Source organism: Phyllobates terribilis, unplaced genomic scaffold (assembly GCF_046119375.1).
Source record: "Phyllobates terribilis strain yellow unplaced genomic scaffold, ASM4611937v1 Scaffold_1__5_contigs__length_1240528914, whole genome shotgun sequence".
Taxonomy (NCBI): Eukaryota; Metazoa; Chordata; class Amphibia; order Anura; family Dendrobatidae; genus Phyllobates; species Phyllobates terribilis.
In genome coordinates, this window is record NW_027362761.1 from 294,182,955 (window position 1) to 294,255,043 (window position 72,089).

Genomic DNA, 72,089 nt, shown 5'->3' on the forward strand with positions numbered 1-72,089 from the left:
TCTTTATATATTAAATTAAATATTCATTTTACACGTAGAAGAGCCTCAGACTGGAAAGCATAAATAATGGAGAAATTAAACAGTTTGCATAGATCCCACACTGCGACATCTGAAATGAGCAACGTCTTTCAAGTGAGTGTGCAAGACTCATTCCAAAAAAAAGGGGGAAAACTACAGAGAAAGAAATGGAGAATGCAAGAACATAGCAGTGAATGTGGTTGATGTATTCCAGCCGCCATCCAGAAAACTACAGGGGAAACAATATAATGTAACCACCTAGCTACAAAGGGTGCACAGCATACTCATGATATTTCACCAGTAGTTTTCACGTATTAAAAAAAAAATATATATGAAAAATAAAGGAAAAGAAGGACAAGACCCTAGAAAGACAGACAACTCCGTATGAATAAGGACGAAAATCAGCAAACCCAATAAACAGCTAGAAAAGACCAATGAAACCAAAGCCGTTCACTGCGGTGGCAAATTCAATCTGTTTAATAAAAAAATAAGTATATATGACCAGCTGGGCATTTTAGAGCGAATTCATAATTTACCCTAAGAGAATGTAGGGTATATCAGTGCCTCGGACACTTTGTGAGGACATCCTCACATCCAAGAATTGTCAGATAAAGGTTTATTCGAAGCCCAGCATTACATGACACTACAATAATCCCGCAGTTATCAAAGCCACAGCTTATTACTATCTGGTAGATCTGTTACAGAACAAAAAAAACCTGCAGTTTATTTGCCTGGCATTAACCTAGAAGAAATAAAAGTGGAACAGGTTCTGCAGAATGATGAGATGGCCTGGCCGTCAGGAGTCCATGCCTTACAATGCTAGTGACATTCATCGGCTTGTAAACTAGTCATGTACAGTGCACCGACTTTACATTTTTTGCTCATGTCAGGTACAGTACACTTAAATAGTTTATGTTCAGAGTGTTTATATAGCTATATCCATACAGGTATATAAACACGGATGTAAATGACAATTCTGCATGCGGTTTGGTCAGGTCCGGCTTCATTCGTCATTGGCAGCACTTGTCCCTCTCACTTGACCTTGGTTGCGTAGCTGCATGGTAAAGAAAAGAAATAACACTATTAAACCACATGTTTCAGTGTGGTCATTAGGGAATAATCTTCATTACAAGTTATATATCCCCCTGAATAAGAAAAATGTATCAGCATTGCTATATAGAAAACATTGATAGGTGCTTAGAAAAGAAGCCTTTACACCCCAGAGCGAGCCACCGCTACCACCATATCATTCTTTAAAGGGAATCTGTCACCAAGATTTTGCCACCGAATCTGCAGCAAAATGTAGAGACAGAGACCCTGATTCCAGTGATGTGACACTTACTGAGCTGCTTGTTTTACTTCTGACAATCTCCTGCTGATAAAACGGTGATTTTACCACTAGAGCACTAATAAATCTGCTGCTAGGTAGTCCTCCATATTTATGAGCTCTGTATAACCACGCCCCACCAATGATTGGCAGCTTTCTTCCTATGCACAGAGTAACCAGAAAACAGCTGCCAATCAGTGGGGTGGGAGGGATTATACAGAGCTCAGCATTCAGAGAACTGCTAGATCTGCAGCATGGAGTTTTAATCAAAACTGCAGCATGGAGCCCAGTAAGTGGTCTTCGCTGAAATTAGGGTCTCTGCCCCAACATCATGCTGCTCTCAAATGGAATAGCAAAAACATCTGCTGATAGATTCTAATTAACTTCCATAAGGCAACAGATAAGTCAGCTGAAGACATAGAAGATACAGAAGAAAGTACATAGAAATGTGCAGCCAACAGAGGGAGCAAAAGACTGGAGCAAGCGTTTGAGCATATGACGTAGTATAGGACCATCACCTTATTATGTGCCTGCTACTTACACACCTCAATACTGCCCCTGTAACTAGACCTGGCTTGTTTAGGTGTCTGCCGCAGATGTACCTCGCACAGGACCCTTCTTACGTATCTAAAGTAAAATCATTGAAAAATAAAATGAACACAGATAGAAGGACAAAAGATAGTCCTCCATGAGGAGCCCACCCAGAAAACACTTGTATGGGCTAAACATAATGAACCCCTTAGTGATGCTGCCTGGGAGTCGGTATAAAGAAAAATCCTGCTGGTTAATAAAGGAGAAATCCACAGGAATAATGAACACGCTGCACATTAGAAACACTAAACACTGAGACTCTGATCTAAAACTACAAAGCTCCTTCTTCTATCCATTCAGTACTCATAGTGGACAGCACGCGTCACTTGTCTGCTGTTTTCATGGACCCATAAAACCTGTATGGGTGATTTTGTTCTGTGACTGATCCCAAATGGATGTGTCTCCATAATTTCTTGTGGGGAAAAATGACCATGGACATGTGAACAGCCCCATAGATAACATACCTATTATCTGAAAAACACTGAACACGTACACGAAAAACAGATGTCTGAATGAGGCCTAAGGCTACGTTCCCAAGACGAGTATTTGGTGCAGATTTGATGTTGCAGCATTTCTGCACCTATTCAATAAATTACAATACTTGTGTTTTTTCATCACATTTTTGAGTGCGTTTTTATTGGGCGTTTTCAGCTGCAGTATTTGTCTCTTTTGGTATGTCATATTTTAAATAAAGTTGCTTTGTTTTTGATACAACTTTATTGCTAAAGTCAATGGCAGATTACATGCATTTTTAGTACATTTCCGCATATGTGTTATCTACTGATTTTTTTCATCTGCTTTATGTCTATAGAGTAAATCCACAAATAAAATGCATATTTGCCCCAAGAAAAACTGACATGTTGCAGATTTCAAAAACTTACCGCAGGTCAGTTTACACTGAGCAAAAAATGTAAAAAACGCACAGTAAGCATGACATTTCTATAAATCCTATCCATTTTGCTGGAACTGTAAAAGGTTGTGGTTTTTTTTGCGTGGCAAAAATATGCAGCGTCAAAAATGCACCAAAAACTCATTGTGGGAACTTAAAGGGGTTGTCCACTGCTCGGACAATCCCTTCTGAATCCTATTTTCCCCTAGAAAAAATTATAACACTTATACTCACCTCCGCTGCTGATGTTGTTCCAGCTGTGCTGTTGCTGTTCCAGCTGTGCTGTTGCTGTTTCAGCTGTGTCGGCACTTGATTTCCTGCGGCTCGTGTGCACACGATCTCTGCGACCAATCAGCACAGGCTTCACTCTACCCTCCTTCGGACAAATCAAGACATCCGGAGGAAGCGAGCGCTACTGCTACTGCTGCTCTCCTTCCTCCAGATGTCAACTAGAAATGTCACTCAAGCCTCAGGAGAGCCAGTGCAGAAACCTCTGGAACGCCAGCACCGTAGGGGAGTATAGGTATTTTACTGGGGGGGGGGAAACTTAGGGACTCAGAAGGCATTGATGGAGTAGTGAAAAACTCCTTTAACCTAAATCTTAACAAGAATCCACCACAGGTATGTTATCCACACACATAAGCAGCAGTTACACAAATGTCAGGACAGAAGAGTTATTAATGCAAAATCATTCTGTCCCCATACAGCAGCATATTGTGGTCTTGAGGCCACACACCATCCCCCCGGTTTACACAGATGAGTGGCCGATAGCAATGATCATGTGATCACTCAAAGAACAAGAGTTTTGCTCATTCTTCAGGTGATCACCAGCATGTTCACATAGTTATCGACAGTCACCGCAGTGTGTAAACAGGAAATATGCTGCCAATATCAACCTATCTACATCATTGTATACAGTCACTTGTGATAGGGCCAAAATCAGCACATCTAAAAGGCACCATAACTTTTCACCAATTACTTGGTTTAGTTTGTGCCCAAAAACTCTGCCAAATTCCCTCTTCAAGCAATGTGAAGAATGGGTCTAAAAAAATGCAATAAATATTGTGCAACTGAAGAAAAGAAGGGTTTCTTTGGAACATTTAGACTTCGATACATTCTCCCAATGTGGATGTATCAATGTCTCAGCTGAGAACAGGACTTTAGTGACAAGTTTGCTGCCCCTGACCAGAAACCAGAGGGTTCTCATTCAACAGCAAACCATATACTGAAAATGTCAAAGGATTAGATTTTGACAAAAAAAAAAAAAATCTGTTCTTCAGTTTTTCAAACAAGAAAGTGTTAAGGTTTTGTCTACTTTTTATTACAAAGCACGGAACCATAGATGGAGGGCTGTGTTTAAGAACTTTTTCTTTACTTTTTGCTAAAAAGCATTTTTTTACAATACATTTTCAATAAAAATACTGGACCCTTTGGCTTCTACAGCCTCTATGTATCACCGCACACAGCAGACTGCAGAATGAGCTAAAAGTTAAATCTGTAAGCGAGCTGGTCTGACTAACACTCATGTCTCTTCTGAACGAATTTCTAAGCGGATTTATGACCAAATCACAAGTTTACTTTCAACTGGTCATAATCCAGTGTAAAATATTGTTTAGAAGAGAAAAAAATTGCAAACTCAGAACAAATTCACTGACAGATTTCACTGATAACGCTGGAGTACAGTGATATATAGAGGCTGGAGAAGCCAAAATGATACATTTTTAATTAAACTATAAAAAGTTAAGGGAGAATCCATATAAAAATATCTAGTAAGAAGTTACACTGAACAGAATGCTAATGCCAGGCCTTAAAGAGGTTGTCCAGTTAAAACAAGTTATTACCTATCCACAGTATAGGTGATAACTTGTGAATCAGTGGGTATAGCTCTGCTGGAACCTGCACTGATCGGCAGATTGGGAATTTTTCTATTTGCGACTGGGAACTTTTTTTTTTGTTACAAAACAGTAAGACGGGTCGGACGCCCGACCATCACTCAAGTCATGCTTTAGGGGGCTGCTGAAAAAAGCAGAGCTCAGTGCTCGGCAGCCCCATAAGGTATTGGTTAGGTCACACATGCACACTGCTGCACCATTTTAATGGGGAGGAAAGTCCTGCAGATCAGCAGTCGGACCCTCACTGATCAACAAGTTATCACCTATCCCCTTTACAAAATATTAATAAGACTATAAAATTAATTTTCTTTTAGGTTAAGCTTAAATACCAGATCAATAGAAATCCTCACCGCTTCTAACTCTTTCTGTGTTTCATCCTCCATTCGCCTGATGTCTTCCATCGTTAGGTCAATCCATTTGTCAATCCAGCAGAACAACTGACGATGAAAGTTTGTGAATATTCGCTTTTCTTGCTTAAAACAAAATAAGAAAAAACAACAAGTTTACTGAATGCGAAATTCACTAATTTTGTAATCTGTTTGTCAGCTCTGCCTTCCCTTGGTAGGCCTAAGGCCCTGTTTACACGCTCCTGCAGTGGGGTCATCTGAGTCCCCCTAAAAATGGGATTCAGACAAAATCTCGATGGGGCCATATATTAAATGAATAAAAGGGTCTGTCCAGATGGACACAGAACCCTAAAGTAATGCATCTGCCAAAGACACTTAAAAGGTCATTCCCAATACTAATAAAGTCTTCACCTATCCATGGGTTCCATGGTCAACCACCATTGATCCAAAAAAATAAAAAAAAATGGGACTCTAAAGTGCCCTATCGGAAAGAGCACTGAACATGCACAAAAGGAAACTATTGATTGTCTATAGGGCTGCCAGAGATGGTGATGCCCTGTGCTTGGCTATATCTGGCACTCCCATTGAGAATGAATGAATGAATGAAGTAGTGGCATGCATTTCATAGCCTCATTTCCAAGATTGGCAAGCGCCCCAATAGTTAGACCCCCACCAATCTGCAGGTTAATACCGATTCTTTTTTTAGGTGAAAACCTTACATTTTTTGGAAAACCCCAAAACCCATGAAAGGTCCCGTACGCATTACCCACTGATTATCTAATGTATATGGGGGCCTCCAGATTCCCCTTGTTAGAAGATATTACAGGGAAGGAGGGGGTCAGGCACATTGAATATCAAAACTCAATGCTTTTGCTCTCCCGATAGATAAGCGGCCACCTTTTCCTGTTGAAAGCACAGACAGACAGACAGACAAAGCATGCATATGTCCGAGGATGGTGGGAGGCCAACACAGTTTGCCCCAACAGCTATTGATGATGTATGGTCATCTATGGACAGATTGATAGACAAAACCGCCTGTGGCAGGGTCAACACCGGGTTACTGAATTTTTTAGTATTGTATTGCTCAATGGGGTTATACGATGTCCTCATACACAATTACACCAGGCATGGTGGTCTCCACTTCCACATCCCAAAAGTCGAAAAAAAAAATCATACATGTAATTTACTTTTGTAGGCATGACCATAAAAGTATATTACACAGGTTAAAGGTGTTCTCTGGTCATATGATATTGATGATGTATCCTCAGGATAGTTCATCAATATCAGATTGGTGGGGGTCCACCATCCAGCGCCCCAACCAGTCAGCTGTGGTTAGATCAGAATAAGAGTAGATATGCAGCTCCATTTACATCCGGCAGTCACCAGACCCAATAAAGGTTCTGGGTGTCGGACCCCCACAGAAGTGAATTCATTAACTTTTTTAAAAAATAAAAAAAACACATTTTTCTGGAGAGTCTTACCTTTTGAATAAAATGTTCTACTTTATTTTGAAGTCCCCACCATCTAAACTTAATTGTAACTAGTTTGTAAGCACACATTCGTGGACAGTCCTCTGCATTTGCCAGTTCTTTCTGAAAAAGTTGTGGATGAAAATATATTAGATTTTAACTTCATCCTTTCAGACTACTGCGCAAAAGCCCTTAGGATGAACGTCTCATCACCTGCCAGGCAGACATATTATGTGACTGAAGGGTTTGAACAGCAGTTATATGGAAACAATGGGAAACTTATACTAGATTATTGAAGTTAAGGAGATTAAAATCTAACGATAAAAGAGCAAATTATGGATAATTACCATATATGTAAGGCAAGTCTTGCGCTATGCCCTCTGGTGGCCGAAGAATGTAATGCAAAGTGCTAGTGTAATTCTCATGTATATAGCACACTTTTCATAGAAGATCTATATACATACAGATGGGCACACTCCCCCAATACCCTGGCCAAGCAGCCGTTTGACAACCAGGTACATGCGGCTGCCAGACGCCAATAGTAACATTCAGGAGGGCCAAGTTATCATGTGATTGCTGATGTTAGGGGCCGGTCAGGCCTCCACTGTACTCATTACTATCCAACAGTTACCGAGGCCAAGAGGAGACTTGGAGGATCTTACACGGATTTCAAAGGGGAGATGGCCACAGATGTTCATTCAACACTTCATAAAAGCCAGTGCCATGACCTGCTCATTGGTGGGCACCGCACGGCGAACCCCTACCAGTGTCATTCATCTGACCAGTTGGATTGAGATGTCAGAAGTTGCTACAATGAGAAATCCTTTTGTCACACAAAACCATTACAGGGGTACGGTGACCACTATTTTTGCATACAAGAGTGGAGAAACCCATTGTAATTTCCTAGTTTACCTTCCAATTCGGCCCCAGAGGTCCCCGATTTGTTTTACAAGACTGAAATATTGCTGGATCTTCATCGGCTTTGTAATCCTGCAAAACACAAAGGTATAATAATGTAATAAGCAATCTATATCCTTATCAGGGTCCAAAATACTGTATCCATCACTGTAAGCATGCTACAGGTGCCCAGCCTGCTCCGAGCTTTAAGCCCCCCGTACACATTAGATTATCATCAGTCACACACGTTGATATTGGACGGTTCGGCCAACGATAATCTGATGTGTATTGGAGCAGGCTGGGCATTTGTAGCAATGCTTACAATCATCCATGTAATGGGTATAGGGGCCCCGGCCAGATGATTGTTAGGGGAAATAAATTCTGGAATCAGACTGGATCCTTATGTTCTCCCATAGATAAGCAGCCACCAGACATGACTGATAACATCCCTCTCATAGAATACATAAGAGAATGCGACCGAATGAGCATTCCTCTTTATGGGAGAGACGTCCGAGGCAAACTTGACTGACAGCCATCTAAGGAGTATGGGGGGATTTAACCCAGATCTGCAGAGTGAAAAGAATCCTCTGGTTGAGGATTTGGAGTGACCACAAACATAAAAGGACACCAACACCACTCCATCCACTAATAACAAAAAAAAAAAAACATCATGTCAGATATATTGCAGATTCCACCCCTTTACAGTAGGTCGACATGTGACATCAGCTGGGGAACGTCTGCAGCGCAATTCCAGGTAAAGTTGCGCAGACTCATTCTGTAGATATCACTTACTGCATTGCCAAAGATAATATCTGCGATGAATATCCACAGCTTAAGGGCGCAGTTAGACAGCCGGTAACACGGACGATGGCACAGACTGGCCGGCAGCTCTCCTGGCCACAGAGTGACAGTATGTATTTCTATGCAGAAGTCACGCTCGGATCAGGAGAGTCGTCAGCCAGTCCATGCATTGTGATAGTCATCCGTGTTACACAGCCGTCTGACTGCGCCCTAAGAGTGATGTGCTGTGGATCTGACATCACCTGCACTGCTCAATCCCATCCACAGCGCTGGTCATTTTCCAACCTGTGTTGCATACTTAAATAGATTTTCTGCGCAGATTCCTGAGCTGAAAATCTAAGGCATAATACCAGAGGTACTTACAAATCTCATTCACACGTAGCCGAAAATTTCGCCGCAAAAATTGTTGCATGGTTTGGATTTTAAATTCTGAATCGTGTCAATTCTTCGCGAGGAATTCACATGAAGATTTTGATATGGAGCTGCCAGGGACTTGTGGCAAAACGGTGGGCACATTTCTTCCGTTCTACGTGCACCCAAGCCTTACATAAATAGCATTCCTCCAGCAGCTCCTCGGGGCAGACCAGTTACACCAGTCTCACAATACATTGTCACTGGGTGAGCCACCCATAGAGCAGTCACATATATAGGAACCGGCACCACTTAGTCCATGCACAGAAAAATCTACAGTTCATTTCTTTTTAACAGAGGATTCAGTTTGGAAAAGAACAGAAGAAAAACAAAAGCCGACTCTATGATACATGACAGAATTCTGCGTAGGAAACACAATGCGCAGCTCCCAATTACAGCTGCAAATGAGCAATAGTGTGGAAGGAGACAGCCTTCTGGCTTTGTTAGCATGCAATCTCCTTCAGGATCCCACAGGGAGAGCGGACCACTGCAGGCGAGCCTTTGGCTTGTGGTTTATTTTGTTTGCCACCAGCTGTACACTTCTCATCTCATTAGCTTTGTTAGAAGACTCTGGGGGATGACAGCTGGAACCCACTCGAATCTTCGGCTCTGAGGATTACTGGAGGCTAATTCCGCTGTGCAGTTTCTGCAACCCTTAAACTGGCTCGTCCGCCACATCTCTCTGTACGGCACAAACAGTTTGAGCTCCTCAAGTAGGTTAAAAACACAACAGGCTAAAATGTCAGGACGGATGAGAATGCCTCCTGTCCGTGGAGGAGAGCTGCAAACACGTCATATTGGCTGGCTGAGAGCGCACAGAGTTAATAAGGAACAGCAATATAAAATGCAAAGTAGAACCAGCAATTATTAATAACAGTCATATATTTTATCAGCTATGTAATAGGTCTGATGCCATGTACAAGGGAGCCCAGACCAGGTGGGCGATACCAGCTGGACTACCCCTATGTCTAATTGTCCAGTCAATGGCCGCTTCTCCTACCTTCATATTCTGGCTTCGTCATCCATGCTAGGAGGCTTATGGTCAACCAATCGGCCAGGGTCAGGGTCCGTCATCCATGCTAGGAGGCTTATGGTCAACCAATCGGCCAGGGTCAGGGTCCGTCATCCATGCTAGGAGGCTTATGGTCAACCAATCGGCCAGGGTCAGGGTCCGTCATCCATGCTAGGAGGCTTATGGTCAACCAATCGGCCAGGGTCAGGGTCCGTCATCCATGCTAGGAGGCTTATGGTCAACCAATCGGCCAGGGAGCCCTTCAGGAACCTCCCTCCTGGCAGTCATTCAGATTAAGACAACTCTACTCAATGGCCAGGAATATGTTGAAAGAGTTGTGTGTCTATCAGGAGGTGTCAGATCAAGCATTCACCTTAATTTATTAGTCTAAGAATGCTGTGTACCTCACTGATAGATAAGGTCACCTCAGTGATGGAGGTGGTGACCTCATGCTCTTGTTTCAATAGCACCTAATATAGCTGGTAGCCTGGGGCATAACTGCGTTCAAAAAGAAATGCATCTAAAAAATGGAGAGACAGCAGACGCCTGCACAGGAGAGAACTAGAAAGTTCAGTCCAGAGGACCCTGTAAAGAGGAGATCACAGTGAGCCAGGCCATCATGTGGTCTATGGGCTGATGTCTGACACCAATGGCAACCAGCAGATTGCTAAAGCAGTCCTGGGTATTCATGGAGAAGATGACAAGAGTAATGCACCCTGCTTCTTACTATAGTACATGCTGGAAACCTTGCTGCCAAAAACACCACCCGGTACAACTGTATGTAAAGCACTGCAGAATATGACTGCACTATATAAGTAAAGCATAATAAATAATTTAGTATAATACGGATATATGATGACTGCTCAAAGGAAAGTTTAGGAATACAAAAGCCAACAGTATAGACGTACTAGGGAAAGTAGGCGTTCTTAGCAGTAAATACAGTAAAGTATGGGATAACCGGCTGATCCCAGGCTTAAAGGGCTGTCCGGGTATAAGTATTGATTACCTCTACAGGATAGATCAAAAATAGCGTATCGGTGGGGATCTGACATCTGGAGTCCCCACCAGTCAGCTGATTTTTGCTCCGGATACTTCAAAATGGTTAAGGTTCTTTTAAATAAAAGCTGTTCTGTAGTTGCCTGCAGCGGCGCTTACTACACTTTGAACGTGGATAAGTGATCACTAGAAAAGCCCTTTCAGAGTGCAGGCCCCAAGGAAAACAAGCTACTCTGAAAAATGGCTGTCCTTGTAATAAAAGTAAGACTCCAGACTGCCAGGCCGGGCTTATAGGAGAGGAGGGTTCTATGATGTCTGTGAGGAGCTGGCCAAGGACTAAAGACTATTGGACCAATGGAGTCCACGGCTCTAGGGGCGGCAGACTTTTTCCAGTACGGAGCACAGGTTATGTCGATGTTGTTGGTTGTTGTGTTTTATTAGAGATTTGCTCGCTAGTCAGTTTAAGATGCACAAATCTCTCCTGGAAAGTGTTCAGCTTCAGGATTTGATGTTTCCATTCAGTGTCAGTAAGCAGAGGAAGATGTGCAGGCTGGATCTTATGCATACATAAGGCCAGACACGAGATTGCTTTACCTGATTACCAATCATTCCATTACTCTCGTTAGTGTCTCAGGGGCCTCAATTAAGCCATTGTTCTCCCAGTCACTAGTCACATTATGTGGAAGGGGATAGTAGACCCATTGAAGCAGTCACCACAGGGAATCTCAGATGTAGTCCTAGGTGACTCCGAAAAATACCTTCACCAATGTATAGTTAGCTTTTGGGGGAGGTGTTTTCTGAGAGCGGGGCTCAATTCTGGGGGGCGGCTTGGGGTATTTGGGACACTGATGAGGGAATGGAATGGAGGGGGGGGGGGGTGTTGCCGGCCAGAGCTGGATACACGGTTGTGGTATCAGTCGTCTGGAGGAGCAAAGGCTGTGACTGCAGACCTTGCCGGCGCAAGATACAAAAGTTGTGGGCCAACCAAAAGTTGGAAGACAGTGGGTATCGCCTGGTACGGGGGAAGTGGAACTACCGGTCCTGGGTTGGGATCTTGTGGACTGGGGGCATCAAATTGAGGTCATCTACCTGGAGTTGCAGTAATATCATGGACAGAAGACATAAAGCTAATTGCATCGTTAACCTGCCTAAGTTACTATTACAACCTACAACCTCAGATCTTCACAATGTCCATATGCCCTAAACATGGATAGAGGCGGTCTCCCTGAAACAATCCCTATAAATGGGACTCTAATATGAGATAGTGACTTTATTAAAAATTATTTCATTTAACACACACAATTAGGGGGAGAGTTTTTCCCTTTTGCATTATATGAGAAAACTGCAGTTCTCATCATTGCCACTAGAGAGCAGCACTGGTGTCTCTTCGGGCGTAGTGCAGAATGAGTGCTAGCAGCTCATTATCAGCTGGATCTATGCATCACAAGTGAGCTGAAATCTCAGACTATTGAGACTTCCTTCACCTCCTGTCCTCCACCCTGTAGTGCCGCAGATAGCACTCAGCTGCCAGTCTAATCACAAAGCACTCGACTATAAGAGGAGAGTCCCCACCGCCTACAGGCCCAGACTTCTCACTAGCCTGAAGCCACTAATCTGGATCTTCTACCTTGCTGTGCTACGCAGTACTCAAGTACAGACATGAAGGAGTGCCAGTAGCGAAGAAATGTAACGAAAAGCCAGAAATATACATGGAGCATATCCATAGGTGGCTGATGTGACTGACCGGCATTAACCCCTTTCAGGGAAAGGCAGATTTAAGCTTTAAGTGACAATCAGAATCATTTTGTTGTGGGCATATTTTGACGTTGCAATAGTTGTATGAGATTTGGGAAAGAAGTTTTATGGAAGGATTCATATTCATTTATAGTTTATACATAAAGCATTAAATAGCAATTTGCAATTATTATTTGCTCCATAAGAATGTGAAGTACAGACGTATGGGCACAGAGCAGTCACTAATACAAGACAACAGCAGAATAGGAAAGAGTCCTGCCCGTGATACAGTCATACATCCTGTGGAAGGAAGAGGATAGACTCTGTACAGAGGTGAGCGCAGTCTTGGACAATGGAGAGGAAGGGGGATCGACAGTACAAGGGGTAGCGCAGTAATGGAAGATGGAGAGGAAGGGGATAGAGCGTACTGAGGGGGGGCGCAGACATGGACGATGGAGAAGAAGGGGATAGACAGTACAGAGGGGGAGCGCAGTCATGGACGATGGAGAGGAAGGGGATAGACTCAGTACAGAGGTGAGAGCAGTCTTGGAAGATGGAGAGGAAGGGGATAGACAGTACAAGGGGTAGCGCAGTCATGGAAGATGGAGAGGAAAGGGATAGACCGAACAGAGGGGGGCGCAGTCATGGACGAAGGAGAAGGGGATAGATAGTACAGAGGGGGAGCGCAGTCATGGACGATGGAGAGGTAGAGGATAGACTCTGTAGAGGTGAGCGCAGTCTTGGACGATGGAGAGGAAGGGGATAGACAGTACAAGGGGTAGCGCAGTCATGGAAGATGGAGAGGAAAGGGATAGACCGAACAGAGGGGGGCGCAGTCATGGACGAAGGAGAAGGGGATAGATAGTACAGAGGGGGAGCGCAGTCATGGACGATGGAGAGGTAGAGGATAGACTCTGTAGAGGTGAGCGCAGTCTTGGACGATGGAGAGGAAGGGGATAGACAGTACAAGGGGTAGCGCCGTCATGGAAGATGGAGAGGAAGGGGATAGAGAGTACTGAGGGGGGGCACAGACATGGACGATGGAGAAGAAGGGGATAGACAGTACAGAGGGGGAGCGCAGTCATGGACGATGGAGAGGAAGGGGATAGACAGTACAGAGGGGGAGCGCAGTCATGAACGATGGAGAGGAAGGGGATAGACAGTACAAGGGGTAGCACAGTCATGGAAGATGGAGAGGAAGTGGATAGACCGTACTGAGGGGGGGGGGGGGCGCAGACATGGACGATGGAGAAGAAGGGGATAGACCGTACAGAGGGGGAGCGCAGTCATGGACGATGGAGAGGAAGGGGATAGACAGTACAGAGGGGGAGCGCAGTCATGGACGATTGCGAGGAAGGGGATAGACAGTACAGAGGGGGAGAGCAGTCATGGACGATGAAGAGTAAGGGGATAGACAGTACAAAGGGGAAGAGCAGTCATGGACGATGGAAAGGAAGGGGATAGAGACTACAGGGGGGAGGCGCAGTCATGGACGACGGAAAGGAAGGGGATACACAGTACAGAGTGGGAGCGCAGCCATGGACGATGGAGAAGAAGGGGATAGACAAACTGTACAGAGGGGGAGAGCAGTCATGGACGATGTAAAGGAAGGGGATAGACAGACTGTACAGGGGGGACCGCAGTCATGGACGATTGAGAGGAAGGGGATAGTCAGTACAGAGGGGGAGCGCAGTCATGGATGATGGAGAGGAAGGGGATAGTCCGTACAGAGGGGGAGTGCAGTCATCGACTATGGAGAGGAAGGGGATAGAGACTGTACAGAGGGGGAGCACAGTCATGGACGGTGGAGAGGAAGGGGATAGCCAGACTCTGTACAGAGGTGAGAACAGTCATGGACAATGCAGAATGTTATAAAGCGCACCCTCCCTATTCTGCCGCTCCTTGCAGTGCTTTGATCGAGTCAGGCTCTGTGTATGCCCTATTTTTAGCATGTATGTAGGAAAACTCCCAATATACAGTACTAGCTAAACACGTCCATAGTGATATTTTACTAGACAGAGGCCAAAAGATTGTCCTTTTGGCTTCCATCTTACTGGTAAGCCTCCGCAAAAAAAATAAAAATAAAAAAAAAAGAAGAAGAAGAGGTATCGCACTGCACCCAGGACAGATTAGAATGACACACACACACACACACACACCAGGGCTGTGGAGTCAGTAAGCCAAACCTCCGACTCCACACTACTGAGCATGTACGTAAAGTGCAGCACAGATTCATCTCCACTAAAAGCAGAGATCCTTAGATCAGGAATAGACCAGACATTTATAGGACATCTCATAACTTTCTCAAATTCTTATGAAAACATTTACAGCACATCCTGCACTGTACTACTGTACCCAATTTATTATATATTTTAGGAGTCGGTCCATTTTATACCGACTCCACAGCCCTGTTATATTTATTACACATACAGTTAGGTCCATAAATATTTGGACAGAGACAACATTTTTCTAATTTTGGTTCTAGACATTACCACAATGAATTTTAAACAAAACAATTCCGATGCAGTTGAAGTTCAGACTTTCAGCTTTCATTTGAGGGTATCCACATTAAAATTGGATGAAGGGTTTAGGAGTTTCAGCTCCTTAACATGTGCCACCCTGTTTTTAAAGGGACCAAAAGTAATAGGACAATTGACTCCAAGGCTATTTCATGGACAGGTGTGGGCAATCCCTTCGTTATGTCATTCTCAATTAAGCAGATAAAAGGCCTGGAGTTGATTTGAGGTGTGGTGCTTGCATTTGGAAGGTTTTGCTGTGAAGTAAATATGCGGTCAAAGGAGCTCTCCATGCAGGTGAAACAAGCCATCCTTAAGCTGCAAAAACAGAAAAAACCCATCCGAGAAATTGCTACAATATTAGGAGTGGCAAAATCTACAGTTTGGTACATCCTGAGAAAGAAAGAAAGCACTGGTGAACTCATCAATGCAAAAAGACCTGGGCGCCCACGGAAGACATCAGTGGTGGATGATCGCAGAATAATCTCCATGGTGAAGAGAAACCCCTTCACAGCAGCCAACCAAGTGAACAACACTCTCCAGGAGGTAGGCGTATCAATATCCAAATCTACCATAAAGAGAAGACTGCATGAAAGTAAATACAGAGAGTTTACTGCACAGTGCAAGCCACTTATAAGCATCAAGAATAAAAAGGCTAGACTGGACTTTGCTAAAAAAACATCTAAAAAAGCCAGCAGTTCTGGAAGAACATTCTTGGGACAGATGAAACCAAGATCAACCTCTACCAGAATGATGGAAAGAGAAAAGTATGGCGAAGGCGTGGTACAGCTCATGATCCAAAGCATACCACATCATCTGTAAAACATGGCGGAGGCAGTGTGATGGCTTGGGCATGCATGGCTGCCAGTGGCACTGGGTCATTGGTGTTTATTGATGATGTGACACAGGACAGAAGCAGCCGAATGAATTCTGATGTATTCAGAGCCATGCTGTGTGCTCAGATCCAGCCAAATGCAGCCAAACTGATTGGTCGTCGTTTCATACTACAGATGGACAATGACCCAAAACATAAAGCCAAAGCAACCCAGGAGTTTATTAAAGCAAAGAAATGGAATATTCTTGAATGGCCAAGTCAGTCACCTGATCTCAACCCAACTGAGCATGCATTAAACTTGTTAAAGACTAAACTTCAGACAGAAAGGCCCACAAACAACCAGCAACTGAAAACCACCGCAGTGAAGGCCTGGCAGAGCATCAAAAAGGAGGAAACACAGCGTCTGGTGATGTCCATGAGTTCAAGACTTCAGGCAGTCATTGCCAACAAAGGGTTTTCAACCAAGTACTAGAAATGAACATTTTATTTACAATTATTTAATCTGTCCAATTACTTTTGGTCCCTTTAAAAACAGGGTGGCACATGTTAAGGAGCTGAAACTCCTAAACCCTTCATCCAATTTTAATGTAGATACCCTCAAATGAAAGCTGAAAGTCTGAACTTCAACTGCATCTGAATTGTTTTGTTTAAAATTCTGTCCAAATATATATGGGCCTAACTGTATATACACACACACTTTTTTTTTTCCATTCGATATTGTAGTCTAAGGGTGTCAATATATGTCATCTGTTAGACCGTCTGTAAACAAAGGCCATGTGCGACCATATTATGGACTAGCAAATTTAGTTGCAGATCTGGATGCAATTCACTAAAAATGCACTTTAAAATAAAAAAATCCCAACTGAATGCAACGGGAAAGTTCCATATTAAGAGAAAAAAAAAAAAATACGAAAAAGGCTAGGTTCACACTTATACAGAGTTCTACGCCAAACACCACAACAAAGTTTCCATCAGAATCCCAGGACAACTGTATTCCAACGGGACCTCCAACTTATCCCTGATGAAGCCATTTCACCTGAATGAAGTTACTGTGAAAGCCGTGTGGACTCCGTTCTGTATTCACCTTTCACAAGTTAACCACATTTTTGAGCATGTCTTAAAAAGAAGAATACTGCCAGACAGCATCCACAGAAACCTCCAGAAATTCTTATACCATATACATATATATATCTGGACACCTGTAGATGTGGCATGGGTCTGGGTTATAAGAGCTAACTGAAGTCACACCTGATTTTATAGGTTTGGATTAGAGGAGAAATAAATGAAATAAGTCCGGACGTTTCGGTCGGATCCACATAAGGGGAATTTTACATGATATACTTACTGCTGGTTCTACTTGGCTTCTGTCTGCAATATCGATATGGACCACCTCAACAGTCTTCCACACATTAGGATCTAGACAATGTACCTGGAAGGAGAAGGGGGGAATAAATGAGTCCTTCAATATTTGCATTTTATTAAAACTAAATAATAAGAATCTTGTGACGATCACAGGACACAAAAAAGCAGAATACCAGCAGTGAGAAGAACCTACATACTGTCGTACGGTACTGAGGCATACAGCTTCTGACAATGTTCTTCATAGCTCTAAGGGCCCAATTACACCAGCGACCGGGGCCTGGGCTACATGCAAGCCAATCAGCAGTACACAGAACGATCATTAATACGATGACATGATGTTCTATGCGCACATAACTATAGGCAGCACATCTACTGTATACATAAGTCAATGTGCTGCCGAGAACAATGATTTTTAAGCTTTCTTTAAAAATTTGTTAAGACAGCTGATAATCGGCTAATAACTTACATTTTCTTGAGTTCCCACATCCGGTTTGTGCCAAGTCTCAATTTTAATGAAGAAATCTTCTTTCATATATTCATTCTGATAAAGTAAAATACACAAAACTGAAAGGGGTTGTACTATTTTGACTATTACTCCATAGCCTCAGAGACATAAAACAGACTGGGCTTTTACACCCTTTCCCTGGGACCAGTCCTGCATCTCCGCTGCTGATCCAGTCTTTGTTCATCAACTCCAGCAGTGACGCCACATCTACAGCAATGCAGTCAATCACTGGGCTCATACTAGTCTACATTGGTTAAGAGCACTGTAGATGTGATGTCACAGCTCACTTGTAATACATATATCCGAGAGGCAGCGCTTTACCGGGAAGGGCTAGTAAAAAGCTTGGTTTATTGTACAGATCTCAGAGTCTATGGAGAAATAGGAGTTAAAACACAATCATCACTGTAAAAAGGAAGTTAGTTGTGGTCGGTGCCATCCGCTAAATCAGATAACTGTGGTAAGAAAAGATTGCGAGAAGTCACTTATGTCACTTGATATTAGATTTGCAGTGTTGTACATATTTCTGGGTTTAGTGACAGGAGCATAAATGTGAAAAAGAACAAAGCTATAGAAATGTAAAAATCTAGTTCAGCAAAGGACTGCCAGATCTGAAAACACAAAGCATACTCTGATTGCTCACTACTGTGCTATGGATGCAAGTTTAAAGGGAAGCGAGTGATCAGTACATGCATTGACGCCAGTCACAGAAATAGTCATTAATGAGTATTTTCCATAGATAAATGAGGGAATGTTTATTGGAACCATTTAAGCTTTCCAGATAATGTACTGAAAAACTAAGAATTATATTTATTTTGTGGTGGAGAAAAAATATACAGTACAGACCAAAAGTTTGGACACACCTTCTCATTTAAAGATTTTCTGTATTTTCATGACTATGAAAATTGTACATTCACACTGAAGGCATCAAAACTATGAATTAACACATGTGGAATTATATACTTAAAAAAATGTGAAACAACTGAACATATGTCTTATATTCTAGGTTCTTCAAAGTAGCCACCTTTTGCTTTGATGACTGCTTTGCACACCCTTGGCATTCTCTTCATGAGCTTCAAGAGGTAGTCACCGGAAATGGTTTTCACTTCACAGGTGTGCCCTGTCAGGTTTAATAAGTGGGATTTCTTGCCTTATAAATGGGGTTGGGACCATCAGTTGTGTTGTGCAGAAGTCTGGTGGATACACAGCTGATAGTCCTACTGAATAGACTGTTAGAATTTGTATTATGGCAAGAAAAAAGCAGCTAAGTAAAGAAAAAAGAGTGACCATCATTACTTTAAGAAATGAAGGTCAGTCAGTGCGAAAAATTGGGCAAACTTTGAAAGTGTCCCCAAGTGCAGTTGCAAAAACCATCAACCGCTACAAAGAAACTGGCTCACATGAGGACCGCCCCAGGAAAGGAAGACCAAGAGTCACCTCTGCTTCTGAGGATAAGTTTATCAGAGTCACCAGCCTCAGAAATCGCAGGTTAACAGCAGCTCAGATTAGAGACCAGGTCAATGCCACACAGAGTTCTAGCAGCAGACACATCTCTTCAACAACTGTTAAAAGGAGACTTTGTGCAGCAGGCCTTCATGGTAAAATAGCTGCTAGGAAACCACGGATAAGGACAGGCAACAAGCAGAAGAGACTTGTTTGGGCTAAAGAACACAAGGAATGGACATTAGACCAGTGGAAATCTGTGCTTTGGTCTGATGAGTTCAAATTTGAGATCTCTGGTTCCAACCACCGTGTCTTTGTGCGACGCAGAAAAGGTGAACGGATGGACTCTACATGCCTGGTTCCCACCGTGAAGCATGGAGGAGGTGTGATGTTGTGGGGGTGCTTTGCTGGTGACACTGTTGGGGATTTATTCAAAATTTAAGGCATACTGAACCAGCATGGCTACCACAGCATCTTGAAGAGGCATGCTATTCCATCCGGTTTGCGTTTAGTTGGACCATCATTTATTTTTCAACAGGACAATGACTCCAAACACACCTCTAGGCTGTGTAAGGGCTATTTGACCAAGAAGGAGAGTGATGACTGTGGCGGCCAGGTCATTTGGCGTAGCACCCCACCAGACCTGAACCCAATCGAGATGGTTTGGGGTGAACTGGACCGCAGAGTGAAGGCAAAAGGGCCAACAAGTGCCAAGCATCTCTGGGAACTCCTTCAAGATTGTTGGAAGACCATTTCCGGTGACTACCTCTTGAAGCTCATCAAGAGAATGCCAAGAGTGTGCAAAGCACTCATCAAAGCAAAAGGTGGCTACTTTGAAGAACCTAGAATATAAGACATATTTTCAGTTGTTTCACACTTTTTTGTTAAGTATATAATTCCACATGTGTTAATTCATAGTTTTGATGCCTTCAGTGTGAATGTACAATTTTCATAGTTATGAAAATACAGAAAAATCTTTAAATGAGAAGGTGTGTCCAAACTTTTGGTCTGTAACGTGTGTGTATATATATATATATATAAACCTTCATTTAAATATGTGTTTTAATTTTTTCCCCTTTTTTAATTACCATGTTATGGTAAATGCTAGCTTTATTATGCGGGTCAGTACAATTACACCAATACCAAACGTCTATAGGTTTTTTTTTCCCCCCATGTTTGACCTCTTTTAAAGAATGAAAATCTTTAAAAAAAATAAATAAATAAATCTGGTTTGGGTCATCTTATTCAGAGACCCACCATAACAATATCATGTTTCCATCAATTAAGCCATATGACGACTTGTGTTTTGCAGTACTAAGTGTAGCTATTATCAATATCATTTTGAGATACATAGAAGTTTTTTATGGCTTTTTATCCAACCTTTTATTTTTTGGAGAGGGGGGGGCAAGTCAGGTTTTTGTTTTTCTCCCCTCTACTTTAACTTCTCCCTGAGGGTTAAGTGATTTAATATGTTATATATTTCAGCCTTTTTAGATGCAGTGATACAAAATGTATTTTTTTCATATTACTTTTAGGTAAATAGGAGTGGTTTGAAAGGTTTAAGTTTTTTTTAAATTGTTTATCTATTGAACATGCACATCACTTAGATTTTTCTCAAACACTACCATCTTCAACTACAGGAATTCTACAATGAAGGATGCAAATTGCCTCTTCAGATAAAAGAGGACTTGTACTCTACAGCGCCACCTAAGTCCTATTTTTTCTCTGAAGAGGCAATTTGCATATTAAATTTCCCAGAGGAGCATTGCATGGCGAATAAGCCTCCTCACCTTGACGTGCCAGAGCTGGTGTGTCACTCTCCATAAGGAGAAACGCGACCCCTTAGACTACAATGAAGGAAAAACTCACACCCATCTATGTATTATATCAAAGTCTACAGCCATAAAAAATCTGCACAAGAAGGGGACAAAGACTACATAAATGTAAACTCACCGTTACAACTGATCCATCAAAAATAGCAAAGCACATACAGGAACAAGGAGAGAAAAAATAAGATTAGAAATGCCAAATGACAGCAGATAAGTAACCGAACAAAAGTCACAAGTTTCAGTAGTCTCATCAATGTAATAAAGTAGTGTTTTGGTCAAGTACAATATTCTATAAGGTTTATCATAATTATTATATCGCCTGCAAGAAAAAAAAATATTGAGACTCATCATCACTAGATCATCCCATTCTAGGCATTTTCTTGCCATAGAGAATGGCGAAGTGGCTACACTATTCCATACAATGGTGACCAATGGGTGACTTATGCCTGTACGGTGGCATGTGTCGTAGATTTCAGCCAGAAGTATACATCAGGAAATCCCCCCTATGTATCCCTGGAAATGTGAACACAGACTGATCGGGACCCTGTAATAAGTGACAACTCCTGCTATACGACGCAGTTTGTATACACCATTACTGTTCTGGATATGTTAAAATGTGAGGATTAAGCAACTATTAGGTACAATTGTAAAAGTGAGCTCCGGCACACCACTGTGGGCATCATATACTGTAGACAACTGATTAAAATGGTCCCAATTTTAAAGCACCACTCCAGGGTTTTGTATTGCAACACAGGAGCGGTGCTACTAAAGCAAGATCCCTGCACCTAATATTATACTCGCCACCCACAGTCTTCAGAAAATCAAGGCGCCCTTCCGGTCCTGCACCACCATCTTGTAACCACAAACTTCTCAATGACCGGAAGTCAGAAGTAATGGTCACAGGCAGGGGCAGACTGGCCCACCGGAGGATCGGGAAAACCCCCGGTGGGCCCTGGGTCCCGTTGGCCACGCCCCCAAGCCCCGCCCCTCTACCCCCTGTACAGAGAAGAGAGGTTCCCCCCCGGTTCGCTAACCATATCGGCAGCACTGCAGGAAAAGGGGCCCTCTGCAGCGGCAAAGCAAGGAGAGAGCGATCTCCCTGCTCTGCCTGCTGCCGCAGTGCCCCTTTGCCTCCTCTGCGCAGCGCGACACTGCCGGCGCGTGCGCAGGAAGTCAGTCTCAGGGCGATTACGTCATCGCCCTGGGACTGCTTCCTGTGCGCGCTGTGGAGGACGGACCCGGCGTCGCCCCAGGCAGCGGCAGCAAAATCCATGGGCTCCTGTCAGGTATATATTATTGGAGGCAGCAGAATCTATGGGCTCCTACCAGGTATATATTATTGGAGGCAGCAGAATCCATGGGCTCCTACCAGGTATATATTATTGGAGGCAGCAGAATCCATGGGCTCCTGTCAGGTATATATTATTGGAGGCAGCAGAATCCATGGGCTCCTGTCAGGTATATATTATTGGAGGCAGCAGAATCCATGGGCTCCTGTCAGGTATATAGCATTGGAGGCAGCAGAATCCATGGGCTCCTGTCAGGTATATAGCATTGGAGGCAGGAGAATCTATGGGCTCCTGTCAGGTATATATTATTGGAGGCAGCAGAATGTATGGGCTCCTGTCAGGTATAAATTATTGGAGGTAGCAGAATGTATGGGCTCCTGTCAGGTATAAATTATTGGAGGTAGCAGAATCCATGGGCTCCTACCAGGTATATATTATTGGAGGCAGCAGAATCCATGGGCTCCTGTCAGGTATATAGCATTGGAGGCAGGAGAATCTATGGGCTCCTGTCAGGTATATATTATTGGAGGCAGCAGAATGTATGGGCTCCTGTCAGGTATATATTATTGGAGGCAGCAGAATGTATGGGCTCCTGTCAGGTATAAATTATTGGAGGTAGCAGAATCTATGGGCTCCTACCAGGTATATATTATTGGAGGCAGCAGAATCCATGGGCTCCTGTCAGGTATATATTATTGGAGGCAGCAGAATCCATGGGCTCCTGTCAGGTATATATTATTGGAGGCAGCAGAATCCATGGGCTCCTGTCAGGTATATATTATTGGAGGCAGCAGAATCCATGGGCTCCTGTCAGGTATATAGCATTGGAGGCAGCAGAATCTATGGGCTCCTGTCAGGTATATATTATTGGAGGCAGCAGAATCTATGGGCTCCTGTCAGGTATATATTATTGGAGGCAGCAGAATCTATGGGCTCCTGTCGGGTATATATTATTGGAGGCAGCAGAATCTATGGGCTCCTGTCAGGTATATATTATTGGAGGCAGCAAAATCTATGGGCTCCTGTCACGTATATATTATTGGAGGCAGCAGAATCTATGGGCTCCTGTCAGGTATACAGTACAGACCAAAAGTTTGGACACACCTTCTCATTTAAAGATTTTTCTGCATGTTCCTGACTATAAAAATTGTACATTCACACTGAAGGCATCAAAACTATGGATTAACACATGTGGAATTATATACTTAACAAAAAAGTGTGAAACAACTGAAAATATGTCTTATATTCAAGGTTCTTCAAAGTAGCCACCTTTTGCTTTGATGACTGCTTTGCACACTCTTGGCATTCTCTTGATGAGCTTCAAGAGGTAGTCACCGGAAATGGTTTTCACTTCACAGGTGTGCCCTGTCAGGTTTAATAAGTGGGATTTCTTGCCTTATAAATGGGGTTGGGGCCATCAGTTGTGTTGTGCAGAAGTCAGGTGGATACACAGCTGATAGTCCTACTGAATAGACTGTTAGAATTTGTATTATGGCAAGAAAAAAGCAGCTAAGTAAAGAAAAACGAGTGGCCATCATTACTTTAAGAAATGAAGGTCAGTAAGCGCGAAAAATTGGGAAAACTTTGAAAGTGTCCCCAAGTGCAGTTGCAGAAACCATCAAGCGCTACAAAGAAACTGGCTCACATGAGGACCGCCCCAGGAAAGGAAGACCAAGAGTCACCTCTGCTTCTGAGGATAAGTTTATCTGAGTCACCAGCCTCAGAAATTGCAGGTTAACAGCAGCTCAGATTAGAGACCAGGTCAATGCCACACAGAGTTCTAGCAGCAGACACATCTCTACAACAACTGTTAAGAGGAGACTTTATGCAGCAGGCCTTCATGGTAAAATAGCTGCTAGGAAACCACTGCTAAGGACAGGCAACAAGCAGAAGAGACTTGTTTGGGCTAAAGAACCCAAGGAATGAACATTAGACCAGTGGAAATCTGTGCTTTGGTCTGAGGAGTCCAAATTTGAGATCTTTGGTTCCAACCACCGTGTCTTTGTGCGACGCACAAAAGGTGAACGGATGGACTCTACATGCCTGGTTCCCACCTACATTCTGCTGCTTACACAAACATTTTTGCAGTTTACAAGACACTTCTTACACTTGCTTGCACCCAGGTTTCATGTGAAAGAGTGTTCTCAAAGCTGAAAATTGTAAAAAATCGTCTGAGGTCTTTGATTGGACAGGAACTTTTAGAGTCACTCCTTCTGTTGAACATTGAGTGTGACATTTCAAGGAACTTAGACTATGATGACATTATTAATAAGTATGCAATGTCATCTTCTGTTCTGAAAAAAAAACGTTTGTAATTTTGCTGCTGAATGACTGTTAGTGTGTGTTTATTTGTTGTTTTGGGCCTTTCACTAACAATTGAATGGTACTGTATTATAGAGGAGAGGAAAACGTCCAATACAAACTTCCAAAATGCTTACAGAATTCTTTAAGTTTTCCCATTGGGCCAAGTTTGGTGCTGCTACAATGATGCTAGATAGATGCAGGTTCAATTTGTGGCACTTCTACTTTAAGAGAATGTACCTTGAAAGTATTTATTGTTATTGTTCTGTTATGGCACTTTATCACACACTGATGTGAATAAGATAACAGCGTTCCTCTTTTGCCAGGAGTGTTTCTTTAGTTTGTTATTTAATCATTATATTGGTTATTTGTTAATAAAGTTGATTCATTTTGAAAGAGTTTGTGGACTTATGTTATTCCTATATACGGTAACTGCATGGTGCCGGTGGGCCCCAAGATTGATTTTTTCCTGGTGGGCCCCAGGCTCTCAATGCAAGTGTATGAAAGCCAGAATAAGGCTCTCATAGACTTGCAAAGAAAAGTGACTTCCGGCTCACCCAGCAAACACTGGAGCGATTCAGCAGGTCACAAAGTGCCGGAGACCAACGGGAGAAGCGCTGATAACAGATGAAGACGACGGCGGGTAAGTATGAGACTAGGACCAGGGATCTTACATTAGTGGCACCACTCCAGAGCTGCGATAAAAAAACAAAAACACTGGAGTGGTGGTTTAAAAGAGAAAAATCCCACATTGTGATTCTGTGCCACAGCTGATCCATTTAGCATAGATTTTGGGATTCTCACCACTCTTTATAAAGGTAGACTTTCTATAGTTTGCTGACACTAACCTTACCAGAATAGCAGGTGGCGTGAATTCCATAGCAATAATTACATTAAAATAATTAATTAGTTCTAGATAAGTACAAAGATAAACCAAATTACTGATGACATCCCCTAGTCTTCCAGCATCACAGGATTTAGAGATACACAGCTAGTATTCACCGTTACAGGAGCTCATTAAAGCGTTCCACAGTAACTGGAATTTTAATTTTTATTAAATAAATTAATCGTACACATGAAAATAAGCAACTATGGAATAAATCCTATCAGAGAAATCTGCTGCTTTCTCCTCCTGGACTGATCTTTCACTCTCAATTCAAGTGTAAAAACTGTCTTCAGTGAATGCAGATTTCCCCATTATTGAGATAGGAGATGACCGTTGGTATTTCTAACATTCTATGGAGGGGGAGGAGCCAGAGGCAGACCGATTCAGTTGCAAGTTCTCAAACAGTTACAATTCTCTTTAGAACTTTATGAGCATCAACCGTCATCTATGTCAATAATGGAGAATTTACTGCTTATAGAGTTCCATGGAGAATTGTAACTGTTGTTTCAGGAGAACTTGCAGCAGAATCTGTGTCTGCCTCTACTTTTGATTCTGGAAAAAAACCTTTAAAAGGGAATCTGTCAGCAGGTTTCTGCCATGTAATCTGAAGACAGCATGCTGCAGGGGTTAAAAAGCAGATTTCAGCAATGCCTCTGTTATCAAGCTCTGTTGTTTTGCTTGCTTACAATGATTGTTTTAGCACCAGGAGCTTATCATTTCTCAGACCAGCAGTGTGTACCTCTTGGTCCGACACACCCCCTCCTGTGATAAGTACCTCACTATCTATAGACATTGTATATACAGTCTGGTGGGGCGGGGTTAGCTTCCTCAGCTCTGCTGCATTGCTAAATTTAGGAACTTTGTGTCAGAACGGCTGCACCCAGTAATCTGAGTGATACATCGTTGGATTCAGCTTCTCTTTTCCTACATCATGCTGCTCTCAGATGAGGTAGCAAAAAACTGCTGACAGATTTCCTTTAATGTCTGTAGAAACACTGATTTATCTCATTGTATTTAGCTAGGGACTGAGTATAACATGTAACATACCTCCATTAATGAAAACCCAATGAGAATAATGACTCGGCACCAATACTGGATTATAACCCATTATACAATTTGTGTGGTTACAATCTTTAGGATTTTTTTCAATTGAAAGTAACATTGGAAGTAATGAATTCTGCAGGAAATGCAGAGAGAATAGCAGCAGCGTCCTGACCCCAAGGGACACATAATTCTGCAGGAAAGACTCTGATTAAATGTCTGTAAAACCGTTCATATGGAACTTGATGGCCAGGAATGACTAGGATGGCATCCCACCAGAACAGTCAATGTCGAATTAGCAAGCAGCCTCTTTCCATGGTGCTCAGAGTACAATACAGGTCTGATAAGTCCTGAATAAACTAAAATAAACATTTCTCCAAGGACATCCATAATGGTGCCAACCAGCAGTGGTGAGCCCGCTCTTTCATGGGGAAACTGGAAAGATCACCTGCAGCACTATGCACTTAATACTTAACCCCTTAAAAGACCAGGCTATTTTTTCATTTTTGAGCTGTCATTTTTTCCTCTCCTCTTCCAAGAGCCATACCTTTTTTTCCCACTTTTCTGTCTATATTGCCATATATATTAATTTGGACAATCACACAAGTCTTTTTGTTTTACATTTTTCTATTTACATTAAGGGAACAGGGTGTGTGTGTTTTGGGAGGTTTTTAAAAAAAATGACATTTTTTCTTACATTAGTAACTAGACCCCTTAGGATAGTATGCTGCGATACTATAGTAGTGTAGTTGTGAAATTTACAACATTCTATGAAGTCCAGCCTCCGGCTGTGCATCATCAGGGTTCTAACATGGGAGACATGGGGTCTTCTGCAGGGCAAGGCTGCCATGGCTACCTTTCAGCACTCCTCGATTGCTGATGGCCAGCAGATGGACGGCTGCCAATGAAAGCCTTCTAAGCTTGACAGCATCATTTAGCAAGTCAAGCTGGCTCCGATCACATCAGTTCCTCTCGAAAGCTGGCATTCACAGCCTGTGCCCAGCACCTGAGCCCACTCTCCATACAGCTATGGAGCATGGCCTGCACATCTGCAGCAGCGGCCGGCAAGGGGCTTTTAGCTTTTTTATTTATTTTTTTAAAATGTCCCCAGGCACAGCTTGCTTAAAAACACACACACAATAAACCCCTCTTCATAAGTCACCCTGCCCATGGCTGAGTCTTTGCGGCACATGCAGTCTACTCAGCCAGAGCCGCTGAGCTTATTTATTGGCTGCAGCACTTTCGACGTCATGTCAGCACTGCAGACCATAATGGACACTGGAAGCAGCGGCGGAGACTCAGCGCTGGACCTGTAGGGGGAGAGTAAAGAATGGCTTGGGGTGTTTGTTTTAATACACAGCCTGCGCTTAGTTGGTTTTCAGAAAGTGAAAAACTCATAATAATACTGCACTGAAACACTTAAAATAAGGTCATCCACAAATTCACCCAATCATACAGAGCACATGCCGCGTTTAACCTGTACATTAGGAGTCTTTTTGCTCTTCCATACATGATTTTTTTTTTTTTGCATCTTTCCTTTCTCCATACCTATTGGAGCCAATGCCCCACTGCAGATCTGCAGCTGCATCCCCCCTCTCTAGGTCTTTAACCCGCTTTACCATTTTTCACTATAATGGAGGCCTATGCCAGCATGAAGGTGCTTTACAAATATTCAAAGGAGGCTGGCTATATGCAGGTGAAAGATCAAAAAAGAAGTATTCACATCCACATCACCTATTCTGTGGACAGGTGTTAAGGTGCCCACCGCCAATACAGGTAAAAAGTACATTTGATGGAAACTCTGACTTCACGTTTAGTAGGTCTAATTTCTGCATACATTTGTGCAAAAAAAAAATATATATACATGTCCAATTCACAGACCAAAGTCATGTTAGTGAATGGGTCCATTATACAAGATTCCATCCATCCATGTGCGTCCTTTAGAAAGGCACAGACACGTGAATCCAGCCTAAGTGACAGAAAATAGGTATTCCCATAAGACGGAGCGCGGCTTACTTGTTCTACAGTAAGGGTAAGCGTTCCAGGCTTTTTCATGGAATACCAGGGATCCCTCTGGAGCAAACATCTTCACGAAGCCAGGGACCTTACTGGAAAGAGAAAGAAATCCGGTAATTACACAATAATCTCTTTTCAGCAGTGTTATTTCTCATCATGAATATTTCGCCATCTGCAAATATTAGACTTCCATAGACCTATATTGTCAATGTCATCAGTGAATTAGTAGAAACACATCGGGAATGTCAGGCGTTCGTTGACACAGACATTTGGATATAATTGGACTATTGGGAGAAGGCACCATGAGCAAAAATATAAAGCTGTATGCCCCAATATTAACCTTGTGATCATACATTACCAGGAGCCAATACAACCACAATTAATGTTATGCACAGGAGGAGATATACTCTGAATAGTCCTAATAATATTAATATTCATTTCTGATCAAATTAAATGTTATCAGGGTTATTTGCTTTTTCACTACAAAAGGACCATGGGACATTCATTACATGTGGAGCAAAGGCGATTCCAGGAGCTAAAGAGGAAAGGGTTCTTTACATTTAGAGCAGTCAGACTACTACAAGAGGTAGCAATGGAAGATTCTGAAATGGAATGAATTTATGACCGGTGGAGCAAGATTGAACTTGATGGACCTAAGGCTTTTTTTAACCTATGAAGTACATCTCAATAAGCAATCTAAGAAAAAACGCTCCTGTGCTGCAAATCATCATCATTCACTGTATGGGAAGGCAGGTGACCGATTGCAGGACGTTTCCATGCTAAAAACTTGGATAGATCAAATGACAAGTTCCACATCAGATCAATTGGCAGTGTCAAAACCTGTTAAGAGAGTCAGGAACATCACGTCATAGCAAAAATAAACCTGTGGAACTGAACCTACAGTCATTTTTGTCAAAACATACAAGACATCCTGGGCCATGGATCCAAATAATCATGTAAAAATGCTGGCTGTAAAACGTAAATGGATCAAAAAGGAGGCAAACACTAAGTGGAAGTCAGAAAAAGAAGAAGACCCCTGACGCGCGTTTTGCATTCAGCTTCTTCTGAGGGGTGACTTTAGGGCCAAGGCACAGACTTTCGTTGAACTCACCAATAGAAGAGGGTCTAAATGCGACCGTATCCCCGAAAGCCAACTTCTGACATCACCGCTGCCCGCATCAGATGCGTCAAGAGGTGGGCAGGGGGAAGAAAGGCCAAGAAGACGCATTGCCATGGAGACCGTGGGCGGGGCGGGCATTGCGAGCGCTTGCCGCTGGATATGTAAGGTAGGAATTACTTTGACACTTGTCCTTCATTTTTATGACATTGCTGTACTACTTTTCTATGGGATTTGCAAATAGAAAAACATAATTTGCCAACAGGCAAATTTACTCAAAGTAAGGCACCTATTGTGGTGTCAGCCTCTGTTTTGACACCTCCTTTTAACATTTATTTCTTTATCTTGTCATTAAGTGTTTTTAATACAGATTTATTTTACTTTATTTTGGCTGTTGGCTCTCCTGGTATTTCAATCTGATAGATAACCTATCCTAAGACCACGTTCACATCTTCAGTATTTGATCAGTATTTTACATCAGTATTTGTAAGAAAAAATTCAGAAGTGGAACAATCAGAGGAAAAGTATAATAGAAACACGTCACCACTTCTGTATTTATCACCCACTCCTGGTTTTAGCTTACAAATACTGATGTAAAATACTGACCAAATACTGATAATGTGAACATGGCCTAGTGACTCATCAACAATACAAGTCTGGACAACACCCCTATAGTGAGCAGGATCCTCTGGGGGGCTTACCTTTTCAGGTGGTAGATTTTGTGTGTGTATTGGCCCTTTTCACCATCCTTTTCATACGGTTCATTCTTTAAGACTTCGATTCCTTCCCCGCCACCCGTTTCATTTTTGCTAGCTTCTGCCACAGAATAAAGCTGACCAACTTGATACTGAAAAAGTGCAGCAAGAAAACAGGAAAGAAAAATGTGTTGTGTGCGGAAACAAAGAACTTGATAATAGCAGGTCTGCCAAGCTCGTATTTGTGAGCCTCAGTAATTATCAATTTGTCAGGATGAATAATAGCAGAAACTTTGAATGATAGATAAAAGTACAGAGCTTAATCTGTGCCAGTATCTGACAAGCTGGGCAGATCCTAAAGAGCCACATTAAGATAAACTACCCCATAGCCCAAGGCCGGCCGCTGAGAATCAGGGTCCATGCTTTTTATTAAACTAATACACTGCACCCGATATATAGTTCTTTTTTCATATTCCGAACATGGACAGATTTAAAAAGATGACAGCAGCCACCAGTAGGGGGAGCTAACTGCACACTGCTTATACACCGGCCAATGTATTGTGAAATGTAATGGCAGATCCACTTTGACCAGTTTAAAACTGAGCCATGAGTACTAGAAAATATTGGACCAAGTGTCAACATGTTAGAAGGCAGACACGCGCTTTACTCCTGCTTTTTAGGGAACTTTTTAAAGGGAATGAGTCAGCAGGTTCTTGCGACGTGATCTAAGATCACCATGGTGTAGTGGAACAGAGACCGATTACAGCAATGTGCCACTTACTGGGCTGTGTTTCATTGATTCATTACAATCATTGTAGTATCAGCAGGAGATCACCACTACAGGACAGGATGCCTGGTGCATATGCTAGTCCAACCACGTCCTCACCACTGATTAGCAGCTGACACCATACAGTGGTATGGGCGTGGGTAACGCACTGCTCAACAACGGAGGTCCGCTAGATTCGCAACAGAGAAAACGGATTGTATCACAACTGTTGCACCCAGTAAACTAAGAAATACATCACTGGAATCAGGGTCTCTGTCCCCACCTCTCAAGCTGCTGTCAGATTACATAAACACCTGTTGACAGATTCCTTTTAATAAACTAGAAACACAGCAATTCAATTTTATCCCAATAGAAAAATCTAAGGCACAAACTTTAATTTTATATGTAAAAAGAAAACAAGGAATAAACCAGAGGGAAACCGGGACAAATGAAGGGACAAATGCCCTTTTATCAGTTCCTCAATTGACAATTGCCACCCGTTTTCCCTTGTCAAAGGGGTTGTCCCTACACAGTTTAGCACTGATTGGACAAAGCCAATGTAGAGACACATCTCCAATAGGTAACACCCAGTTGTCAATGTATTTATACACTTCCAGTAGGAATAACAGGCACAGCACAAAGCAGAGTTTAAAAAAAAAAAAAAGATGCACCAGAATTATTTCAATTATTTAATGGGAAATACCAATGTTTATTAAAGCAGTCAAGTCTGAAGAACTGACAGGTCTGCTACAACAATGATTGTTCTTAATCTGGGTATTAAAAGCCTCCTTGAAAACAGAATAAAAGAGGATGGATGCAAATACGGAAACTTATCAAACAAGCTAAAAAGCACATGGAAGTAAACGGAAACATTGTTGGCCATATTAAGACTAAATCAGACGTACTGCTCATGTAACCAGACTACAGGCGGTGAACCGTGTGGGACACGGACAAGTCTCACTCTGCACCTCTATAATGCGTTGCACAGACACGTTCACAGTGGATTTCCATATCTTTGTGATGTGTCAGCAATGATCTGCAGCACACGGCAGGTACAGACCGGGAAATGACTGACGCTGGAGTAATTGGAGGCAGTTACACCGGCATCCAGAGAAGAGGATAATAGGTTGCCAAGGTGTTTGGAAAACTGTGGCAAAAAATGCACCGTGGCCGCAACATGTGAACCCACCATCAGTCATCAAGGTGCGAGCAGATCACAGTACATGATCTAAAGTAGAACTTCTCGAGATGTAAGGAAACTTTGTTCCAACTAGTGCTAGCTTAGCAGCCATCCCCACATTCTGCATTATTGTACTCCAATACATGATATTATTAATAATATTATCATTATATCAACTTTATCATCAAATACAGGATAGAGATTGACGTTAGTAAGTAAAGGCATACCTCTTCCACGGAGCACGGCAAAACTACTCGGCTAAAAAAGAAACAAAAAAAAACATTGCTTAGAAAGATAATAAACCTGTGCATATGAAAAGAAGCTGTGTGTATATATATATATATATATATATATATATTTTCATATTCAATGTGGAGGCCACAGAAGGGAGATTGGTCCATTTCATGCTCTAAAGATACATTATGTATACATTGATTACAGATTAAAGTGAAGTTCTTCTATCCATGATTGCGAGAGAAAAAAAAAAAAACTGATTGCAGGGGAGTCGGCAGGTGGTCTCCTCATGATCAGCTTTTATCGGGAGTTGAGCATGTGGAACAGCGATTGAGGCCGATAACTTTTACATAGAATCACCTGCTGCTCCATAGCAGCATAAGGATCTTGTAATAGGACTGAAGCAGGGACATCCCATATACAGCACATGAACCCTGCAGCCAATCACTGGCTTCTGTCTATTTCAGTATCCCTTTAGAGGCAGGTCATAGACTGGCTGCAGCGGTCTGTAGAGGACAACATCGCTGCCATGTAAACTGAATCGGTCACTGTTTTTGACACCTAATCTGAGAGCAGCATAGTGCAGAGACAGAGAACCTGACTCCAGCAATGTGTCACTCACTGGGCCGCTTTCTGCAGTTTTTATAACGTCACTGTTTTATCATCAGGAGATTCTCACTAAAGAACTAGTAAACCTGCTGTCCTCCATATTCATGAGCTTTGTATAAAACCCCACTCGCACCACCAACTGGCAGCTTTCTGCCTATGCAGTGTAGACAGAAATCTGTCAGTGAGTGATGTGGGCAGGGACATACAGTGCTCAGCATTCAGAGAACTGGTAGACCTGCAGCAAATAAAGTGAAATTTAGCTTTTTAGAGAGTATTCCCACAATCTACACTCCTCTCATATCCATCGTTTAGGGGGTAGGTTACTGATTGCAGGAGGTCTAACTGCGATCCTGAGAATAGAAATGCAGTGGAGATGCGCAATCTCAGCCTCCGCACCATTCATTGTCTATGGGATTGCTGGAAATAGCCAAGTGCTGTAGTTCCATAGAGAATGAATGGTGCGGAGACAGAGTGTACTTACAGTGCATGGAAGTCGGGGTCTGTAGAGCACTGTTATCAGCATTACTAGATCCCAATAATATGACCCTCAGCGATCAGTAAGCTATCCCCTACCTATGGATATGGGAGGAGTGTAGATTGTGGGAATACCTCCTAAAAAGCTAAACTTAGCTGAGGCAGTTTTATCCAAAGTCCTTTATCTATTTGGTTTTCCTAAAATGTCTACAGGTGCCAACAGCATATATGTAGCTGCATCGGCCACCTTACTCCTGCCCAGCATGTTACTAGCCGCACATGGCTAACACCATTAGTTACCAGCTTTTCATCTTGGCTCACCTATGTGACACTATAAATAGTCCAAAACAGACAAGCTGATAGCAAAATGGACCAAATTATTATTAGGGGGTTGTTCTGTACCACTGATGCCCATAGGAGAGACCCATATACCCAATGACAATACCACCGAGGAAATGCTGCCTATACATATATGTAAAGCGCTGTGGAATGAATGGCGCTATATAAGGGAGTAAAATAAAGAAATAAAATATACATCTTCCCCAATGACTGACGTAGGCAGCAGTGCGCCGAGATGTGTCACACAGAACAGGACACACTAGGAAAATGCATGGTTTGCTATAAATCTGACCGGAGTATGACAAGAATTTGAGCAGGACTTTCCACCTTTGAGCAGAATACAGTAAGTCATAGAACCATGTGCAACTAAGACCGTGTCCTAAAGGGCCATTCAGACAGGCTGATGTCGGCCCCTCATCGAGCGACGTGTATGTACAAGTAGATAGGGGCTCATTCACTGGCCTGATGGGAACAGAACGATCGGTAATAGACGTCCCCCCCCCCCATACTGTACATTAGGAGCACACCCCCTGCTTACATGAGGTCATGTGCTACTGATTAGGAGGATTTTATCCCAGAAAAAGTGATCGCTAACATGTCTACAAAGGCTGATAATCGGTAATAAGCGTCATTAAGAACACTTATGACAGTTGTGATATATATATGTATAAACAGTACACATGAAAATAATACTCTTTGTTATATATCTTATTGGAGAAATCAGCTTCCTTCTCCAAAACTGATATTTCATTCTCTAAATTCTCAATTCACAGGTAAAACCCGTCTTCAGTGATCACACATTTCCCATTCCTGAGATGACAGTAGATGCTCCTAAAGTTCTATAGAGAACTGAAACTTTCGGGCGAACTTGCAGAAGATTGTCTGTTTCCCCTAGCTCCCCCTCCCATCTTCATAGAATTTTAAAAGCACCAACTGTCCTCTCCCATCTCTTCACTGAATACAGATTTTACCCAGGATAGGATAACTACAATCCAGGAGGAGAAAGAAGCAGATTTCTCTGAGAAGATATATTACAAGTCACTTATTTTCAGGTGTCCTATGGATTTATGAAATAAAAATTAAAACATTGATTGCTCAAAATTATGTCCTGGTATTTTTTTACATCCTCTTAAAGGGGTTGTCCAGTCTTAATTGGTAAGTTTGCAGTCACTGTGTGAGTGCAGACACCATGCACTGCAAAGATTTGCCGGCTTCTGAGCCTGGACCTGAGGGTAAGTATGCGTTATACATACTCCCGGGCAGAAGCTGTCTAGTGGGCGCGACCTTGCCCCATACACTTGTATTGAGTGAGGCCATGCCCTGTTTAGTGACATGGCCATTCAGTGGGCACAGCTGGGCTCAACACAAGTGTATGGAGTGAGACCGTGCCCACCACACAGCTTCTGCCTGGGAGATTGTATATCGCATACATCACCACCGCGCCCGGCTCAGAAACCAGCGAATCCTCACAGCGCACAGGGAGTTCATTTAAGATTGTACAACCCCTTTAACATGTTATTGTGTCCATTACTGTATACTCTCTAGCCATATTGGAAGGCATAGTATAGTTTGGAGACAGGTTTTCATGGCAATTTTTAGAACCCCTTATGAAATAAACGGAGAGACTCTGCATGTGCGGCCGCCACTCGACAGACAGCGATGTCAGGGGTCTTCATTCTCAGGGAAAGGTGGGTTCCCCCGTGGCAAGACCCACATTTATCATGCATTCATAGCATATGGTCCAAATACATTGGCTATCCGTCTGTATACAGAGCACTCCAGATCTGTGAGCAGTGTGCACTCCACATGGCTGTTTATACAGCTACACAAGTACATTTAGTTTTATTCAAATCCATTTTCCCCATTTTCTTTGTGCAAAAAAAAAAATCAGAATAGAATACGAAAACGCCCCCAATGAATTAATCTGTACAAAATAGTGCTGATCGCTGCTCATACATGGAACCTTGTTCTTCCTTCCGATTGGAAGTCTTTGTTCTTGGACTGCTGCAGACACAGATGCCATATTTAATACCGCAATCTGTTTATATGTGGTTGTCCCAAAAAGCTAACACTATGGACGCCATAGAGAAGAGTCCCAGCTTCGGACCGCCCTTTATGAACCATTCTGGCTTGTGCTTTGGCAGATCCCGGGCTATACGCTATTACACGGGCAGCCATGTGCGGTGACATTTTCTGTACAGGACTAGTGAATATAATTGCAGTGTCAACTTTGTTGTCATCCACTCCCGCACTATAAAAGTGTACATGGCTCTGGTGTAGGCATCATGCACACAATTCATGACACCTAAGGCACGTATAGCATATCCACATCTACCTTAAGGACCCCCAGTTATTGGAAGAACAGGGGTCTGGATGAGGGTCACTTGTTTTTCTGTAACTTTTTCAAAAGACCCCAATGGAAGAAGCTGCACCCAGACACAGACACCTCAATAATAGACTTCATGAAGACTGTGGGCAACCACAATTAGCCTACCATTGTCCTCCACCTCCATTCTCTTGTTAGTGGAGGGTCCCACTGGTAAGATGGACATCAGACATGTATATGGACAAATATGCTTAAACGGGTTGTCCCCTAGTTAGATATTGATGACCTGTACTTATTTAGTGCCCGTTCTTGATCACGGTATCACAGCTCCTATTTGATTGAGTAGGAGCTGATCCGCAGGACCTGGCAGCAGCCACCACCCACAGCTGTGCGGTTCTGTGCAGAGGGTGGTCCAAAGCTGGGACTCTTCCTATGGCATCCATAGTATTATCTTTATGGGCAACCACATTTAAACAGAATGTAGTGTCAAAGCTGACAACAGCAGATCTGTAGGTGAGTAGGGTGTCAGGCCCCCACCAATCTGATATTTATGACCAATTATAAGGGTAGGGCATCAATAGCAGAAGAATAGTGGATAACCCTTTATGATGGGAACCCCCCCCCCCCTCTTATGTTTCTACGTATTCTGTTTCAAGAATAAATGTGTCACTTAAGGAAAAGCAAATAATAAAAACCAACACTTACGGGAAAACGTGCCAAAACTTCAAGCATGAAGTCAATCAATAATTCAGCATGCACTCTTTTGCCATGAAGTAAATTAACAGTCATAAAAAGTAATTAAATAAGAATTTACACACCCGGGTCTTGCAGCTTAGTAAGTAAACCTTCACATGGAGCAATAAAATGCATTATCCATAACAAAAATACAACACAACCGACCATAACCAGCCACGCCTAATAAATCGGTCACCAGATTGTTGCCACTTAATGTGAGAGCAGCCTAATGTACAGAAAGAGACCTTGATTCCAGCGACGCATCACTTACAGGGCAGCTTGCTTATAGCAGATCATCAACAGAATACTAATCAATCAGCTGCCATGTAGTCCTCGATATTCATGAGCTCTGTATAACCCACCATCACCACTGGTTGGCAGCGTTGTGTACACTGTGCATAGGCAGAAAGCAATCAGTGGTGTGGGTGGGGTGATGGAGAGCTTAGGATTCCAAAAACTGGCAGATCTGCAGAAGATAAAAACAGTGATTTTATCAAACAGCAAGCAGCTTAGTAAGTGGCACATCACTGGAATCAGGGTCTCTGCCTACATCAGGCTGCTAGATTGGGTAGCAAAAACCTGGTTACAGATTCCCTTTAAAATGTACCTGTCCTTTCAGAAAAAAACTACAACTTTTCATGAGTTAGATAGGTTGGCATTGCGGAGTAGCGCAAATATTTTGCTACTTTTTAACGTGGGTTACGTGAGAATTTGGAATAAACACCTTTATGAATGGAGACCATGGTCTTTTTTGCCCTTATCCCCAACTGTTTTTGGTGAAAATGTCAGTCTCATATGTTCAAGAAATTTCCCAATTTCTCATGGTCTGTAACTTGACTCCTTACGAGCTTTCTGCCAGAACTACAGGTATTGGAACTTTCTTACCCTCACTGAAAGCCCTCTTCTCAATCATAACTATATTCAGTTTGGCAGACAGGTGAGCAGGAGGAGGAAGATAAAGGCCACTATTCCCTGGTGGAAAAAGGCTTACTAAACTTGAGAACAGACGGTGATCAACAATTAAACAGAAGGGAGACACATAGGCCCACCGTAGTAATGGCTTGTGATGAAGAGCAGCTGAGGGTTGCTAAGGTTAGCCATTATATACTGCTGGGCCTCAATGAAGGGGGATTTACATAATGAAGAGTTCTCATTTAAGTGGAAACCGAATTCTAAAGACCAGAAGTATGTGCACTTTTGCAACTATTTAAATAAAGAAAAAATTTAGAAACATTGCAAATAGTCTTGATTAAAAATACCCTACGATTTAGCATGTACAGCTCCTTTACCTACATGCACCACCAGCCGAGGGAACAGGATCGATCACAGAGCAGACCTTGTTACTCATGTTCTTAAATGGGTAAAATTGCAAAAAAAAAAAAAAAAAAAAAATTGTATAAAAAAAACCAAGCAATTTACCTCATTAAAAATACGCTCCGTTCTCGTTAGTGGATGATTTTTAATCCTATTGTCTACTGCTGATAGCAGAGGTGTCAGGTAACCTAGGCAGACTATTAGTGATGACCAGTCTTCTAGGCCAAGAGCACTTTTGCTATAGAGCTTGTAAGTACTGCGCTCAAGCTTGCTGGATTCGGCCAGCTCCTGTGATAATGAGGCAGCAAAGTTCAGGCCACTGGTGCAACGTTACCGCTGCTAACAGCAGTCAATCAACCAGAAGTTCAGTGCTCCACAGCAAGCAGGAAGCTGGGAGGCAAAATGAGACCACCTCCCATAAGAGCTCCATGCCAAAAGAAGCAATCGCCAAACGTCCTTGGACAACTCTGGACTGAAAAAGTATACCTTGGTTTAAAGTAATGTAAGGGCGAGGAGTTTGTCAATGGCCGCAGTGTGAATGTGCACCTACACATTGCACTTATACTAACATGTGTGCTAGTTCAGTTATTCATTTTTGCCTAAGTGCACACTGACTGGACACAACCTGCAGTATACCAGAAGAGAATATCTTGCCGTGTACCATAACGTTTCCAGAGGCGAATATTCACCAGACGGAGGCCAAAAGTGAGTTCTCAGCCTCCGTCTGACGGGTAGGAGGCTGCAGAGTATCTGTGCAGCAAAGCGGAGCAGACTGTGCTTTCCGATACGGAGGGCCTCAGCGTCCATCTGTCAGTGGGCACAAACGCTGAGTGGACCGAGCCTTACAGAGCTTGTCACTATGGTTCCCATGTTCTACAGTCTTTATGTTTATATATCTCATGGTGCACACAAAAAGGTGGCAAAATATGTGTGCACAGAACAATAATGTTACCAGAACACGTACTTCCTAAAACCACAGATTTACTATCCAAAATCTACAGGGCAATATCCACAAGTAACTAATTATCTGGGCACTGGAGAGCTTTCCATATGGGATAAGACACATTAGAGTATATTCACATTGTGTCTTTTTCCGGTGGTGAAGAACAACAGTTTTTAAAGCAGACGATGCTTCAAGGAGACTTCTTCTTTGACAGCTTTTTTTTTAAGTTGTTTCCTGAGCCTTTTTCCTGAAAGCGTTTCCTGGAGGTTTTTTTTTATATCAATAAAAGATAAAAACCACCAACGTCTTATGGCGGAAAAGCTGGAAAAAAAAGAGCAAGACTAGAGGTAAGAATAGAAAACCTTCCGAGAAATGTTACACCTCACCCAACATTTGCTTTACATAATGTCTTGTATGTGAAGGATGTATTCTAGCAGGACTGCTAACCTTTAAGGAACACCCCGCCCTATACGGACCCTATATTCTGTAACTAACATACATACACTGCTCAAAAAAATAAAGGGAACACTCAAATAACACATCCTAGATCTGAATGAATGAAATATTCTCATTGAATACTTTGTTCTGTACAAAGTTGAATGTGCTGACAACAAAATCACACAAAAATCATCAATGGAAATCAAATTTATTAACCAATGCAGGCCTGGATTTGGAGTCACCCCCAAAATTAAAGTGGAAAAACACACTACAGGCTGATCCAACTTTGATGTAATGTCCTTAAAACAAGTCAAAATGAGGCTCAGTATTGTGTGTGGCCTCCACGTGCCTGTATGACCCCCCTACAACGCCTTGGCATGCTCCTGATGAGGTTGCGGATGGTCTCCTGTGGGATCTCCTCCAAGACCTGGACTAAAGCATCCGCCAACTCCTGGACAGTCTGTGGTGCAACGTGACGCTGGTGGATGGAGCGAGACATGATGTCCCAGATGTGCTCACTCGGATTCAGGTCTGGGGAACGGGCGGGCCAGTCCATAGCTTCAATGCCTTCATCTTGCAGGAACTGCTGACACTAGGAGGAACCCAGGGCCAACCGCACCAGCATATGGTCTCACAAGGGGTCTGAGGGTCTTATCTCGGTACCTAATAGCAGTCAGGCTACCTCTGGCGAGCACATGGAGGGCTGTGCGGCCCTCCAAAGAAATGCCACCCCACACCATTACTGACCCACTGCCAAACCGGTCATGCTGAAGGATGTTGCAGGCAGCAGATCGCTCTCCACGGCGTCACCAGACTCTGTCACATGTGCTCAGTGTGAACCTGCTTTCATCTGTGAAGAGCACAGGGTGCCAGTGGCGACTTTGCCAATCGCCAAGCGTCCTGCACGGTGTTGGGCTGTGAGCACAACCACCCATCTATGGACGTCAAGCCCTCATACTACCCTCATGGAGTCGGTTTCTAACAGTTTGTGCAGACACATGCACATTTGTGGCCTGCTGGAGGTCATTTTGCAGGGCTCTGGCATTGCTCCTCCTGTTCCTCCTCACACAAAGGCGGAGGTAGCGGTCCTGCTGCTGGATTGTTGCCCTCCTACGGCCCCCTCCACGTCTCCTGGTAGCGCCTCCAGCCTCTGGACACTACGCTGAGGGACACAGCAAACCTTCTTGCAACAGCTCGCATTGATGTGCCATCCTGGATGAGCTGCATTACCTGAGCAACTTCTGTGGGTTGCAGAGTCGGTCTCAAGCTATCACGAGTGTGAAAGCACAACCAACATTCAAAAGTGACCAAAACATCAGCTAGAAAGCATTGGTACTGAGATGTGGTCTGTGGTCCCCACCTGCAGAACCACTCCTATATTGAGGGTGTCTTGATAATTGGCAATAATTTCCATCTATTGTCTATTCCATTTGCACAACAGCATGTGAAATTGATTGTCAATCAGTGTTGCTTCCTAAGTGGACAGTTTGATTTCACAGAAGTTTGATTTACTTGGAGTTATATTCTGTTTAAGTGTTCCATTTATTTTTTTGAGTAGTGTATATACTGTAGAATACACAGGACTCCGCTGTTAGGACGATGGCTAGCACAGCTGTCATCATTTACAATGTGTCTTCCTTTTGTGAAAATTCGCTCCATTATATACCTTGAAGAGTCAGGCTCCAGAACTAGGACAGTAGCCACGACCTCCTGAAGGGGGCAGAAGTGAGTCATAGCTCCAGGTCATCTCATGGATATACAGATCGGGGACTATTACCCGCTGACGGCTGCTCCCTGGTATCTAGCAGCCAAAGCCATTGTAACTCATCACAATGTCTGTAGGATCTCTAACTACAATCCATTTGTTTTAACCATTTAAAAGGACATACTTCGAGCTTAGAAGAGAGAAAAGAAGAAAACAGCATGGTAACAATGGCAGCCATCATAGACTGGTACCCACCATCAATGGGCTCTATATTTGGCAAATGTCTGAAAAATTCACCCGATTTACACATCTTTTGTGCCTTCTGATCACCATTAACCAAGATAAATCAGCCATAGTTTGGATAAATAGTTATGAAAAGTGCTGCCAACTACTCTTTACAATATATCAATGTGTAAAAATAAAGTTTAATGGCAGACGAAGGCAGAAATAAGCCACTTTATTAATTACAGGGGATTCCAAAGCTATGATTTTGGCTTAGGGTTACACTGAAATCACATCTAATGATCACCTCCTGGGTGACAAATGTTTCCAAATGAGTTGGATGTTCTGTCGTTGGTCACACGCGAGACAATTGCCATAGACTTCAATGCAAGTCACGTGCGATTGCGACTTGGCCATTTTCTTACAGGCAAATAACAGCTCTAACGGTCACACGACAGCGAGTCACAGATTTATGGGATCGTGCGACCTGTGTGAAGATTGCCATCACTGTAACCCCAGGCTCATTTCTCCAAACTGCTTCTAATCGTGTAACAAACCCCTACTGCTCCTGTGCTGACACCTCCCTGCCCCCAGCCAGTCTCTGCTCACCCATTCACCACTGCAGTCAATCACTGGCCCCAGCAGTGACCTCCATAGTGTCAACACATCACCCACCCAGACAGTGGCCACCTGATGACAAGTGACAACATCTCTGGCACACTGTCAGGATTCAGCTGTCACGTGACCGCTCATATGTAATTTACGATCACGTACCGCTAACTTCTATTCCTACATTGTGAGAAGCCAGAAGACAAGCTAGTCAGCGGCATGGTCGCCTGATCCCAGACAATTTACTAGAATTTCTGCAAAAACTGGTGTAAATTATACTGCAAGTCTATGGAAACTGCCAGCTGTCATTTACACTGGCTTCTGTTTTAAGTGTACGGACCCTTTGGAGATGCTCGAAATTAAGCATAACTGAAGAAAAACCCTATAAACCTGGTGAGAGTGGCATTGTGGTGCCCACCCTCCACCCACTTACACTATGAGGGCATGCCAGCACCATAGAGATTGGTTAAAGACAATTTTTGCATATCTTTAAAATTTACCTTTAAACAAAAACTAATAATCGTCATGATTAGAAAACTTCACCTGAATATCTCCATATCCTTGCCATGTAGAAAACCAGCCTACAGTGTGAAGTGAGAGGCGTCAATAGGAAGTGCCCACTCTCTACAGATAGTCAGCATGGAGAACACCCCTAGGGTAAAAGCACAAAACTGAAGTCTCCCATCCCCAAGCACAAATACTATAAAGCAAGACTTCAGGAGAAGGACCCCGATGATACTGCGAGGACAGAGGATGGGTCAGATCCTGCTGGCGGGAGTGGAGGAGACTGCGAGATCGACAGACCTACGCAATAAGGGGCAAATAAAACTTTTTAGAACTTCATCTGGGGCTTCCATCTAAGTCTCTCCCCAACAAAAAGCATTGCCTTTAATGAGGCTAATGGAGTCCATAATATGAGGCATGGGTCTGGCTAAAAAGACGGCTGCCACAGGAAAGGGGACAACATTATATGCAATGGACTCCATTCCCCCCATGAAGTGAATGGCTCCATCAGGGGACATCTCAAGCCTGTTTGTCGAGGATTTAGACAGAAGCCCAGATGTGATGAGAGGATATAACAGGCCCATTTAGAGGTTTTGGCTCTGTGCAGGAGCCGTAGATTTAGAGACTGACTCATCACGGTCTCTCAACTTTTCTGTTTGGTATTATAGATGCAGTTTTCGTCATTCATGCCCAGCCTCACCCGCGGCCCGCGTCATTCAGGTCCAGCCTCGCCCACGGCCCGCGTCATTCAGGCCCAGACTCGCCCGCGGCCCGCGTCATTCAGGCCCAGACTCGCCCGCGGCCCGCGTCATTCAGGCCCAGGCTCGCCCGCGGCCCGCGTCATTCAGGCCCAGACTCGCCCGCGGCCCGCGTCATTCAGGCCCAGGCTCGCCCGCGGCCCGCGTCATTCAGGCCCAGGCTCGCCCGCGGCCCGCGTCATTCAGGCCCAGGCTCGCCCGCGGCCCGCGTCATTCAGGCCCAGACTCGCCCGCGGCCTGCGTCATTCAAGCCCAGACTCGCCCGCGGCCCGCGTCATTCAGGCCCAGACTAACTCACAAGGATTGTGCCACTTCTAACTCTAAACTAACAAGAGCCAAAAAAACAAGCATCCTTCAATCTAGGCCTCTTCAATCATTGAGTGCCTTAGTGAGGTGGTCGGCACAAAAGATGCCAGCACAAAAAGAAAGGCAAGACGAAAAAATGACCTTAAGGCATGTGCACACAGCCCTTAGCGCTGTCTCTGGAAACAACTGACCTGACAGACGGGGCAGGGAGCAATGTTATTTAATAGGGCTGTTCAGGTGACAGCGCCGCGGTCTCTTCAGTGTGTTGGATGAGAATCGTCAATTCTTATCAGTCTGGAAAAATATTGACTCCCACAAGGGTCATCTATATAAACCCCCGATGTTTGTGGCTACATGATCATTATTAACCACTGGTGGACACAGACAGAAGAGGCCCCTGTGCGAGGAGAATACATGGGCCCTTTACTGTCCAACAGACCATCATACTGCACAATCCCACCTGGAGCTAGTAGTGGCCCCATTATCTCTTGGGCCCCCAGGTGGCTGCACCAATGACATGCCACCCCTGTTTTGTGGGTATAAGGCAGAGGCCGCGGTTTGTTACCGGTAATGCCACGTTGTTATAAGGCAGAGGTCACGGTCTGTTACCGGTAACGCCACGTTGTTATAAGGCAGAGGTCGCGGTCTGTTACCGGTAACGTTACGTTGTTATAAGGCAGAGGCCGCGGTCTGTTACCGGTAACGTTACGTTGTTATAAGGCAGAGGTCGCGGTCTGTTACCGGTAACGCCACGTTGTTATAAGGCAGAGGCCGCGGTCTGTTACCGGTAACGTTACGTTGCTATAGGGCAGAGGCCGCGGTCTGTTACCGGTAACGCTACGTAGTTATAAGGCAGAGGCCGCGGTCTGTTACCGGTAACGTTACGTTGCTATAGGGCAGAGGCCGCGGTCTGTTACCGGTAACGTTACGTTGCTATAGGGCAGAGGCCGCGGTCTGTTACCGGTAACGTTACGTTGCTATAGGGCAGAGGCCGCGGTCTGTTACCGGTAACGTTACGTTGTTATAAGGCAGAGGTCGCGGTCTGTTACCGGTAACGCCACGTTGTTATAAGGCAGAGGCCGCGGTCTGTTACCGGTAACGCCACGTTGCTATAGGGCAGAGGCCGCGGTCTGTTACCGGTAACGTTACGTTGCTATAGGGCAGAGGCCGCGGTCTGTTACCGGTAACGTTACGTAGTTATAAGGCAGAGGTCGCGGTCTGTTACCGGTAACGCCACGTTGTTATAAGGCAGAGACCGCGGTCTGTTACCGGTAACGTTACGTTGCTATAGGGCAGAGGCCGCGGTCTGTTACCGGTAACGTTACGTTGCTATAGGGCAGAGGCCGCGGTCTGTTACCGGTAACGTTACGTTGCTATAGGGCAGAGGCCGCGGTCTGTTACCGGTAACGTTACGTTGTTATAAGGCAGAGACCGCGGTCTGTTACCGGTAACGTTACGTTGCTATAGGGCAGAGACCGCGGTCTGTTACCGGTAACGTTACGTTGCTATAGGGCAGAGGCCGCGGTCTGTTACCGGTAACGTTACGTTGCTATAGGGCAGAGGCCGCGGTCTGTTACCGGTAACGTTACGTTGCTATAGGGCAGAGGCCGCGGTCTGTTACCGGTAACGTTACGTTGTTATAAGGCAGAGGTCGCGGTCTGTTACCGGTAACGCCACGTTGTTATAAGGCAGAGGCCGCGGTCTGTTACCGGTAACGTTACGTTGCTATAGGGCAGAGGCCGCGGTCTGTTACCGGTAACGTTACGTTGCTATAGGGCAGAGGCCGCGGTCTGTTACCGGTAACGTTACGTTGCTATAGGGCAGAGGCCGCGGTCTGTTACCGGTAACGTTACGTAGTTATAAGGCAGAGGCCGCGGTCTGTTACCGGTAACGTTACGTAGTTATAAGGCAGAGGCCGCGGTCTGTTACCGGTAACGCGATGTAGTCGTCGGTCAGCACTTGGGGGCACAATGTGACTAATGTCCCACAAGTGGCCACTAAGGGGAGCACTGTCCTGACCACTGCTGCTCTAGGCTGACGTCACTCGGCAGGCACAAGTTATGACATCACGCCTGGCTGTCACTACCCACAGTGCACCGGGGCAGGGGCTGCAGCACACAGTGGCCGGGGCCCGGTAAGTACAAGGTAAGTCACTGGCGGCCATGTCTCCATGATGCAACCTGCACAGCACCAGATAACACAGGCAGAAGCACCGGCCCCCACACCGGCCGAGAGCAGAGGCCGGAGCGCAGGAGGCTGCAGCGCTTATCCTCCCTGCTAGCGGGGCAGCCAGCTGGTGATAATCCGGGCCCTCAGCGCACGGGCCTCACACACCGCTCCCCGCAGCTCCCGCCGCCCGCACTCACAATTCCTTGATTAGCACCATTCTCCGCAGCGACTGCCGCAGCTCCTGTGCGGCACCGACGTCACACGACGCTTTCCTGGAGAGGGGCCGCCGTCTTCAACCACGCCCACAGAATGTACAAAGATACGCCTACAGAATGTACAAAGCCACGCCTACGGGCTCGCCCATTGGATGCCCAGAACTGTCTAGGGTTTGGAAACCCCGCCTACAAAGCGCTGATTGGCCGGGACCCTGACATATGTCAGAGCGCTGATGTGTGCCTGGTCTTGCTGGTAGCTTACTTTCCCAGGGATCCCGCAGTCCTCCTAGCCTGTGCCTGATCGGAGTCTCCTCTAGCGATTATGCTGCCTGGAGTTAAAGGCACAGTACAAGTCTTTGTCTTAGTGTAAACATGGAGATAATGCTAAATACTTGTGAATGTGATGAAGGTGTGACACTGACCAGCTGCACTTATAGATGTGACTGACCAGAAAACCGTGCAAGCTCTCAGAGCTCGCAAAAAAACAACTTTAGTAACTTATCAGACAAAGAGCTTGTAAGTAGCAATAGATTTATTAGGTATATGTTTCCAAAAAATCCACCTAAGCCATGGGATGACCCAGAAATGGGGGTGGATATTAATGCAAAAATGAAGAGACCACTGGAAAATTTTCATTTTCTCGGATTTTTCTCTTTATAGGTATATTTTTGAGTAAAATGTACATTGTTGTTTTATTCTATAAACTACTGACAGTGTGTCTCCGAAATTCAAAGCTAAAAATTTTGTATTTATTTGCAGCAAATGAGAAATCGTCAAAATAATAAAAAAGAAGCAATGCTTTCAGACCTCAAATAATGCAAAGAAAACAAGTTCTTATTCATTTAGAATTGACAATACTCAGGAAGAGTTCAGAAATCAATATTTGGTGGAATAACCATGATTATTAATCAGAGCTTTCATGCGTCTTGGCATGCTTTCCACAAGTCTTTCTCACTTCTTTTGGGTGACCTTATACCACTCCTGGCACAAAAGTTTAAGCAGTTCTTCTTTGTTTGATGGCTTGTGACTATCCATCTTCCTCTTGATTACATTCCAGAGGTTTTCAATGGGGTTCAGGTCTGGAGATTGGGCTGGCCATGACAGGGTCTTGATGTGGTGCTCCTTCATCCACACATTGATTGACCTAGCTGTGTGGCATGGGGCATTGTCCTGCTGGAAAAAACAGTCCTCAAGGATAACCTTATATGAGGTTTGATTCATACGTCCTTCACAGAGATTAACCTGCCCAATTCCAGCCTTGCTGAAGCATCCCCAGATCATCACCGATCCTCCACCAAATTTCACAGTGGGTGCAAGACACTGTGACTTGTATGCCTCTCCAGGTTTCCGTCTAACCATTAGACAACCAGGTGTTGGGCAAAGCTGAAAATTAGACTCATCAGAGAAGATTACCTTACTCCAGTCCTCTATGGTCCAATCCTTATGGTCTTTGGCAAGCTTCAGCCTGGCTCTCCTTTGCTTCTCATTGATGAAAGGCTTTTTTCTAGCTTTACATGACTTGGGCCTGCCTCTAGGAGCCTGTTACAAACTGTTCTTGCCGTGCACTTCACCCCAGCTGCCATTTGCCAGTCCTCTTGTAGGTCACTTGATGTCATCCTGTGGTTGCTGAGTGACATTCGAATAAGATGACGGTCATCCCGGTCAGTGGAGAGTCGCTTTCGCCCTCTGCCAGTCTGTAGCTTTGTTTTCCCCAATGTCTGCTGCTTGACCTTGTTGTAATGGACTGCCATCTTCGAAATTTTAAGGATGGAGGTGTAATGCAGGTGCCGGAATGCAACGCACAGAGACACAAGGCGAGAACAGTCAGAGATGTTTGTAAACAGTTTTATACAACAGGTATACTGAAACAAGGGATTAGCAACAAGGGTAATGAACAGTGGTTTGAAATATCAGAAAAATACGAAATTTCTCAAAATAAGGCGCAGTCTCTTAAAATAAGGCGCAGTCTCTTAAAGTAAGGCGCAGTCTCTTAAAATAAGGTGATGCCCTCAAGCATGAGAAGCACCACACAAGTTCTTTAACCGTGAATTTGGCCCTAGCGGGGGTCACCGGTTATTCCCGCTAGGCCGTGAGTCTCTTTCCGGATGAATTCAATTAAATCACGTTGTGCTACTTTAGCCCCAACCGTCCCCCTCCCAACCTGAGTACTTAAACCCAATTGTCCCCGGTACCGTGGGTGAGCAGTGGAAGTGATGGCCCTGCTCACGTATGCAGCTCCTCTCTGCTTGGCTGTTGGGGGCAGTCTCTCGAGCCTTGGATAGGGGGGTCCAGGCCTCGTCTGTCGGCGGCCGACGTCGGGTTCCGCGAACTCACTCAGCACAGCGATCAGGTTCCTAGTATCCTCAGCAGGCACAGCACTCGAGTCTCAACTGTGAGGGATCTGGAGCTCTTTTACCGGTGCCCAGCTGGAGCACCTCTCAGGCCTCTGGATTTGGCCTGTCACGCGGGGTTTCTCAGGACGCAGGGAGCACGTCTGCACCTCTCTGCTGCTTGGCGCCAAAGACCCCTCAGGTTTGGCGCGCTGGCCTCTTATCTCTCTGAACTCCTTCCTGGAAGTCACCTGATCGGGTCCAGCCTCTGAATCTGCCCTGCCTGCAACTTCCTTTGTATATTTTGGTTCCGCTTGACTGTCTCTGGCCAGTAGATGGCAGTCTCGCTCCATCCTTGAAACGTCATGTTGAAGTTCTGTTACAAGCTTTTTAGCTCGTTCTACATTCCTCCCTCCTTTTTGCTCGCCAGTCCTCGGGCGAGTGGACTCCTCGCAGAATTGATGTCTCCTTCCAGGCAGTGCAAGCTCAGACAGGAGTTGGGCACACTCCTGCGTTTTCTGTTGGATTCGAGACCAGATAAACTCTTCCTGAGCATACCGGTTAGGAGGAATTCCGGCATTAGCCCGCTCAGTTCTGCGGGGCTCTTCTTGTGGAGGAGACTCCGGGAGATCCGACGAATCAACTACTGGGGATTGCAAATCATTTCCTGACTCATTCTGACTTCCACTCGGGAGTGGCACCAACGGTTCTGACGGGCCCAACTGCATTGTGGCCCACCCTTCTTCATCCCCCAAGGTTCCTGTATGTGGCACTTCAGCCAACACGTCTAAGGGCCCAGCCCTGTTACAGACTTCTGCTTCAGAGGAGCAAGGTCGCAACATATTACGGTGCAACACCCTGGATGTCGCGGTGTCATCCCCTTCGGGCCTAACCTCGTAGACGGGGTTGTCTGGGTGAACCTTCTTCACCACCCGATATGGTATTGCCTCCCAACGATGGTCCAGCTTACTCCCAAATCGTTTAGCCCTCACCAGCACTCGGTCTCCTGGCTGAAGCGATCCACCTGTGGTCGGGGGCCGAACTGCATGCTCTACTTCCTGAAACTTCTGAGCAACCAGTCTTCTCACGGTATGGAGTCGACGCTGGTGTTCTCGAATCCAGGTACTTGGGCTACTGCCCGGACCGGGGTCTTCTTCTGAGTCTAGCTCCAATTCGGTGATTTCTCGGCCACTTCTTCCAAACAGCAACATGTAGGGGGTCTAGCCGGTGGTTGCATGAACTCGATTATTATACACCCACACCAGCTCGGACACGAATTCGGGCCACTTCATCTTTTTGTCCGCTTCCAGTGTTCGCAACATTTGCAACAGGGTTCGGTTAAAGCGCTCGCAAGCCCCGTTCCCTTGCGGGTGGTAGGGCGTTGTCCGGGAACGGTCGATCCCATAGATGCGGTATAGCTCATCCATCACTCGTCCTTGGAAGCAGGCCCCCTGGTCAGAATGTATTCGCTTCGGGCACCCATAAATCCGGATGAAATCTTGACAGATGGCCTTGGCTGCGGCTTCTGCCGTCTGATCTTTAGTGGGCGTCACTACTGCAAACTTGGTGAAGTGATCAGTCATGACTAAACAGTGTCCATAACCGTTGTATGAAGTTCCTACCATCAAGTAGTCAATCATCAAGCCTTCCAAGGGGGCAGAAGTTCGGATGGTCTGAATGGGAGCTCTTTGCTCCGGGGGCTTGTTCAACTCACACTGGCGACATGTTCGGCAGACCCCCTCGACTTCTTGTCGCAGTTGAGGCCAATACACCAGCCGTTGCAACCACCGGAAGGTCTTTTCTACTCCGAAGTGAGCACCTCTTCTATGAGCTTCTTGGGCTAGCTGTGTTACTAGCGCTCCTGGAACTACCACTTGCCAGGTAACATCAAACTCTCGAGGCAGCTGGATTCTTCGGCATAGCAAGCCATCCTTCAGGAGGAGCCTCTCCCACTGGCCTAGGATTTGTAGGGTAGTTGGAAGTGAAGCGGCTCTGGTTTCCTGGTCGGGTCTCTGATTAAGGGCGACCCATTCTCTCAACTTTACTAGCTCCGGGTCGGATTGCTGCAGATGTATCCATTCGTCTCTTGAACGTCCCAGAATCTGAGTGGGCCTCGGCTCCCCTCTGGTCTCTTGGGCGTCGACCACAGCAGCGGCGAACTGGCTGAAATCCGGGATCTCGTCGCCTTCGAGCTCCTCATCTCTGTCCTTCTTCGGCCCCGCCTGAGTGACCCGGGACAGGGCATCTGCATGTGTGTTCAGGGCCTTGGACCGATAGGCGATTTTATACTGGAATTTGGACATCCTTGCGACCCACCGCTGTTCTAACGCGCCCAGTTTGGCGTTCTCCAAGTGGGCCAAAGGGTTGTTATCTGTCCGCACTTGCACTTCTGACCCTGACAGGTACTCAGCAAACTTCTCGGTCATGGCCCACACCAGTGCCAGTAGCTCCAGCTTAAACGAACTGTAGTTGTCCGGATTCTTCTCCGTATCTCGGAGTGACCTGCTGGCATACGCGATCACTCGCTCTTTCCCTCCTTGTACTTGAGCCAGCACTGCTCCCAGCCCATGCAAGCTTCCATCAGTGTACAACATGAACGGCTGCGAAAAGTCAGTGTAGGCCAGAATCGGGGCATCTGTTAGCGCCATTTTCAATGCTCGGAATGCCTCTTCTTGTCATGGGCCCCACTGAATGGGCTGCCGCTTGGCTCCCCCGGCTGTTCCTCTCAGCAATTCATTGAGCGGGTTCGCAATCTTAGCGAAGTCTTTAATGAATCTGCGGTAGTATCCAGCGAGCCCCAGGAATGCCCTTAGTTCCCTTAGATTGGCGGGCGTGGGCCACTTCTGCACGGCAGCTACTTTCTCCGCAGTGGGGTGCACCCCTGCACTGGACACAGTGTGCCCCAGATATTCAATTTCTCGTTTGAAGAGACGACACTTACGAGGCTTAATTTTCAGGCCGTGCCTTTGTAGCCGTTCTAACACTTGTTCCAATCGGCGGAGATGATCCTCAAACGTTGCGGAATAGATAATTATATCGTCCAGATATATTAAAGTGGCTTCAAAGTTGAGGTCCCCCAAGCATCTCTCCATCAGCCGTTGGAAGGTTCCTGGCGCATTTGTTAGTCCGAACGGCATTCGATTGAACTCAAACAGGCCCATAGGGAGAACAAAAGCTGTCTTCGGACGATCCTTCTCAGCTACTGGGACCTGCCAATAGCCACTGGCCAGGTCGAGGGAGGAGAAGAATTTGGCGCTCCCTAGTGCAGATAGAGACTCTTCGATTCGGGGGAGTGGATAGGAGTCCCGTACTGTACAGGCATTCAGCTTCCGATAGTCTACGCAGAATCTCAGGGTACCGTCCTTCTTTCGGACCAGCACGATCGGAGCCGCCCAGGGGCTCTGGCTTTCACGGATCACACTGTTCCGCAACATGTGGGCCAATAGCTCTTTCACCTCCTGGTACATTTGAGGTGGGATCTGCCGATATCTCTCTCGGATGGGAGCAGTATTTCCGGTGGGTATTTCGTGCTGAATGTCCCGAGTGCACCCGAAATCATCTTCATGCTGTGCAAACACTCCCTGATATCGCTGTAGAAGTTGTTCGATCTGCCTCACTTGTCCAGCAGAAAACTCAGTCAGGTTAGCTTCCATTTCTTCCAGGAGGTGGCGTCCAGCCAACGGTTCTCTTCCATGTTCCTGGCTATTGAGGGACACCTCTAGGGTCCATGGTTTTCCTTCCACAGGTGCCAGCCCTATAGCGTCAGCTCTAGTAAGGGCCTCCGGCATTACGCACACTCGCGCCACCTCTTGTCGGGGCAACAACTGTAAACTGGTGCCACTTAAATTGATGCAGCGCACGGGTACTCGACCGTGCCGCACGGTGGCCAGAATTCGAGCAATCAGGAGTCCAGAGGGCGCTTCTTCTCCCTCCATTGGTTCAACTTGAATGTCCACGCCCTCTAAGGACACATGTGCCAGCACCGGCAAAGTGAGTACAGTCTGTCCCACCGGCAGTGTTATTGTGGCTTCGGGCGGTATCGATACCTTACCAATGTACTGGGAGGTAGTGGGCAACTTTTGAATCTGACTGACCCGCACGAGGTGCTGGAACACTCTCTTGTTAGCTGGGTCTCGAGTGGCGCGGGTCCAGTTGTTTTTGCTACAGCCCTCAGCCAGGAACTGTCCGACTTCTTTCAGCACATTCATGCCCAGGGTTACAATGGGCCCATCGCCTCCGGGCCCGGTGGTCAGTACAATCCCTTTTCGACCGAGGTCCTTTCCACATGCCCGCACAGACATCCATACTACTCCCGCTACTGGGATAGGTAGTTGATTAGCCGCCACCAGTTTGACAGTGGGTTCCGGGCAGGAACGAGCGACTTCAGTAAAGTGACTTTGGAAGTACGTCTCAGGCATAGTGGTCACTTGAGACCCGGTGTCCATCAAACAACGGATTCGCTGCCCATTGAATTCAGCCCAGATAATGGGCCTCTCGGAGACAATGTCTTCAGAGCTCCCTCTTCTACTCTCTGAAGCTCGAAACCCCACGGTATGCTCCACAACCGTGGGGCATTTTAGTTTAACGGCTGTCCCCTCCTCCTCCTTTCTCGGTTGGGACAGTCTTTGGAGATATGCCCCCTACCTCCACAGGTCCAGCACTCCGGTCCTCGTTCTGCCGATAGGTCGGGTACATGTCGTGCTGGGGCCGGATAGGAACGTCTTTCTCGTTCTGGTCTCCGTCCGCGTTGAGCAGTACGGTCCGTCGCCAAGGGGGCAGTAGGAGTCTTCCTAATAGAATTCAGCTCACCCCGAATGTCTCGAATTTCCTGACGTATTTCCCGTACCCAATCAGGCTCTTGGTTGGTGAATCCAGGAGCAATTGCCTCATGACTTCTAACTGTGGCTTTGAGAACAGGAACTTCTCTCTCCAGGACTCTAGCTTCAGCCCCTACCTCCAGGAAGCCCATATCAGTTCTCAATCGCAGCCGCTCCTTCAGGATCTGCCTCAGGGAAGGGTCTTTCAAGCCAGCAATCAGTTGGTCACGCAACACCTCATCCAATGGTCCCAGTCCTCGGTTCCCATCTCGAGTTTTCTTAGTGATATGGGCCGTCACTTCCTGTAATGCATTAACATACTGATTTACTGTCTCATTTTCCCCTTGGACCCGCTGAAACAACCGTAAGCGCAAGTGTCCCAAATCTGTAGTGTCACCGTGCATGTCCTCTAGAATTTTTATCACTTTATCCACGGTGTCACGGTCCCCAGGTGGGCGGTACATCACAGTCTGTCGGGCCTCTCCATCAAGGGTTAGGAGGGCCAGCTCCGCCTGGGCTAGAGGGTCAAGGGGATACATACGTAGCATACTTCTCAGTCTTTCTGCCCAGTCCCAAAGTGACATGCCATCCCCTGTAAACTTGGGAAGATGGCTGAGCATAGCCCCCAGGGGTATATGGCTCCGGCCGGACCCAGCCATAGACTGATCCGCCATCTCTGCGTCTGAATGTTGCATCCTGCCGACTACGCCAAATGTAATGCAGGTGCCGGAATGCAACGCACAGAGACACAAGGCGAGAACAGTCAGAGATGTTTGTAAACAGTTTTATACAACAGGTATACTGAAACAAGGGATTAGCAACAAGGGTAATGAACAGTGGTTTGAAATATCAGAAAAATACGAAATTTCTCAAAATAAGGCGCAGTCTCTTAAAATAAGGCGCAGTCTCTTAAAGTAAGGCGCAGTCTCTTAAAATAAGGTGATGCCCTCAAGCATGAGAAGCACCACACAAGTTCTTTAACCGTGAATTTGGCCCTAGCGGGGGTCACCGGTTATTCCCGCTAGGCCGTGAGTCTCTTTCCGGATGAATTCAATTAAATCACGTTGTGCTACTTTAGCCCCAACTGTCCCCCTCCCAACCTGAGTACTTAAACCCAATTGTCCCCGGTACCGTGGGTGAGCAGTGGAAGTGACGGCCCTGCTCACGTATGCAGCTCCTCTCTGCTTGGCTGTTGGGGGCAGTCTCTCGAGCCTTGGATAGGGGGGTCCAGGCCTCGTCTGTCGGCGGCCGACGTCGGGTTCCGCGAACACACTCAGCACAGCGATCAGGTTCCTAGTATCCTCAGCAGGCACAGCACTCGAGTCACAACTGTGAGGGATCTGGAGCTCTTTTACCGATGCCCGGCTGGAGCACCTCTCAGGCCTCTGGATTTGGCCTGTCACGCGGGGTTTCTCAGGACGCAGGGAGCACGTCTGCTCCTCTCTGCTGCTTGGCGCCAAAGACCCCTCAGGTTTGGCGCGCTGGCCTCTTATCTCTCTGAACTCCTTCCTGGAAGTCACCTGATCGGGTCCAGCCTCTGAATCTGCCCTGCCTGCAACTTCCTTTGTATATTTTGGTTCCGCTTGACTGTCTCTGGCCAGTAGATGGCAGTCTCGCTCCATCCTTGAAACGTCATGTTGAAGTTCTGTTACAAGCTTTTTAGCTCGTTCTACAGATGCAACATGACGCTCACTGTATCCCTCTGCTAGTAAAGCCAGAATTGAGCCCTTCTTTTTCTCACTCAACACTTTTCTTTCCAACTCCTTTGGCATGGTTAAAAGTTATTTTTCCTTCAATCTACTTTTGGGCTATTCCTAGCACTTGTTTTGCCATCCAGCTCGTCCTATTGCAAGAGGATTGTGAAGACCGCAGCAGTGTTTTTTATACTTTCCCTCATTACATAAGATTTGGTTCAGGTGATCACCTAATCAAAAGCACATTAAGTAGAATGAGGTGGACTTTGGTTGGAATTCAACTGACACTGGAATGGAATGGCTGTTAGACATGTAGAGATGGTGATTTTTAGAAAACTGTGTAGTGGTCTCTTAATTTTTGCCAGAGCTGTATATATAAAGCAATTCAACAAAAGGGAGTTTTGGCAAAGAATAGTGAACACTTACTATGAGTATAAAACACATGGGATGAAAAAGGATGACAGCAGATTCCGATTTCTAGGTGACAAATTCATGGAATATTGTATAGTACAAAAAGTATCAGTCCCAATGGGAAAAGGCACAAATAGAAGTTACAAGGGGATGACAATACATAATGGGCACGTCATATTATATACTATAGATATCAGTTTTGTCATATGAGCAACACACCCAAACTGCACATTGTATAGTCAATTGGTCATACCCCTAAAATTGCACCCTTACCTATATGGAGCCAGATAGCAGTCACCAGGACAGAAGAACAGAGCCCCGATGCACGTTTCGCATGGTGTTTACAGCTTCCTCAGGGGATATTAAAGAAAGGGCTTTTCACACTCATTTTATCTTCCAGGACCTGCGGTCACGTGATGGGGATTAACTAATGCACCAACCGCACCGCCCACGGCCATCAAGGTGGACTGCGCATGGCGGGGAAACTAGGACGCATTTCCAAGGTTCCCGGGCATGTGCAGACCCCATGTAGATGCCGAGAGCAATGAGGGGTCACGGCACACACACCAGGAACTGTCACATGGGTGAGTATATGTAAAGTGCACATGCAAAGAGAGTTGATCACCAAACCCATTCTTAGACAGTTTGTACTGTGTATAAAGCCACATAATAATCACATAGAGAGCAAAAAAGCATGAGAATTACTGATATATATTAATGCACAACAATTGACTAATAGGTCAAATTCATTAACGACCATGCATTCCTGTCTTGGTTAGCATCAATGATTGCACCAAAACCATTCATTGCATAGACAGGATTACTTGAGCAAACTGTGAAAGGAAAGAACCAAATGACAAGAGAAAAAAATAATTAAAAATAGACAAAAACAATAATTAAAAACATACCGCAAAAGATATATATTAAAGAAAAGAGGTGAAGCTCAAAGTTTCATTAAGACCATTTAGGGCCATGGTTCCAAATTTCACGATCCACTTTGTCTCCTTCTGAGCAAGAAGCTTTTTGATATTCCTGCCACGTCTACCATAGTGGATAATATCAATGCCACGTACCATGAAAGTTTTGGGATTGGTTTCATGGTACGTTTTAAAATGATGCAGCACCGTCTTTAATAATGTCGTGTCAGCCACCGTCCTCTCTGCACCAATGTCTCTCACGTGCTCCCTAATCCTCCCTCTTAGTTCCATGGATGTAAGTCCCACGTATATCTTTCCACAACCACAAGATTCGTAATATATCACGTTGGAACTACCACAGAAATATATTGATTAATTTTATACTGGCGATTGCCATAAGCATTTGTAAACATGGTGCTGAGAGACATTGGCGCAGGTCAGACAGTGGCCACACGGAATACATCAACTAACAGGTCCCTTAAATCCAAACAGATTGAATTTTGGTGGAATGTAGTGGATTTTAACCAAAAGGTCTTTGAGAGTTTTACAGCGTTTTGGCGTCATGAGGAGCAATTGGTACAGTACAGACCAAAAGTTTGGACACACCTTCTCATTTAAAGATTTTTATGTATTTTCATGACTATGAAAATTGTACATTCACACTAAAGGCATCAAAACTATGAATTAACACATGTGGAATTATATACTTAACAAAAAAAGTGTGAAACAACTGAAAATATGTCTTATATTCTAGGTTCTTCAAAGTAGCCACCTTTTGCTTTGATGACTGCTTTGCACACTCTTGGCATTCTCTTGATGAGCTTCAAGAGGTAGTCACCGGAAATGGTTTTCACTTCACAGGTGTGCCCTGTCAGGTTTAATAAGTGGGATTTCTTGCCTTATAAATGGGGTTGGGACCATCAGTTGTGTTGTGCAGAAGTCAGGTGGATACACAGCTAATAGTCCTACTGAATAGACTGTTTGAATTTGTATTATGGCAAGAAAAAAGCAGCTAAGTAAAGAAAAACGAGTGCCCATCATTACTTTAGGAAATGAAGGTCAGTCAGTGCGAAAAATTGGGCAAACTTTGAAAGTGTCCCCAAGTGCAGTTGCAAAAACCATCAAGCGCTACAAAGAAACTGGCTCACATGAGTACCGCCCCAGGAAAGGAAGACCAAGAGTCACCTCTGCTTCTGAGGATAAGTTTATCCGAGTCACCAGCCTCAGAAATCGCAGGTTAACAGCAGCTCAGATTAGAGACCAGGTCAATGCCACACAGAGTTGTAGCAGCAGACACATCTCTACAACAACTGTTAAGAGGAGACTTTGGGCAGCAGGCCTTCATGGTAAAATAGCTGCTAGGAGATCACTGCTAAGGACAGGCAACAAGCAGAAGAGACTTGTTTGGGCCAAAGAACACAAGGAATGGACATTAGACCAGTGGAAATCTGTGCTTTGGTCTCATGTGTCCAAATTTGAGATCTTTGGTTCCAACCACCGTGTCTTTGTGCGACGCAGAAAAGGTGAACGAATGGATTCTACATGCCTGGTTCCCACCGTGAAGCATGGAGGAGTAGGTGTGGTGGTGTAGGGGTGCTTTGCTGGTGACACTGTTGGGGATTTATTCAAAATTGAAGGCATACTGAACCAGCATCGCTACCACAGCATCTTGCAGCTGCATGCTATTCCATCCGGTTTGCGTTTAGTTGAACCATCATTTATTTTTCAACAGGACAATGACCCCAAACACACCTCCAGGCTGTGTAAGGGCTATTTGACCAAGAAGGAGAGTGATGGGGTGCTACGCTAGATGACCTGGCCTCCACAGTCACCATACCTGAACCCTATCGAGATGGATTGGGGTGAGCTGGACCGCAGAGTGTAGGCAACAGGGCCAACAAGTGCTAAGCATCTTTGGGAACTCCCTCAAGATTGTTGGAAGACCATTTCCGGTGACTACCTCTTGAAGCTCATCAAGAGAATGCCAAGAGTGTCCAAAGCAGTCATCAAAGCAAAAGGTTGCTACTTTGAAGAACCTAGAATATAAGACATATTTTCAGTTGTTTCACACTTTTTTTGTTAAGTATATAATTCCACATTTGTTAATTCATAGTTTTGATGCTTTCAGTGTGAATGTACAATTTTCATAGTCATGAAAATACAGAAAAATCTTTAAATGAGAAGGTGTGTCCAAACTTTTGGTCTGTACTGTATATGGAAGGTAAGGGATTGTTCAGACTAATGTCTTTCGAGAATAGATCTCAGAGTTCCCCAATTCTGATTGTAAGTGGAGATGAACCTGAGTTGATCCTGACCATCCTTCCGTTTTGTTGTAGAGTGCAGCAGTTGGCTGCGGGGGGTCGGCCTATCTCTCTTATATGCACATTTGATGCATCTTTTACTATAACCCCTAACCACCTAGTCGTAAGATCCTTAGCCTGATTTTCAAACTTGATGTCAGTTGAGCATATCTGCTTCATTCTGAGGAATTGATCAACTGGGGCAGTCCTGACCGTAGAGTAATTGTGTGCTGAGTTAGCAAGTAATAATGCATTTACAGATGTTGATTTCCTGTAAACGTTTGTCTGTAGATAATGATGTTCATCTACCTCGATAATAATATCCAAAAAATCTATTTTGTTAGTACAGTATTTCAATTTAATGTTAAAAGGATTTTCATTTAGTTGCTTGATTAATTGCTCCGGTTCAGTCACAGTGCCATGCCATATTATCAATAGGTCATCGATATACCTTAGCCAGGTTTGTACATGGTCAGCGGCCTGCTTCCCTGCATCACCGAACAAACCCCGCTCCCAGTACCCCAAGAAGAGGTTTGCGTATGAGGGAACACAGGCAATGTTTCGACGGGATCTTTGTGGAGTCGCACATGTTGTTGGTTACTGCCGACATAGAATCACTATATACCTGTATAAGCCATGAAGATGGTCTCAATGCTGTCCGCTTCTTTCTGGGGACTTCCAACTGGGACAGCTGTGTGAGTGAGTTGGTCCTTGAATTGCTCCAGTCGTCCTAACACACAATTTTTTTGCTTTTAAAGATATTTTTTATTTACAGCAAGGCGGCATTGCCATGGGCGCGGACTGTGTGTCCTCATACGCAAACCTCTATCTGGTATACTGGAAGAAGAATTAGAACATCTGCAACTTCGCAACTTCCAGGGCCAACAACCCCAACCAGTGGCACCCTGCTTTTTGTGGGCACCCACAGAGAGGAGGTAGTGGCAAGCTTAGGAAGCTGACAGAGTCAATTGAGGTACGAGTCCAGGTGACCTGATTGTCCCAACCTGGGTTCTCCTAACATCTCCCATGAGTTCAGTGATGGCCAGTGGATCATATCTGTATGCCTCCAGTTAGTGCCATGGTGCCTTGGCTGCTGTACTCTAGAGTCTCTTTGTAGAAGGAGAGAGATCCCTTTTTATACCCACAGATATTCTTCAGGGCATTATCCACAGGTTTGGGGGGAGGTGGAAGGAGATCATCTCTGATTGTTCAAGTGTTCAATTAACCTGCATATTTTGTCCTTCAATGTTACAATAGGTAGTCAGCAACCATTAAACAAATTAGCAATGTTCAGGCTGTTATGAACAATAACTCATGTCCCTGGGCCTACTGAATAATACGTCTGGCATAATTAAAAATAAATGCGGTGTCGTCACGAGGTTGTACTGACAGCACAGTTTATAACTCATATCTTACTTCTCCTGAATTTCTCTAAGCTCATTTATGACCACATCAATGTTCAGCTCAACTTTGTCGTAGTCATAAATCAGATTAGTGAAGAGAGGCAATTTGCATATGAAGAGAAACAGGTATTTCTAGGAAGAGTTAGGCTATATTCACACACGTTGTGTTTTGCTGTGTATTTTGCAGCAGATTTTTCTACAAATTTTCAGCTGCGTCTTGCAGTACCAGCAAAGTCTATGAGAAACCAGAATTCTCTGTTCACACATATTGCCTTTTGTTTGCTGTGTATTTTATGCCTTGCTTGTGTTTTTGGAAAATAGAGCATGTCACTTCTTTCAGCGTTTTTTCAGCTTTTTATCACTCATAGGAAGTAATGGGTGGTGAAAAAAACGCCCCTGCGTTTCAGGCTCAGGTACCACTGGAGCGGTTTCAGGCGAAGGTCCCGCTGGAGTGATTTCTGACTCAGGTACCGCCGGAGCAGGTTCAGGTTCTGCAGAACTGGCTTCAGGTTCACGTAACACAAGCAACGGGAACAGGTTCTAGGTTAGACAACACGGGTAACAGCTTCAGGTTCAAATTAAGCGGGTTCTACAACAGGTTCAAGCACTAACAGAATAGGTTCAGGAACAGGTTCAGGGACCTGAGAATAAATAGCAGGGACAAACACACTAAGGAGGGCATTGTACAGGCTCCTTCCTACAGGAGAGTGTGCCTTAAATACTAGATCCCTCCCGGATATTGGCTGGGGGCAGATTCAGAGTGCGTGCGATATTCCTTTAAGAGGCAGGGAACGCGCATGCACCAAGCGCACTGCTAGGAGACCCATGCACCGTGCGCGGGCCTAGGAGACCAGGAAAGCATGCAGGGAACGGAGACACCGCCGAGCGGCCGGGGCAGTGAATATGTCGGCGGTCCGGCCTGGAGGAGGGAGAGGGATGCAGGGACGTTGGTGACGCGCCCCCTGGGCCGTGTGTGTGCGTGGGGATACCCGGAACCGGACCCGTTGTGGATGCTGGGGGTTGTGGTCTCCGTGGCGGCGATCCGGTCCGTGCCCAGGGTGGTCAAACCAAATGGCAGTCTATAAACTGAATGTCCGACTACGCCACCCGTGGATTGCGGTCAGAGTGAACCACCGCTGCAGGGCAGACCGCTGAGGCTGGTGTTGTGGGTGCAGCTGAGCGTAGTATAACTCCCCACGGGAGGAGTATAGCCTCAGGGCAGTAAATAGGGATGTTGGTGGTGATGGTGCGCGGGAGCAGCAGTAACACACGGAGTCTGTCATGCAATTCAGGGTCTTTACTGTTGGTGGTATTAAGGGACCTGTCCGGAATACCAGTTAACAATGGAGGCCTGGTCAGTCTGAGAGCTACTGGGAAATCCCGCTGGTCAGGGGGAGTTTGTAGGCCTACCGTGCTGACTTCACTCTTTCTTGGCTATCCCGCTGTAGTGTAGTGGTAGCCCACGTCTCTGAGTGTACCGTGTTGTTCTCACCCATATAACTGGCGACTCGGACCTTCTGTACCTCTCACCCCTCCGGGGTAGTAGTGGTCCCTCTCGTGTGGCTGAGCCTCCGGGCTTCCTTGGGCCAGAGGACTTGAAGTCCCCTGCGTGGTGGTTTTCTGCTGCTGGGCTTATAACCCTCACAGCCTCGGACTCCAGTGTCCGGCTTTACAAGTCTCTGGCCAGGACGAACTCTTCTAGTTCCCCTCCTGGCCTCGTGTTCCTCCTCTGCCTACAGGGACTCCTCAGCCTGCTGCTGACCTGTCCCTTTCTGCAACTTCTCTGGAACTTGTCTCTGGCTTGTCTCTCTAACCCCGCCCCAGATCCAGTTTATAAAGGGCAGGTTTCTCCCCTCCCTGGACTGAGGCAGGAGGTGCTGCATGCTAATTGTCCCCAACCAGGGAACCTCCCACCTGCTCTCAGACATGACATTGCTGCCACTGTGGCGACCAGACCTGGGGTGCCACATTCCCCCCTAGTGAAATTTAGTACTCCGGGACTAAACACATTTTTAGGAAACACAAATACAGGGTAAAAGCAATAACATAAACATATATATAAACATTTTTATTTCTTGAGGGTCACAGCTTATCTGCAACCAGGTGTCCATGTCACCCAACATGGTGTAACCTCAACGGTGTGGGGACCTGTCTCCTTAAACCCCAAGTTCCTGGCCTTGGGCATGGCGACAAGGCTGAGCTATCTACTTTGGGCCACAAGGGGGCCACGCCGGACAGGTTTTTCTTCCGTGGCCATCTTCGAAAGAGGGCACCAGGTGCAACTATCTACAAGACAGTTCCGGCTATTCAGCGTCCATAACCTGTTAGTCCATTGAACTAGAAAGACTGGAAGAACATTATTAATAACCAGGTAACAAACATAAAACATTTGCAATATACAGGTAGATATATACTTTGCATTTAGATTCTCCAGTGAGCTTGCATTAGACCTTTAGTGCTCCTGATGGACCTACGTAACCCACTGTCTGGTGGTACTCTACTCGGGTCCCCTGTTTCCACCCCCTGTGTACTGGATGTGCTTGTGCTTTCTGCGTACGCTTCGGCTCACCACGGGCATGGCAGGTTCACTACTAGCAGAGGGTTGATTCTCCTGGGCTGCTGGTATGGACTCTTCTGCCTCCGGGGCCACTTGCTCTTCCAACACTACTTGCTCTTCTGCAGGCCCTTGAGGGGCTGGCTGGAGAAAGGTAAGGACGGGTACCACTATAGCGTTGTTGATTTGTGTCCAGGACCGGGGAAATTCTCCGAGCACTGTACTGACCATTTCTTCCCTTTCCTCTGCGGGTTGAGGGCTATCTTGGTCTTCATCAGCGCTTTGCAGCTGCTCGGGACACTTTTTCAGATGGTCTCTGGAGACAGTGGCTGTGGTCTCTCCTCCATCCTTACTGATAACACATACCTTTGGGTTTTCATGGCTTGAGGGCAGTACGGTGTACGGGTCTTTCTCCCACTGGTCATCCAGCTTGTGGAGCCATCTCTTCCTCTTCAAGACCTGCTCTCCAGGTGCCAGGGGAGCAGCAGGAGCATACTGGTTGTAATTCCTCTCTTGCCTCTCTCTTGCTTGAGACAGGCTTCGCTCCACACTCTCCTGTACTTTCCGGTACTGCTGCTGTCGTTCTTTGTCCCAGTCTGTTTCTGGTGAGGTGTCCTCAGGTGTCAGGACTCCCATCTCCAGGTCAATTGGCAGCTTACCAGGTCTTGCCCTCATTAGGTAAGCCGGGGTGCAGTTGGTAGAACCCACTGGGATATGGTTATACAAGTCCACCAGATCCGGCAGTTTCTCAGGCCACAGGCTGCGTTCCTCCAGGGGCAACGTCTTGAGCAGCTCTATTACTACCTGGTTCATTTTCTCACACATCCCGTTGGTTTGGGGGTGGTAAGGCGTTGTCCTTATCTTCTTGCAGCCATACAGGTTGCAGAATTCCTGGAAGACTTCAGCCTCGAACGCTGGACCTTGATCAGTCAACACTTGCTCTCGATACCCGTGTGGGCGGCAGAAATGCTGCTGAAAGGCTCTGGCGGCCGTCTGAGCTGTTAAGTCTTTGACAGGGACCACCACTAGGAACCGGGAGTAGTGATCTACGATTGTGAGGGCGTAGACGTATCCCGATCTGCTCGGAGCCAGCTTTACGTGGTCCAGGGCCACCAGCTCAAGGGGCTGCTTTGTGATGATGGGCCGCAGGGGAGTCTTCTGGCTGGCGCGGTACTTCCTCCTTAGGTTGCTCGGGCCACAGTCTCTGCACCATTTCTCTATAGCCCCTCTCATGCCTACCCAGAAGAACCGCTCACGCAACAGGAATTCCAGCTTCTTCCATCCAAAATGCCCTGCGCCGTCATGGTATGCTTCTAGGACCATAGCTGTTTCCCGCCTTGGGACCACTACCTGCCAGATCAGCTCATGTGTTCGAGAGTTGACGGTCCTGCGGCACAGCCTCCCCTCGTAGAGAAACAGCTTGCTCCTCTCCTTCCACAGCTGTTTGGCCTCTTCTGGAGCATCCGGATCAAGGTGGGCATCAGCCTGGGTCAGCATCTCTTTCACCAGACGGACTGCGGGGTCACTATCTTGCGTCTCGGCCCAGCCGCGGTGGGGTAAGGGATTGAACGTAGCGGTAGCAGAGCACCTCTCCTTTATGCGGTGGGAACACTGGGTGACCCCATGATGGTGGAATGCAGGGAGTTCAATTTCTTCCAGTTCTTCTGGATCCTCTCCCCCGTCCTGCAAGTGAGGCATTCTGGACAATGCATCTGCATTGGCATTTGCGCGCCCTGTCCGGTATTTGATGGTAAATTCATAATTGGACAGCCAATCTCTGCTCTAGGGCACCAAGTCTTGCAGTGTCCAGGTGTGTCAGCGGGTTGTTGTCCGTGTACACAGTGAACTTAGAAGAAGCCAGGTAATGCTTGAAGCGTTCGGTGACTGCCCACACCACTGCCAGGAACTCTAGCTTGAAGGAGCTATAATTCTCAGGGTTTCTCTCTGTGGGTCTCAGCTTTCTGCTAGCATAAGCAATTACCCGTTCTCTGCCCTGCTGGATCTGGGACAGTATGGCTCCTAGCCCCACGTTACTGGCGTCGGTGTGGAGGATAAAAGGCTGGTCGTAATCAGGGTAGGCCAGGAACTCATCCCCCGTGAGGGCCATCTTCAGCTGGCAGAAAGACTCTTCCTCCAGCTTGTTCCACTTAAAGGGCGGCTTCTGACTTTTAGTCTTTGACTGACCTAACAGGAGGTCCTGCATAGGGGCTGCCATTTTGGTGAATCTGGAGATGAATCTTCGGTAGTAGCCTACCAACCCAAGGAACTGCCGCACTTCCTTTATGCTGGAGGGTCTTGGCCAGTCCATAATCACCGTGATCTTGTCAGGGTCTGGGGCTACTCCATCAGCACTCACCACGTGTCCCAGGTACTGTACTTTTGGCTTCAGTAGATGACACTTGGAGGGTTTCACCTTTAGGCCGAAGCCTGCCAGGGCAACGAACACCTCTGCCAGGTGCTTTAGATGGTCCTCATAGGTCTTGGAATATACGATGACATCGTCCAGGTAGAGTAGGACCGTCTCGAAATTTCTGTGCCCCAGACAGCACTCCATCAGCCTCTGGAAGGTCCCTGGTGCGTTGCAGAGTCCGAACGGCATACAGTTGAATTCACTGAGACCCATCGGGGTGGTGAAGGCGGCCTTCTCCTTGTCTGACTCTGCTACAGGAACCTGCCAGTACCCGCTAGTGAGATCCAAAGTAGAGAAGAAGTTAGCAGATTTTAATGCAGCCAAAGACTCCTCTATCCTAGGTAACGGGTACGCATCTTTGTGTGTTATTCTGTTGACCTTTCTATAATCTACACACATCCTCATCGTGCCATCTTTCTTTTTTACAAGAACTAGAGGAGCTGCCCAGGGGCTACAGCTATCCCTGATTACCCCAGCCTCCTTCATCTCTCGCAACATACCCTTGGCATTCTGATAGTGTGCAGGGGGTACAGGCCGGTATCTCTCTTTTATGGGTGGATGGTCTCCTGTGGGGATTTGGTGTTCTACCCCCTTTACTTGCCCAAAGTCTAGCGGGTGTTTGCTAAAAACTCTTCCGTACTCCTGTACCACCAGGTAGACTCCCTGTTTGTGGTGTGAGGGAGTGGAGTCGGATAGGGAATGGGTCACTCATCCTAACGCTACCAATCTCACCACCAGACAGTTCTACCTGTTGCCGCTTCATCAGGGCTCTGATCTCCTTTTGTAAGACACGCTGCAGGCTGGAGCTGGCATTCATTGCGACCTGCTGTAATATAACAATTATCTCTGAAAGACAATTTTCAATTACGTTAGTACCCAAGGTTATTTTAGGGTGACTTTCACGACGGTCAATGTCCTTGCGCCGGCAGTTCGACTTTACCAATTTTGATGGTCACCTCCTTAAACCCCAACTGCGGCACGGGCTGACCATTGCTGGCGATGATGCTCAAGTCATTATCTGGGTAGCGGGTAATATCCATGTCATCCCAGTACCGCTTGAAAAGTACATAGGGGATGGTGGTTACCTGTGACCCGGTGTCCAACAGTGTCCTCATGGGAATGCCATCCAGTACCATAGGCAAGACCGGTCGTCCCCCCACATACTTGTCACACCAGTTTGACGGGCCTGATGATCTTACACCTGGGGGTTGGCCCTCTGCCCCAGGTTGGGCCCGTTTAAATTACAGTACCTCGCAATATGTCCTGGCTTGCTGCAGCGGCGGCAGATGGGTTGTCCATCCTGGTCGTAGCGGTCCTTTGGCTTCCCTCTGGATGGTGGGATCCTCTTCTGTCGGCGCCACGGGACGTCTTCCGGACTGGTAGCCAGCTAGATCTTTCCTGGAGAGGATACCTGTAACGACTGCACAGTCCTGGTTAATGCAGCAACGCTTTTAGTCAGTTCTTGGACCTGATGGTGCAGGTCTGTAGACGGGGTACTATTCTGTGCGTTGGCTCCTGCAGATTCTGTAGACTGGGGCGCCGCCTCTTGGTGATAAGTGATAGCAGGGCGCCTGGAGGCCGCAACGCCACCGGGTGCGGGTTCTCGGAGTACCCGGATGGCTCTGTCCTTGAACTGTGCAAAGTCTAACTCAGGGTTCTGCAGGGCCATCAGGCGTAACTGGGTTCGGTGGGCGCTGGACAGCAGACCCTCAATGAATTGTTCAGTCAGCAGTTCATCTGCATTCCTCACACTGCCTGCTTGATGGCTCTCAGGGCCTCTTGCAAATTCAAAGCATAGTCTCTTATACTGTCTTGGGCCCGCTGCTTGCACCCATAAAATCTCATTTTGATCTCTGCTGAGGTGCGGTATCAAAAGTGTCCTTTAGACGGGCCAAAATCTCCTTCATGGTCCCCTTGTCCCTGACTGACCAGGACTTTACTTCTCATTGGGCCGCGCCGGTTAACTGGCCTATCAGTATGGTCACTTTTTGTTCTTCCGTCAGGGGGTACACCTTGAATAGGCTATATAGTCTCTCTTTAAAGTCGCTCACGGTATGCGACTTCCCTGAGTACTGGGGCAACCAGGCCGCTCCGGGGATATAAGGCATCGTGAACGGTATTACTGCGGCAGCAGCCGCGCTGGCGGTGACAGTTCCCTCTGCTTCCGTCATCCTCTTCCCCCCTAGTCACCCGTGGCCTACCTTCCGTTGCTTTTCTTCTGTAGGCCGCGGCTCCGCAGGCGATCGTCGGGGTTGAGGACTTGCGTCGCGTCCTGGTGACGTCAGCGTCCGCTCGGCTCCTTGCAGGACCTTGCGCAGCGTCCATGCGTAAGGCGGGGCTCCAGTTCTCACGCGCTTTCGTTGTCCACGCCCCTCTTCTTCCCGTGCAGCATCCCAAAGATGGCGCCAGATGGCGGGAAAATGGCCGCGGATGGCGGGAAACGGCTGCGGATGGCGGGAAACTCCACCAAAGTAAGTTTTACAGTCTTTCTTCAAGCACACAGTACCCGTTGGTGGGGGGCACGAAATCCTGCCGACTACGCCAAAGTTGACGCGCCCCCTGGGCCGTGTAGGGAACCAAAGGGCCTTTTGTGGGATGCTGGGGGTTGTAGTCTCCGCGTGGCGGTGACCCGGTCCATGGCTCAGGGTGGTCAAACCAAATGGCAGTCTATTTATGGTGTTTGTTATTATTTGTAAATCCTGCCGACTACACCAATGTTGACGTGCCCCCTGGGCCGTGTGTGTGTGTGGGGATACCCGGAACCGGACCCGTTGTGGATGCTGGGGGTTGTAGTATCCGTGGCAGCGATCCGGTCCGTGCCCAGGGCAGTCAAACCAAATGGCAGTCTATAAACTGAATGTCCGACTACGCCACCCGTGGATTGCGGTCAGAGTGAACCGCCGCTGCAGGGCAGATCGCTGAGGCTGGTGTTGTGGGTGCAGCTGAGCGTAGTATAACTCCCCACGGGAGGAGTATAGCCTCAGTGCAGTAAATAGGGATGTTGGTGGTGATGGTGCGCAGGAGCAGCAGTAACATACGGAGTCTGTCATGCAATTCAGGGTCTTTACTGTTGGTGGTATTAAGGGACCTGTCCGGAATACCGGTTAACAATGGAGGCCTGGTCAGTCTGTGAGCTACTGGGAAATCCCGCTGGTCAGGGGGAGTTTGTAGGCCTACCGTACTGACTTCACTATTTCTTGGCTATCCTGCTGTAGTATAGTGGTAGCCCACGTCTCTGAGTGTACCGTGTTGTTCTCACCCGTATGACTGGCGACTCGGACCTTCCGTACCTCTCACCCCTCCGGGGTAGTAGTGGTCCCTCTCGTGTGGCTGAGCCTCCGGGCTTCCTTGGGCCAGAGGACTTGAAGTCCCCTGCGTGGTGGTTTTCTGCTGCTGGGCTTATAACCCTCACAGCCTCGGACTCCAGTGTCCGGCTTTACAAGTCTCTGGCCAGGACGAACTCTTCTTGTTCCCCTCCTGGCCTCGTGTTCCTCCTCTGCCTACAGGGACTCCTCAGCCTGCTGCTGACCTGTCCCTTTCTGCAACTTCTCTGGAACTTGTCTCTGGCTTGTCTCTCTAACCCCGCCCCAGATCCAGTTTATAAAGGGCAGGTTTCTCCCCTCCCTGGACTGAGGCAGGAGGTGCTGCATGCTAATTGTCCCCAACCAGGGAACCTCCCACCTGCTCTCAGACATGCCATTGCTGCCACTGTGGCGACCAGACCTGGGGTGCCACATTGGTATTATCATTACACTTTTTATACAGTGCCTACAAGTAGTATTCAACCCCCTGCAGATTTAGCTGGTTTGATAAGATGCAAATAAGTTAGAGCCTTCAAACTGCAAACGAGAGTAGGTTTTATGAACAGAGGCATAAATCAAACCAAAAAGTTATGTTGCTCAGTTGAATTTTATTAAATTTTAAACATAAAAGTGTGGGTCAATTATTATACAACCCCTATGTTTAATATTTTGTGGAATAACCCTTGTTTGCAATTACAGCTAATAATCGTCTTTTATAAGACCTGATCAGGCCGGCACAGGTCTGTGGAGTTAACTTGGCCCACTCCTCCATGCAGATCTTCTCCAAGTTATCTAGGTTCTTTGGGTGTCTCATGTGGACTTTATTCTTGAGCTCCTTCCACAAGTTTTCAATTGGGTTAAGGTCAGGAGACTGACTAGGCCACTCCAACACCTTGACTTTTTCCCTCTTGAACCAGGCCTTGGTTTTCTTGGCTGTGTGCTTTGGGTCGTTGTCTTGTTGGAAGATGAAATTACGACCCATCTTAAGATCCTTGATGGAGGAGCGGAGGTTCTTGGCCAAAATCTCCAGGTAGGCCGTGCTATCCATCTTCCCATGGATGCGGACCAGATGGCCAGGCCCCTTGGCAGAGAAACAGCCCCACAGCATGATGCTGCCACCACCATGCTTGACTGTAGGGATGGTATTCTTGGGGTCGTATGCAGTGCCATCCAGTCTCCAAACGTCACGTGTGTGGTTGGCACTAAAGATCTCGATCTTGGTCTCATCAGACCATAGAACCTTGAACCAGTCTGTCTCAGAGTCCTCCAAGTGATCATGAGCAAACTGTAGACGAGCCTTGACATGACGCTTTGAAAGTAAAGGTACCTTACGGGCTCGTCTGGAACGGAGACCATTGCGGTGGAGTACGTTACTTATGGTATTGACTGAAACCAATGTCCCCACTGCCATGAGATCTTCCCGGAGCTCCTTCCTTGTTGTCCTTGGGTTAGCCTTGACTCTTCGGACAAGCCTGGCCTCGGCACGGGAGGACACTTTCAAAGGCTGTCCTGGCCGTGGAAGGCTAACAGTAGTTCCATAAGCCTTCCACTTACGGATGATGCTCCCAACAGTGGAGACAGGTAGGCCCAACTCCTTGGAAAGGGTTTTGTACCCCTTGCCAGCCTTGTGACCCTCCACGATCTTGTCTCTGATGGCCTTGGAATGCTCCTTTGTCTTTCCCATGTTGACCATGTCTGAGTGCTGTTCACAAGTTTGGGGAGGGTCTTAAATAGTCAGAAAAGGCTGGCAAAAGAGATCTTTAATCCACACATGTGAAGCTCATTATTCTTGGTGCCTGAACTACTTCTTAATACTTTTGGGGGACCAAACAGAGTTCTTGTGGTTTGAGGGGTTGAATAATAAATGACACTCTGAATTAACTTTTAACGTTTTTAAAAAAAAAAAAAAAAAAATTTGCTGCAGTGCATTTCCCACTTCCAGGTTGATCTACAGTACAAATGTCACAATGCCAAGTTAATTCCGCATGTGTCAACCAGCTAAATCTGCAGGGGTTTGAATACTACTTGTAGGCACTGTATCTACTGTTTATATATATATATATTTTTCAGCCAAAATGCAACAAACAATAAAGCAACCCGAAAAACAACAAAGACTTGCCAAGCTAGGCGCTAACTAATACATCATACTTCTGACTCACTCTACCAGGGATGTGTGCAGGGCTTGGCTCTCCAGCTACTCAGCGCTTAGCACATTTAACCGCCATGCAACTCCTTCTCAGAAATACACCATATCTGTCCGGCGGCTGTGCCTCCCTTTCTGAGGCTTTTCTCCAGCCCTTTATGTATTTGTATTGAGGCGACCTCCATCAGCTAAGCTGCCTAAGCCTCTAGTACTACCCTTAGGGGAGTGGGAGTGATGAAACCCACTAATAAATCCTACTCATCGCTCAAAAAAAATCCAGGCCGAAACTACCATCAATAAAACGGCTCAGCACCTAAGCTGCTGCACCAACTAGTACTACCCAGCTTTTAATATCTCGCCCAGCTTAACTTTCTGGGAGAGATATACACTCCATCCAATATCCTCCTTTGGGCCGCCCACATTCCCCACCTCTTCTCCAGACCAGAGGTCTGGGCACTTTGTGCCATCATACAATGAATTCTTGATAATGTGTCATTATTCTGTGATTTCCCTGGTCTATATTCTATAGAGAAATTAAAATTCTGCAGCGATAGAAACCACATTGCTACTCTAGCGTTTTTTTCCTTATTATGTTTCATCCACGTCAGTGTGGCATGATCTGACACAAGCTTAAATCTCCTACCCAAGAGGTAATACTTCAAAGATTCTAGCGCTCACTTTACAGCTAAGCATTCACGCTCTATGATGGCATAGTTTTTTTCCACTGGAGTCAACTTCCTGATCAAATATAGTACTGAGTGTTCTTCTCCATTTATAGTTTGAGACAAGACAGCTCCCAATCCTGTGTCGGAGGCATCTGTCTGAACCAATAACTCCTTTTTAAAATCCGTTGTAATTAACACGGGTTGCTCACACATCGCTGACTTAACTCACTGAAAGGCTTGTTCCGCTTCAGGAGACCATAACACCATTATGGATTTTTTGCCTCTTGTCAGGTCCATCAACGGTGTTGCCCTTGAGGCAAAATTTGGTACAAACCTCCGATAGTCCATCTGTTTTTGGATGATATACTGAGGTACGTATGTGCGCCATTTTCAGCATTCGACACAGCTCCTTCATTACCTTTGACATGAAGGGTGTGTCTTCGTCTGTAAGGATTCCCTTCGGAATCCCCTTCCGAGATAGCATAAAAAATAACTCACGATACCTTTGGACTCGGTATTTCTTAGGGGAACCACTTAAGGATAGCATGTGGCATAATCTAATACGACACGGATATACCGTTGCCCCCCCCTGAGCTGATTTTACAATTGGTCCCATGAGATCCATCCCAATCCTCTTAAGGGATATTAACGGACTGCGAAAATGGGTGACTGGCTCAGTTATTTGGAAAAAGGGGCAGGACTTACAATAATCCTCAATCTCCTTGTACATCCCTATCCAGAAGAACCTCTGGAGAATCCTCTCCTGGGTCTTCTCGGTCCACAAGTGTCCCCCTAGAACATGACTATGAGCCATATCAAGCATTCTGTGCCGATAAGTCTTAGGGACCAGCAATTACTCAATGATTTCCAGATCTTTCTTGATCACTCTATACAAGAGCTCATTATTCATAGTAAAGTGGGGAAACCATTGGTCAGCTCCTGGATATTGGGAAACTCCATTGACGACGACATTCTCCCTTGCATATCTAAGGGTGTCATCCTTCAATTGAGCTGTACCAAACTTATCTTACCTCCAATATCACTGGCGAATCAGGGAGAATTTCATCTTCTCCAGTGAAGA

At 45.8% G+C, this 72,089-nt stretch overlaps 1 protein-coding gene across 1 annotated transcript; it reads right to left on the reverse strand.

Moving 5' to 3' along the window:
- Positions 1-472: 472 nt before the first annotated feature.
- On the reverse strand, positions 473-46,194 carry PITPNB (phosphatidylinositol transfer protein beta). Its single transcript, XM_073673175.1, has 12 exons — positions 46,045-46,194; positions 32,390-32,420; positions 30,223-30,368; positions 28,405-28,496; positions 20,996-21,003; positions 17,564-17,638; positions 17,081-17,164; positions 7,446-7,523; positions 6,546-6,656; positions 5,068-5,190; positions 1,891-1,972; positions 473-1,072 (listed from the first exon to the last, which is right to left on the reverse strand). Exons 1-11 carry the CDS (start codon positions 46,062-46,064, stop codon positions 1,925-1,927), a joined length of 816 nt encoding a protein of 271 aa, XP_073529276.1. The 5' UTR covers positions 46,065-46,194; the 3' UTR covers positions 473-1,072; positions 1,891-1,924.
- Between the last annotated feature and the right edge of the window lie 25,895 nt (positions 46,195-72,089).

Bases quoted from the DNA above. Each gene is read 5' to 3' on its own strand.
- PITPNB (XM_073673175.1), bottom strand. From the start codon at position 46,064: ATGGTGCTAATCAAGGAATT. The intron at 30,369-32,389 runs GTATGCCTTTAC...GCACTTTTTCAG, and splicing joins TGCCGTGCTCCGTGGAAGAG to TATCAAGTTGGTCAGCTTTA. The intron at 5,191-6,545 runs GTAAGACTCTCC...TTTTGTTTTAAG, and splicing joins TAGAACATTTTATTCAAAAG to CAAGAAAAGCGAATATTCAC.